Source organism: Lissotriton vulgaris, chromosome 1_1 (assembly GCF_964263255.1).
Source record: "Lissotriton vulgaris chromosome 1_1, aLisVul1.2, whole genome shotgun sequence".
NCBI classification, from domain to species: Eukaryota; Metazoa; Chordata; class Amphibia; order Caudata; family Salamandridae; genus Lissotriton; species Lissotriton vulgaris.
Genome location: NC_141685.1, coordinates 516,732,865 through 516,804,953, shown reverse-complemented (window position 1 = coordinate 516,804,953; position 72,089 = coordinate 516,732,865). Strand labels below are relative to the sequence as shown.

Below are 72,089 nucleotides of genomic sequence, written 5' to 3'. Positions count from 1 at the left end.
GCGATAAGTGTGAGAAGTTGGCCCGATATGCAACGTTCGCTATTCTAGCGACCGCTATGTATCGTTCCAACGACCCTCATGGTGTTTGGTTGTAAGTCAACCTATAGACCAGCTATCCTAGTAGCGTGGATACGAGCAGTCTAAGGCTAAAGACTCGAGAGGGCGTGTTAAGCCAGCTGTTTACCACACATGTACCCCTTGAACACCCAGTGAAAGGACACCACACAAGTGTTATGAAAATAAACAGTTATTTATTAAGATTCACAACAGCCCTGTACTCTTTATGAGGACAGGGTACTAAGCACAAACCAAATCTCTTAGGAAAATACTTTCAAGTGCACAATTAAACAAGTGTCCGAGGACACGGAAAGTTTAGTGGTCTCGGGCGGACCCGATAAGGCAAGTCGGGAGCGAGGGACTCAGGACCCTAGAATAAGGAGGCTATGCAGGCACCGAAATGCCGAAGTTACCTAGCCACGAGGGCTGCGGCTGCACAAGTCTTACAGGCGTCGGGGGTCTTCGCTGACGAGCCAGGAGCCGGAAGAAAAGGAGTTGCTGGCCGGCGACCAGTGATGAATAGTTCGTAGAGATCCAAGCCTGGATCAGAGATCGATGACACCTGAAAGCAGAGGGGACCAAGTTCGTACTACTAGCCAGTAGTCAGAGGGTACCAGGAGGGCACCGGTTGGCCGTCACCTCGACCAGGTGAGTGGGCGACGCTAGGCTCTGCAGTCTCACGGACCAGGAGGCGTTGTCGGCGACCAGGATGGAGGTGCGAGCTGTCCCACGAAGGATGATGCTGTCGGCGTCGCTGGGCCCAGGATTGGGGCAACAAGCCTTGGCAGATCTCAGGGCCACGTGGTAGGCCTAAGATGGTGTCTTGAGTGGACCAGGAGGGTCCGGGGTGCTCCTCTCGGAAAAGGGAGCAAGGGCCGGTCTGGAGCAACCAGACCAGCAGCGTTGGTTGTCGGATGTCGTCAAGGAAGGGCACAAGCCAGCGGCTAGTGACCAGACAACGTGCTGAGCAGCGAGCAGAAGGGCCCCACGCAGATCGTGGAGATGCTGGGAGACTGCACTTCGGTACTGGAGCGGCTCAGAGTCGGGGCTTCTCGGACCCCAGAGCACTCACCAGAGAATGGCTTCGATGGTCGTGCTGTTTAAGAAAGCGTGCAGGTTTTGATGATGGCCGGTCCCTCGAGGTCTCGTCGCACCCACAGATCACAGCTGAGCTGATGACGTGGGTAGAGGTCAGAGGTGCCAGGGAAGCCGGTTCTCGTCGAGCTGGGCCGTCGGATCCTTGAGGAAGAACTTACAGCAACCCGCAGAGTTCTTAGATGGTGCCCGCTGATGCAGGGTGACTACTCCTTAGTCACAAGGGAGAAATCTTGAGAAGAGTCTCGAATGTCCTTTCGTAGAAAGTAGTTCTTGATTCAAAGATGATCTAATTTGGAAGGGTCCCCGCTCCGGCCTTTATTCTAAAGAAAGGGGTGGGTACATGACTAGGTCCTGCCCTAAGGGTGGGACCAGGAAGGGGGGTAGTTACACCCCTCTCCCCTGCCGGACTTTCCCCAGGCCCGGGCTGGCGCCCCTGGAACTGGTTCTGACCGGCAGATGCGTAGTGAGCACCGGGGTGCCACTCCGCAGTCACCTTCGCAGAAGCCCTACCTACCCAGAATACACAAACCCTGTCTGGGACGGTGCGAACACCGCCCTCGACAGGAAACCCTTTGTCCAAGCGCCCCTCGCTGGAAGGACTCCCAGCAGCAGGAGGTCAGACTCGTGTCTGTGGTGGCAGCATCCATTTTGTGGAGCTGAGGCTTTAGTTAACTTTAACCGGGGTTCACAGTTACGTACATGTCGTGTCCCTCTAGAAGGGCGGAATGCTAACCTCGTCGCCAGAATTGGTGAGGGGGCAGCATCCCGATTCGTATGACACCTTACTCGACATGCCTTGATAACGCGACACCGAAGTTACCGATGTGGTACGCGTTATCATGGAACAGCCATTGGGTCTTGATTCCGCAAGCTGCAACCGGGCTCGGCTCGGGCCAGAACCTAGTTCACACGAGCCCACGCACTCTGCCTTTAGGATTGTCAAGGCCTGCCGTAGGAGTGACTGATAGGAACTCGGGTGTCCATTGTATGGTTAGATATAGAGCTACTATACCTACAGCAAAGGGTGATTACACGACTTTGCCCCAGCTGTCATGCAGCCAGTTGTGTCAAATTTAGGAGGCCAGCCAGGGGTGGCATAATACATGCTGCAGCCCCTGGCGGCCCTGGGTACACCTATGCCCTGTGTTACGGGGTCTGATAAGGTGGCCCAGTACCAATTGGTAAATGCACCTAGGGTACATATCGTAATTTAGAAAGAGAACAGCCAGGCTGTGGGTCTGATTAGCAGGCCCACAGCCAGAGAAAGTCGTAAACCAGTGAAACAAAAGCAAAAAATCTGGGTGATCATAGGATTGCAGACCCTACTCTCCTACATGACCCCCCCCCAAACGTCGGAACAATAAGCTAACCTTGACCAGGTGAGTCTTCTTGTTCTAAGTGGAAATATCTGGAGAGCCCATCGGCATTGCCATGATCAGTACCAGGTCTATGTTCCACTGTAAAGTCCATCCCCTGTAGGGAAATGGACCACCTAAGCAGTTTGGGGTTTTCACCCTTCATCTGATTTAGCCACAAGAGGGGCTTATGGTCGGTCTGAATCTTGAAGTGAGTGCCAAACAAGTATGGCCTCAGCTTCTTCAGGGCCCAAACCACAGCAAAGGTCTCAATAGCTGACCAATTCTTCTCTCTAGGGGTCAGCCTTCTGCTTATAAAAGCAATGGGCTGGTCTTGACCATCAAAATTCAGTTGAGAAAGAACAGCTCCCACACCCAACTCAGAAGCGTCTGTTTGGACAATGAATGGTTTGGAGTAGTCTGGACTCTTAAGGATAGGCGCCGTGCACATGGCCTGCTTTAGGTCATCGAATGCTTTTTGACAGCTCGCTGTCCACTGAACCTTTTTTGGCATTTTCTTACTTGTCAGTTCATTTAATGGTGTCACGATGGAACCATAGTTCCTGACAAACTTGCGGTAGTATCCAGTCAGGCCCAAGAAAGCTCGAACCTGAGTCTGGGTGGTTGGAGGAGCCCAGTCCCTGATTGACTGTATTTTGCTCTCCAGTGGCTGAACCTGGCCTCCACCTACAAGGTGGCCCAGGTATACAACCTGTGTCTGCCCTATCTGGCACTTGGTGGCCTTGATAGTGAGGCCTGCGGCTTGCAGGGCCTCTAACACTTTCCGCAGGTGGACCAGGTGATCCTCCCAGGTGGAGCTAAAGACAGCAATATCGTCTAGATATGCCGCGCAGAAGTCATCCAGCCCAGTAAGGACTTGATTCACCAACCTTTGGAAGGTGGCAGGTGCATTTTTCAGACCAAAGGGCATCACCACGAACTGATAATGCCCACCAGGGGTAGAAAATGCAGTCTTAGGCTTGGCGTCCTCAGCTAACCTGATTTGCCAATACCCAGCTGTCAGGTCAAACGTACTTAAGTAGTTGGCCGAAGCCAATCTATCGATAAGCTCGTCTGCCCTTGGTATTGGGTGGGCGTCAGTCTTAGTGACTGCATTGAGACCCCTGTAGTCTATGCAGAACCTCATCTCTTTCTTACCGCCCGGGGTGTGAGGTTTCGGCACTAGAACTACGGGACTAGCCCAAGGGCTATCCGAGGGTTCAATGACTCCCAGCTCCAACATTTTCTGCACTTCACTCTTGATGCAGTCTCTAACGTGATCGGGCTGCCGGTAGATTTTACTCTTGACGGGCAAGCTGTCACCAGTGTCAACCTCATGGGTGCACCAATTGGTCTGACTGGGTGTTAGAGAGAACATATGTCTGAAAGACTGAAGAACCTGTTTACAGTCTTTCTGTTGATGTTCGGAGAGGCTGCCACAAAAGACAACACCATCTACCGATCCATCGTCAGGATTCTGAGTGAGCAGGTCGGGGAGAGGGTCACTCTCCTCCTCCTGTCCCTCATCTAGGGCCATGAGTAAACTCATGTCCTTCCTGTCGACATATGCCTTGAGCCTGTTGACATGAAGCACCCTGTGGGGGCTCCGGGGAGTTCCCAGGTCGACCAGGTAGGTGACCTCTCCCTTTTTCTCCAGGATGGTGTAGGGCCCGGACCATTTGTCCTTGAGTGCTGCTGGGGCCACTGGCTCCAACACCCACACCTTCTGTCCGGGCTGGTAAACAGTCAAGACAGCCTTTTGGTCATGCCAAGCTTTTTGGAGTTCTTGGCTGGCCTTAAGGTTTTCAGATGCCTTCTCCATGTATTCAGCCATCCGCGAGCGGAGGCCAAGCACATAGTCCACTATGTTGGCTGCAGGCTTTTTGAGAGGTCTCTCCCATCCTTCCTTCACCAAACACAGGGGTCCTCTTACAGGATGTCCGTACAAAAGTTCAAAAGGGCTGTAGCCAACCCCCTTCTGTGGGACTTCTCTGTAGGCGAACAAAAGGCAGGGAATCAGGACGTCCCATCTACGCCGAAGCTTTTCAGGTAGTCCATGAATCATCCCTTTCAGGGTCCTGTTGAATCTCTCAACAAGCCCATTGCATTGTGGATGATAGGGTGTAGTGAACTTGTAGTTGACACCACATTCCTTCCACATAGCAGTTAAGTAGCTCGACATAAAGTTTGCACCTCTGTCGGAGACGACCTCCTTAGGGAAGCCCACTCTGGAGAATACTCCAACTAGGGCTCTTGCCACAACAGGTGCTGTAGTGGTCCTAAGGGGAATAGCTTCAAAATACCTGGTGGCATGATCCACTACCACCAGTATAAACTTGTGCCCTGATGCTGTTGGTGGTTCCATGGGACCGACGATGTCAATCCCCACCCGTTCAAAGGGCACCCCCACCACAGGCATTGGTATAAGGGGGGCCTTTGTCGTGCCACCTGACTTACCACTGGCTTGGCAAGTGACACAGGAGCGGCAAAACTCCTTGGTATCTTCGTTCATATGAGGCCAGTGAAAGTGCGAGACAAGCCTGTCCCACGTCTTCGTCTGGCCTAAGTGACCTGCTAAGGGAATCTCGTGGGCCAAGGTAAGTAGGAAACCTCGCTGAGACAAGGGTACAACCAGCCTCCTGATCATGCCAGGCTTGGGGTCTCTTGACTCAGTGTACAGGAGTCCATCTTCCCAGTATACCTTGTGGGTACCTGTGGCGTTCCCAGCAGCCTCAGCAGCAGCCTGCTGTCTGCGGGGTTCAAGAGAAGGGCAGTCTAACTGGTCCTTCCCCAGGTCTTCCCTTGAGGGTCCCCCTGAACCCAAGAATTCAACTTGATCAAGTTCGAACTCCCTAGGCTCAGTTTCCCTCAATTCCTGTAGGTCAGCCTCCTCTGAGACTTGATCCACGACCTGGGGCAAGGGGGAAGGCGCAGCCTTAACCCTACTGCTCTTTTTCTTGGGAGGTGTCTGGTCCGTTGTTCCAGGATCCAGCACCTGTTCAGTGGGGCATTTCCTGACCTGTGACCTGGTCACAGCGAACACATGTGCTGGCAAGCCTAACATTTCCATGTGAGTCCGGTGCTCCACTTCTGACCATTGTGATGACTCCAAATCATTGCCCAACAAACAATCCACTGGGAGGTCTGAACTAACTACAACCTTCTTTTGGCCAGTTACCCCTCCCCAGGAGAAAGCTACAATTGCCATACTGTGATTGGTAGTGACATTGCTTGCATTGGTCACCAGGAATTCTGTACCTGGCATGATCTGTCCAGGGTCCACAAAGTTAGGTGTCACCATGGTGACACTGGCACAAGTGTCCCTATAGGCCTGAGCCATCTTTCCATTTATGAAAGGCGTCTGTCTGTATTTGCCCAAAGTATTGGGACTTACGTCAGGGGACATATCCACATCCCCTGTACTGACAAGGACAGCCTGAGTGAGCGTACCAACTAAGTTGTCACGCCCCTCAGAACCCAGGGTTAACCCTACTAAACCCTTGGGAGGTGCACTACCACTGCTGGCGGTACTAGGGGGCACAGGTGCCTTAGGGGCTGCAGTGGCAGGAGTCTGCCCTCCTCCTTTCTTGGTGCACTCACTAAACCAGTGAGATTTACTTTTGCAGTACTGGCACCATCTTTTGGATTGGCCTTCTTTCTTCTTTTGGGGAGCCTGACCCCCACCCTCTTTGGGTTGTTGGGGACCTGTCGAAGACTTCTGGTCATTTTGTTCCCCTTTAGAATCTTTACCCTTCTGGTCTGCTTTCTTCTGACCACCTTGATTCTGGCCCTGGTTCTGTTTAACTCTTGTACGAACCCATCTGTCTGCCTTCTTTCCCAATTCTTGGGGAGAGGTCCGATCCGAGTCGACAAGATGCTGATGCAACAACTGGTTCTGACAATTGTTTAAAATTTGTTCTCTCATCATCAAATTATACAATCCTTTGTAATCAGTAACCTTACTGCCCAGCAACCAGCCCTCAAAAGCCTTAGTGGCACAATCTACAAAGTCAGACCAATCTTGAGACTGAGTTTTCTGGGTATCCCTGAACAGCACCCTGTACTGCTCAGTGGTTAGGCCAAACCCTTCAACCAGTGCATTTTTCAAGACTTGGTAATCATTAGCATCCTCCACTCTTGTAGTGAGGAGCTTGTCTCTACCTTTTCCTTCAAAGGAGAGCCACAAGATAGCTGCCCACTGACTTGGGGGAACACCTTGCACAGTGCAGGCCCTCTCCAAAGCAGTAATCCATTTGTGGATGTCGTCCCCTTGTTTAAAGGGGGGCACTATCTTACCAAGGTGTTTCGTATCAAAACTCCTTTCCCTATTGCTAGGTACAATGCTGCCACCAGTGGGAACTGCCCCACTTAACTGTTGCTCTCTAGCAAAGGCAAGCCTTTCTTTGGCCAGGGCAAGTTCTTCCCTTTCAATCCTCAGATTAGCTGCCCTTTCTTTAGCTTCGTACACTCTCCTCTGAGGGGACGTCATCCCTCTTTGAGAAGAGTTGTGAGAGCCATTGGTTTGAAGGGATCTGCCAGAGTCTCTTGACAGAGATCTGGCTCGTCCATTCCCAATGTTAAGCTGACCTGATAGTGGCCCCGGGGGTCCCCCAGTACCACTGTCATGTTTGCTTAAGTTGGACCTGCTTAGTCTAACGACCTCTACCTGTCCCTTATCTGCCTCATCCCCAGAGGGATCCTCATCCTCATCATCCTCCACATCTTCGTTCTCAGTTGCGAGGTGGATGAGGTCAGGATCGTCTCTGGTTCCCTCGAGGGGAGGCATGTCTCCTTCTGGATTAGAAGAGCTAAGACGGGTCTCAGCTTTTCTGGCATCATAAATCTCCAAGAGACCAATCAGAAAGGACGTTGTGGGGTTAGACCCCTGCTTGATCTTCCTGGAGTGACACACCTGTCTTAACTCCTTGAAGCTCAGCACAGTATATCTTGAAGGGATGACCTGTGGAGGGTCAACTGACACAAGGGGAGACTCAGAGTTTCCTCCTTTGTCCGACATACTGTTTCTAGTGTGGTGTAAGTGATGCACCTACCTACACTATGTGTTTACCTACTGATCCCTTGCTAAGAGTTGCAGCCAAGGTGTGCTAAGCCTTGAGGAGCTACAACAGCTGGTTCAGTAGAACTCAGAGTATTCTAAGCTTCAGTTATATGTACTAACAGTACTTATGTGATCTTTCAACAAGATATTCTTAGGATACGTGTGGTAAAACAACAGCAAGCTCAAATCCCACCACTGCCACCAATGTGAGAAGTTGGCCCGATATGCAACGTTCGCTATTCTAGCGACCGCTATGTATCGTTCCAACGACCCTTATGGTGTTTGGTTGTAAGTCAACCCATAGACCAGCTATCCTAGTAGCGTGGATACGAGCAGTCTAAGGCTAAAGACTCGAGAGGGCGTGTTAAGCCAGCTGTTTACCACACATGTACCCCTTGAACACCCAGTGAAAGGACACCACACAAGTGTTATGAAAATAAACAGTTATTTATTAAGATTCACAACAGCCCTGTACTCTTTATGAGGACAGGGTACTAAGCACAAACCAAATCTCTTAGGAAAATACTTTCAAGTGCACAATTAAACAAGTGTCCGAGGACACGGAAAGTTTAGTGGTCTCGGGCGGACCCGATAAGGCAAGTCGGGAGCGAGGGACTCAGGACCCTAGAGTAAGGAGGCTATGCAGGCACCGAAATGCCGAAGTTACCTAGCCACGAGGGCTGCGGCTGCACAAGTCTTACAGGCGTCGGGGGTCTTCGCTGACGAGCCAGGAGCCGGAAGAAAAGGAGTTGCTGGCCGGCGACCAGTGATGAATAGTTCGTAGAGATCCAAGCCTGGATCAGAGATCGATGACACCTGAAAGCAGAGGGGACCAAGTTCGTACTACTAGCCAGTAGTCAGAGGGTACCAGGAGGGCACCGGTTGGCCGTCACCTCGACCAGGTGAGTGGGCGACACTATGCTCTGCAGTCTCACGGACCAGGAGGCGTTGTCGGCGACCAGGATGGAGGTGCGAGCTGTCCCACGAAGGATGATGCTGTCGGCGTCGCTGGGCCCAGGATTGGGGCAACAAGCCTTGGCAGATCTCAGGGCCACGTGGTAGGCCTAAGATGGCGTCTTGAGTGGACCAGGAGGGTCCGGGGTGCTCCTCTCGGAAAAGGGAGCAAGGGCCGGTCTGGAGCAACCAGACCAGCAGCGTTGGTTGTCGGATGTCGTCAAGGAAGGGCACAAGCCAGCGGCTAGTGACCAGACAACGTGCTGAGCAGCGAGCAGAAGGGCCCCACGCAGATCGTGGAGATGCTGGGAGACTGCACTTTGGTACTGGAGCGGCTCAGAGTCGGGGCTTCTCGGACCCCAGAGCACTCACCAGAGAATGGCTTCGATGGTCGTGCTGTTTAAGAAAGCGTGCAGGTTTTGATGATGGCCGGTCCCTCGAGGTCTCGTCGCACCCACAGATCACAGCTGAGCTGATGATGTGGGTAGAGGTCAGAGGTGCCAGGGAAGCCGGTTCTCGTCGAGCTGGGCCGTCGGATCCTTGAGGAAGGACTTACAGCAACCCGCAGGGTTCTTAGATGGTGCCCTCTGATGCAGGGTGACTACTCCTTAGTCACAAGGGAGAAATCTTGAGAAGAGTCTCGAATGTCCTTTCGTAGAAAGTAGTTCTTGATTCAAAGATGATCTAATTTGGAAGGGTCCCCGCTCCGGCCTTTATTCTAAAGAAAGGGGTGGGTACATGACTAGGTCCTGCCCTAAGGGTGGGACCAGGAAGGGGGGTAGTTACACCCCTCTCCCCTGCCGGACTTTCCCCAGGCCCGGGCTGGCGCCCCTGGAACTGGTTCTGACCGGCAGATGCGTAGTGAGCACCGGGGTGCCACTCCGCAGTCACCTTCGCAGAAGCCCTACCTACCCAGAATACACAAACCCTGTCTGGGACGGTGCGAACACCGCCCTCGACAGGAAACCCTTTGTCCAAGCGCCCCTCGCTGGAAGGACTCCCAGCAGCAGGAGGTCAGACTCGTGTCTGTGGTGGCAGCATCCATTTTGTGGAGCTGAGGCTTTAGTTAACTTTAACCGGGGTTCACAGTTACGTACATGTCGTGTCCCTCTAGAAGGGCGGAATGCTAACCTCGTCGCCAGAATTGGTGAGGGGGCAGCATCCCGATTCGTATGACACCTTACTCGACATGCCTTGATAACGCGACACCGAAGTTACCGATGTGGTACGCGTTATCATGGAACAGCCATTGGGTCTTGATTCCGCAAGCTGCAACCGGGCTCGGCTCGGGCCAGAACCTAGTTCACATGAGCCCACGCACTCTGCCTTCAGGATTGTCAAGGCCTGCCGTAGGAGTGACTGATAGGAACTCGGGTGTCCATTGTATGGTTAGATATAGAGCTACTATACCTACAGCAAAGGGTGATTACACGACTTTGCCCCAGCTGTCATGCAGCCAGTTGTGTCAAATTTAGGAGGCCAGCCAGGGGTGGCATAATACATGCTGCAGCCCCTGGCGGCCCTGGGTACACCTATGCCCTGTGTTACGGGGTCTGATAAGGTGGCCCAGTACCAATTGGTAAATGCACCTAGGGTACATATCGTAATTTAGAAAGAGAACAGCCAGGCTGTGGGTCTGATTAGCAGGCCCACAGCCAGAGAAAGTCGTAAACCAGTGAAACAAAAGCAAAAAATCTGGGTGATCATAGGATTGCAGACCCTACTCTCCTACAATAAGCACCTTGATTTTATCACATGTTGAGTAGTACTGCATAGTCAATAAGGCACACTTACAGGCTGTGTATATTGTCCAATGTGCGTGCAGTGGGTTTTGCGTTATGCACCAGGAGGCAGTGCTGTTCACGCCATGTAAGCGCATACATGTTGGCTCAGTGAAATCTAAGATATGCTGCATTGCAGCTTCACAGAAGAAGCAGTGTGTAGCTCAAAGGGAAAATTTGAAATGGAATTTGACACACACAATAAATAGATGTGTAATTTATATCAATTGCAATTGCATATGTGTGCACTGCAGTGGTGTGGTCCGGCTGTGTCTGTGGTACCATACCATGCTTGACTCTGGATCATGTGTACAAGCTCCTCTGTCACAATTGGTGACATCACACCACATGCATTTAGTAAGCATGCTTTACGTCTGCATCATCTGATTTCACATTGATTTGGCAATGCGGGGCTCTCCAACTCTCTGTGGGTAGGCTTTTGCCAGTGGCAATACCATAACCTGATGGCCTCTGGGTGCCATTGCTATGTGTAATACATTTTAACTGTTTGCATTGTGAATGCATGTGTGTTCTCATCTACGCGAAACAATACAAGTTCCCTTTTCATCAAATCAGAAACGAGAGACTTTCGTCTCTAGGAGATTTATGGCGGGCGCTTAGGGTGAGCCAAAGTAAGTATCACAAAGTTGTGTTAGGATCACTGAATTTACACTCTATTTCATACCCCTTACTCAACATCATTATGACCGAGTTAGCATTGTGAAAAAATATAGATCTTTCAACTGTGACATGTATAAAGAGGAAAATTTATTATAAATTGTTTTTGTTCAGGCCGATTTTGGAAACATACATTCATTGATAAAAGATTTATTTTTGTTAAAAACACATGATGTAGCAGTAATCACAAAAAAATTTTTAAAAACAAGATACACTTCACTGAATAAAAGATTTATCACACAAACAGAAAATTGTCGACGCGGCGTTTCGGTGATATTAGATCGTCACCTTCTTCAGGACAGTATGTTATTTAAAATCACTGGAATTTAAAAGAAGAATACTATATTAGCATTTTGTATGGTATCTTTGCGGCTGAACAGTAATCATCATTTTCTGACTATACATCATATCCTAATGTCACAGTAACTCTATGTTTTTAAATCAAAACCATTACACTTGTTCCACAATCTTTTACATAGTGTACTCGTCCTAACTCTTCTACATTACTGTTCACATAGTTATTCCCTTCTGTGTCTGACTACACATCATATCCTAATGTCACAGTAACTCTATATTTTTAAATCAAAGACATTGCACTTGTTCCACATTCTTTTACATAGTATACTCATCCTTACTCTTGTGCATTACTGTTCACATCGCTATTCCCTTTTGTATTCGTGAATCCTACAACTTGTGTTTGTTCTCACCCTTATTTTTGGCGTCCTTTAGTGCCAAACAGTCTCTAGTACCTATGGGGGGCTCACTGCTTTGAAGACCATCCCACAGTCTTTTCCTAACATCTAATGTCTTTTTATTTCTTAACGACAGGTATATTAGCTTTTTACATACCTTTAGATGTTTGTAGGTCAATCGCTTTTTAATTTGGCGATGTCCAACCTTATCAAAATTTTTTCAATATCTGCATAAATCAATTGAGAGATAATGCGCTGAATCATTAGTTTGCCCTTTTGGTGAATCTTTTTTATATCTGAGTTCATCATGGGTATGTTGCCTTAAATGTTTACCTTTCTTTAGGAAAAACTGTTTCTTAGTTGGAGTGGGTCAGGGTTGATCCGCTACTCCGTGAGGATAAAATAGTTGTCTGCCTATTGGGTAAATCATTAGATTAGGTGACAATCACTTCTTTTTTAAAAAAATTTTTTAAAAGAGCATGCCATCGTATTACTTTACTATTATTATAAGAAAGTCTTAATAGTACCTGAGGTCTCTGGCAGAAGAATCTTATGCAGAGGACGGTATACCTTTCACAACCCAGTATTTCAATCAGCTTTCTTTTTAACCTGGGGCTGGATGACAAATACCCAAACAGAGTAATTTTAGGGTTTTCCCTTAATTTAGTAATGTTTTATGGGTGACCTGTACTTCAGGTTGTAATTCTTACCTTCCAATTTCTCTTTTGGTTGCCTGCTATTGGATTGTATAAATCAGGATTTCCAGGCGCATTCAAGGTGGAAGTGTCCTTTTACTATAAAGTAAATGAAAGGATTTCAGGGTATCACTGTTTTAAATCCATTCCGGTTAAGTAATTAATTTTAAGACTATCTTGCTATTTTATATCTAAATGTCTTGCAAGAAGTTGGTCTTACCTCCCAATATGCCTTTGTAGTGCCCACTCTTTTTCATTTAGAGCGCAAAGTGTCTGGTGCACTCAGGTTAAGAATGTCAACTTAATCTAAAACAAATAGGGTAAAAAAACGGAAGTGTCTAGTTTAGATGCTCTCCGTTAGGGAATCATTCATTAATCAAGGTTTTGGGTGTGGAGGGTTTCGGGCTTAGTACTTACATTTCAATAAATGCCGTCGCGTTTTCCGGGTGTTCTCCTCTGCCGTCATGCGAATGGTCTCTGGTTTCCACTGCGCTCTATCTACGCATTTATAGGTCGCGCAGGGAACTTAATTGGGCTCGAGTAATTTCACCTGTTTCTTGTTGCATTCAATTAGGACGCTGTTTTTTCGGTCGGCCATCTTTGAGTGGTTACTAAATCGGGATCTATCCTTCTTTTGCCCCAAACTTATTAGTTTACTCTCCATATGTCTCACAATGCGCTTCCATTGATTTGTTTTCTCTATTTTTTAGGTATTCGAACTATTATTGGTTAAACTACTGTTTATTTCGATCGCGCGTTAGATCCCACTTGTTGGTGAACGTGTGGGTAAGCGCGAAGAGGCTGAGATTGTGGCGGCCATCTTTAAATATGTTTTTGCTATACCGCTTCCTCTCTTTTCGATAGAATCAGTTTATTGATTCCTCTATGGTGGTCACATAAATATGTGCGAGGAGTGGTGACCTTATGGGAAAAGAAAAAAACGCACGATAATCTGTCATGGTGTTTGGTGATTCCATTTTTCCTCATAGGTGCATTAAAATTCTTTTCGGTCTATTTCTCATTAAATCTCCCCGATATTAATTCCTCCCTCTATTCGTGATTTATTGGGGTGCTTTAAAAGGGGCAGGGTTTACCTCTAGGATCATTTAACATCCACTAAGTTTGGTTTCACACAGCGGCCATCTTTGAGTGGTCTCTAGAATTGGCCAGACCTTAGTTTTATCATAAACGCTAGTTATTGGCTGTGTATTGGTATTCCAGATAGGATATATTATTTGGTCTCTAGGTCTGGAGTTATTTCTTATTATATCTTCATGTTATGATGTTATGTCTAAATAATTACTGGTTTTTATTTTATATTTCCCTTGATGTGTATTATGATTTATGCTGAAGGTACTACAGGATCCTATCCCACTCTTCTTTGCTGTTTAGTCCATTATTAAAGGTATTGAATTTGGACATGTAGTATTGCTCTCTCTTTCTTCTTTTCATGTCCAAATCACCTCCTCTGTTATTTAGTCTGACCACTTCAAGTATACACCATCTGAGATCCTCCACATTATGTTTTTGGGTATCCCAGTGTTCAGCCAATGGGGCGTTGGCCCGTTTGGATCTGATGGCTGATTTATGTTCGTTTAGCCTTAATCGAACTTCTCTGGAGGTCTCGCCAATGTATGCTTTTTGGCAGGGGCACTGGATCATATATATTACGCTTTGAGTCCTACAATTGACTAGCTCATTTTGTTGGTGAGTGACACCATTGTATGTCACTTTGGATCCCTTTAAGATCTGACTACAGTTCTTGCATGAGCCACAAGGGAAATTCCCTGCTGGGGTCTTTCCGTCTATTGTTCTTACTTTATTTCTTCTCTGGTCATCTGGATATGTATGAACCAGGCGGTTTCTGATTGTTTTATTCCTGCGAAATGCATAGATTGGTTTTGGCATAGCTGTACTGTTCTGGTTTTGGAGCAAGTTCCAATTTCTATTAATTAAATTTTTTACTTTGTTGCTTATGCTAGAGAAATTTGTGACACACACTAATTGGGATTCCTTTGGTGTGGCCTCTGTTTTGGGCTCAAAGATGCTCTCTCTGTTAAAATATTTTGCTCTTTTGTATGCTCTCTTTATCATTTTTTTGGGATAGCCTCTCTCACTAAACTTGGTAGTCAGAGTTAGGGCATGCTTCTCAAATTCCTTTTTATCAGTGCAGTTTCTTTTTATTCTTAAGAACTGACCAAAGGGTATGTTGTTTTTCTGGGTGGACGGGTGGTAGCTGTCGTAATGCAACATTGTATTGCGGTCTGTGGGTTTGCTGAAAAGTTCTACTTTTAAGAGTCCATCTACATGTTTGATTTTGATGTCTAAGAAATTACAGCTTTGATTGCTGTATGTCGAAGTGAATTTAAGATTTTTATCTCCAAGATTAATCCATTCTATGAAAGCTTTTAATTCTTCTTCATTGCCTGACCAAATGAAAAACACGTCATCAATGAAACGATACCAGAGTTTAATATTTTCATAAAATGGGGACATTTCATTGAATACATGTTTTTCCTCAAAAGTTGAAACATACAGACAGGCCAAGCTCGGTGCGCAGGTTGCGCCCATGCTTGTACCCTTTATTTGTTTGAAAAGGGCTTCTTTAAATAAAAAGATGTTCTTTGTTAAGATGATGTCTATGCAGTCAACTATGAACTGTGCCTGATCTGACAGGTCCTCTTCTTGACCTTTTAGGATATTTTCCATCATGGTTTTTGTATCTCGCTGCGGAATATTAGTGTATAGTGACTCTATATCTAGAGTCACTAACCATTCCCTATCCCTATTGTATGGTCTATTTTCAATTTTGCTAATTATGTCTGTCGTGTCTTTGATGTAGGCTTTTTGTTGAGTCACTAGTGGTTGGATGAATTTGTCCACATACTGACTCAGGGGCTCTGTGAGTGAATTTAGACTGGACACGATGGGTCTCATCGGGGGGTCATTAAGGTTTTTGTGGACCTTTGGGAGTCCATAGATTGCAGGTATTACTGGGGTCTCGTTTTTTAGGAAATTAAATTCTTCCTGGTTTATCACTCCATCCTCTAGAGCATAATTTAGTCTATTGGATATTGTCCTTTTTAAATTGGACCATTCTTGTTTGTTGGATGTTACATAGTGTAAAGGGTTGTTCAACATTTCTAACATCTTGGCATCATACTTATTGGTGTCCATGATGACAATGCTGCCACCTTTGTCACCTGGTTTTATTGTGATCTCCTTGCATTCCTGCAGTCCACTGAGGGCATTTTTTTCTTCTTTGGTCAGATTGTATTGTACCCAGGATTTTTGTCCCAAGAGATCTTCTAGGCCTTTCTCTACCACTTTTTCAAAAATATCTACCTCCTTGCTGACCATGGAGCCAGTTGGCATCCATTTTGACTTGGGCCTCAGTCCTGACTTGTTATCACTAGGTGGTCTGTCTTTTCCCTCAAAAAATTTTTGCAGCCTAATTTTTCTGAAAAAACTTTTTATATCACGTTGCAGGTTAAATTTATCTACTGGTTCTGCAATGGCATAGCCTAGGCCCTTTTCCAGTAGTCTCATCTCATCTCTGTTTAGAACTCTGCTGGATAGATTGATAACTGCCGTTTTGGGGTCTAGTCCCAATTCTTTTGGCTGCGTGTTCTCATGTATGGACGTACTTGCCCTTGGTTCTGGGGGTAGTAGTTCCTCCCTCTCGCCCTTCCTCTTGGATTCGTATTTTGATTGGTCTTGCGTCTGTCTAAAAAAGGCAAACTATCTCTGTTAGATTTATTGGCATTGCTGTTACTATTCTCTCTTTGAGCAGAGCTTTCGGGATTATTTTCTGTATCAGAATCAGTGCTGGTGTAAGAGCTTTCTGAGAAGGTCACTCCTCTTTTTGAACCATTTCTTCTGTTGGTTTGCCACTTTGGTTTGTATTGGGATTCTTCCCTTTGTTTTTCATAGTAGTCCTTCTGGAGATACGGGTATGTTGTCTCTGGTCTATATCTTTCTACATCTTTAACAAATTTATTACTTTTTTTATTAGTTAAGTAATCCCTATAGCCATCTAGGTCGCCTTGGATTTCTTCAAGTTTACTTTTGGCGTCTTCTAGTGGTCTCCCTTCTTTAAGTTTTTTCTCCATTTCGTCTATTTCCTGTTTTTCTATGATCAATGTGGCATTTGCGGTTTCTATTATTAGCAGGAGCCAATCCCGGCTGCATCTGTTGGCTATGAAAGTCCAAGTCTCTATAAACTTTTGGTTTTTTGTAAATAAGCTGGGTTCATTTCTGACTTGTAGGCCCTTGGGGATAATTCCCTTTTTACAGTATTCTACGAGAAAGTCTGAATGCAGTTCTGTCCTAATTACCTTTTTTTTGAGATTCCACAGTTCCTTCCATTTCTCTTCTTCACTATCGGATATTATCACGGTATTAGTAGATTTGTTTTTGCTATTTACTAGCTTCTCAAACTGATCTTCAGAGAAGCTAAAGACTTTGAATTGGTCCATTTTTAATTAGGGCCCAGACACCGTGTGGTGTCCCTCCTTTATGGTTTTATGGAGGTAGAGTTAAGTTCTCATCTACTACACAGTGAGATTACTGGTTGCAAGACATCCATGAGTGGCCTAATTGGTTAAATGATGTCTGCCCCTCACAGTACCAAATAGGCAGACTGTAGTGTTCTGTGGTTTGGTGCCTGGCTGCTCAGGCACCCGTAGATGGAACCATGTTTTATTGTTCTATATTCCCTTTTAGAATGTGGTGGGTTCAGGAGTTGACAGTTGATTCCTGACTGTGTAACCCTCCTGTCTGTTGCAGTGTATCTCTTGAGAGTCAATAAATCTGAACTTTAAATCAAGAAGTCTGAGGTACTTACTAAGTATGGGCGAATTTGGCGGATTCGCGGTCCGCAGATTTTCCGGCGAATGCGCAGATTTTTGGGCCATTTTGTGACACGTCTGTCTGTAACTTTGGTACCGCGCCGAAAGGGGCCGAGGTCCCTCGAGTGAGCTGTCCATCATAGTGAGGAAAGGGCGGGAAGACGTTGCATACGCTAGTGTGTGTGTGGCAGGGCCAAATGGGCGGGGCTTCTATGCAAGTTCACATGCCTCTTGTTTATAAAGGGTCAGAGACCGATTAGAGCAGCAGATGAGAAGGTAGCAGCCTCCTGGTCACAGCAGTACACGGGGATTGCACTAGAGAAACTCGTGGGAGCAAAGACCTCCATCAAGGATTACATCCAATTGTAGACGGTAGGTATGGGGAGGAAGCACACCATGCTTACTAGTTTTTTTATCGCCGAGGTCCCTCGAGTGAGCTGTCCATCATAGTGAGGAAAGGGCGGAAAAATGTTGCATACCCTAGTGTGTGTGTGGCGGGCCAAACAGGTGGGGCTTCCATGCAAGTTTGCAGCTGACTTCCGGCGGGAGATTTGAATAGCTCGCTTTCCCGAAATTGCAAAAATTGCAATTCTGCACAAGAAATCCACCGCAGGCAGCATAAACCTTCTGAAAATGATGATTTTGATCAGAATAACTCCTCGGATTGACATTTGGCTGCACTTTTTGGTGCAAGGAGTCCATTGTGGTGGGGGAGTGGGAGGAAGTAAATGCCCCATAGTCTCTAACTTCCTGTTCCTGTCCAGCAGACTCCTCCCAGTGCTTTGTCCATGTCCTGGTCACTTTTGATTTGGATCTGAAGCTGGAAGGATTACTTTTTGTGGCTGCTGCTGGATATTTGTATTTGAGGACTTTTTGGACTTTGGCGTTTTGATCACTTTTTGATTTGAGATTTTACAAGTAAGTTGGTGTTGTTTGTTTGGTGCATTGCAGTTGCTGCAACTACAGTTTTAAAACTTTTTCACAACTTAAAAAATATATATATTGTGGGTAGCCACAATATCCGGTAGGCCCTGGGTTGGTCATGGGTGCATGATACAACTGTTTCTGTGATTTTTTTTACTTAATTCTAATTTATGTCATGGAATTTTAGCTCACTGTCATATGTTGTTGTTTTAATTTTGGGGTGCCTGTAAAGCCTCACTAGCCAGTAGGCCCAGGGGTAGTGAGTGGTGCATGGACCAAGTCTTTCTGTGGGGTGTCTTTAATTTAGACATAATTGAGGGCTTGGATGGCATTGGATTGTGGTGATTTTTGTGTGTTTTTCGACTTTTTGGGGTGGTGTTTGGCCTGGCCATGTGGGTGGGGGCCATTTTGAGGCCTGGTCCAGGCAGGGCCTGGCCATGTGGCTGGGGGTCAAGGGGCCATTTTGAAGCCAGGCAGTGTGCTCAGGCCTGCACCCAGTTTGCCTTGCTTTCTTCCATTAGGCCCAGGGGTAGTGAGTGGTACATGGAGCAAGTCTTTCTGTGGGGTGTCTTGAATTTAAATATCATTGAGGGCATGGATGGCATTGGATTGTGGTGATTTATGTGTGTTTTTTTACTTTTTGGGGTGGCGTTGGGGCCTGGCCATGTGGGTGGGTGGGGGGGCATTTTGAGGCCTGGTCCAGGCAGGGCCTGGCCATGTGGCTGGGGGTCAAGGGGCCATTTTGAAGCCAGGCACTGTGCTCAGGCCTGCACCCAGTTTGCCTTGCTTTCTTTCATTAGGCCCAAGGGTAGTGAGTGGTGCATGGACCCAGTCTTTCTGTGGGGTGTCTTAAATTTAAACATCATTAAGGGCATGGCTGGCATTGGATTGTGTTGATTTCATGTGTGTTTTTCGACTTTTTGGGGTGGTGTTGGGCCCACACCCATATGGGTGGGGGCCATTTTGAGGCCTGGTCCAGGCAGGGCCTGGCCATGTGGCTGGGGTCAAGGGGCCATTTTTGAAGCCAGGCAGTTTGCTCAGGCCTGCATCCAGTTTGCCTTGCTTTCTTCCATTAGGCCCAGGGGTAGTGAGTTGTGCATGGACCAGGTCTTTCTGGGGAGTGCCTTGAATTTAAACATCATTGAGGGCATGGATGGCATTGTATTGTGGTGATTTTTGTGGTTTTTTTTTACTTTTTGGGGTGTTTAACTGATGTTCCTCTGGCTTCCATTGCTTTTAGGTGCACAAGAGAACCACCAGTGCCAGGAAGAAGTCCTGCAGCGGTGTGTGCAGCACAATTTCACGTGAGGTCACGTGTGGCCACAGACAAGACAACTCTGCAACTCGTGCAACTGCGGCCTGCTGTTCTGACATCTGAAGAAGATGGGCCCAAAGAAAGGTGGCCGTAGCGCCTCAGCGAAAAAAGTTGCCAGTGACACTGCCATTAAGAAGGAGCAGAAGAAGCAAGTGGTAACACCTACCAAGGAGACTGGTGGGCCCACCGAAACTTTTTTTGGTAAAAAAAAACGACGCCTGCAGCAGCAGCGGTGTCCGCTGGGGAACAAGCTGGAAGCAGCACCTCCGCTTCATTGGGCTCAGTGCCACCATGCCAAGCTAGGTCCAAGACCATGAGTGCTGCTGAGGCAGCCACTTTAGTTTCTCAATCACCATCAACCAGTGATGTTGGCTCATCACAAGAAAGTACCATCCAATCAACGCCGGGTGTAACTCAGCTGACGAGTGTTCAACAACCACAGCTGCAATGACAACCACAGGTGCAACTAGTAATGAATGAATGAATTATTTATTGTTTGGTTACTCAAAACCATTACATTAAAAACATAATACGAGGTTATAAAATTACAAAAGTTAAAACCAAAGGAGTTTGTGCTGCCCAGGGGGCGGGATTGCGGAGGGTGAGGATCATGTTGAGGCATAGGTCAACAAAGTCTCTATGAACAGAAGCCCTCCGGGGCCATCAGTAGAGTTTCTGTCTGGTAAATGAACTTTCCGAAGGAGGCCATATGCTTTACCGTTGTCAAGGTATAGAGGTAGATGGTCGCCTCCTTTGCAGTGCGGATTCCAGATTGCCTTAGAATCGGCCTGAGGTAGAGACTGCGGGCCGTGCGCAGGGCCGGGCAGCAGAATAGTAGGTGGGCCAATGACTCACGTTTGTACCTGCAGAGCCTTCATTCCCGGGCACCTGGGCAGGCCGTGCCAAAGGCATATAGTTCTTTGAGAGGCAGCGGGTGTAGTCTATACGCTAAGATCTTGTGAAGGGCTGCGCGGCCCACGGCCTGCTTAAGATGATATTTGGGATTATGCAGGATATGTGGTAAGGACAAGGACTCGTGTAGATCTTTTTTTACCAACGACTCCAGATCCAGTTCTATTGACCGCGCCCGCACTTGTTTTTTGATGGAGTGTTTGATGGCAGTATAGCTGACATGTTCTGGATTCCAAGACTCAATGTCGAGATTGAGATGGTTCCTCGCCGCCTTGAGAGTGGCCGACCAGGGGTTCCCTGGTTCTCTGAAGATGCAATTCAGCGTTGCCTTAAGAGTGTTCTCCTTTGCCGTCGTTGTTAAGAAGTAGTATTTGCTTAGGGCGGCCATCTCTTCCAGGAATTGCTGATTGAGTGAGAACTCCAGGCGAACGAGAGTGTTTCTGGTGCACCTCGGAAGATGAAATAGTCTCTTGTAGGCCCTGCAATGGATTTTTTCTAATTCTTTATGCAGTTTGCCTGGAAATGCTTGGAGAGCATAATTTAGGGTCGGCATTAATTTTGCTTTGAGTACTCGTTGGATAGCCAATGTGGACGGGCTGTATAAAGAGGCGTGCAGCTTGCAGATAGCGTACGTTATAGTTTTGCCTTTGCCTCGGATGGTCTTTAGGTGCGCGCTTGAGAGCCCCGATTCCTGAAAGCAAATTCCCAAGTAAGTGTACCGCTGAGTACTTTCCAGCAGAAGGTGGCCAAGCCTCCATTTTACAGTTTTTTTCTTTGGGTACTTTCCAAAGATAATAATTTTGTACTTGGATGAATTTGCTACAAGCTTATTTTTGTCATTGTATGCGGCCAGTGCAGTCAGCGCCTTTTGTAGCCCAATTCTTATAAGGTCCAAGAGCACCAAGTCGTCGGCATATTGCATAAAGTGGATTTTTGTCCCACCGATCTTTGGAATAAGCAGTGCCGCCCCAGACAAGGCCCTCTCCATGTCCGCTGTGTATAAATTAAATAGCATTGGAGCTAGCACACACCCTTGTTTTAGGCCACGGTCCGTTGTGATCTTTGTGGATGCGTGGTCCCTCGAGAGTTTGATTCTTACCCACGTTTTATGATTGGATCGCCCTCAACAGAGCTGGATTGATGTTCCATTGGGCCAGCTTTCTCCACAGGACAGCACGATCTACCCCGTTGAACGCCCCCGAGTAGTCAATAAAGCAGGCGAATAAGGGGGGGCTTTTGGGTGCCCGAGCGTGGTGGACCAGATAAGAGAGTGCAGTGATGTTATGGACTGTGGAGGACCCTGGTCTGAATCCAGTTTGACAGATTGGGAGGAGGCCTTCAGCGTTTGTCCAGTCTGTGAGGTCCCTCAAGATTGCACTGGCGTAAGCTTTTCCCTCGATGTCCAGAAGGGCAATCAGGTGATAGTTTGATGGTTCAGATTTGGGGCACTTTTTTTGAATGGGCTGTAGGAGCGAGCATCTCCATGAATCAGGGACATCACCCAGGAGCCAGCATTCATTGTACAGGTGGGTCAAGGTCTTTGACCAGAAGTCGATGTTTGCCTTGAATAAGTGTCCGGGAAGGCCGTTAGGCCCCGGGGCACCATTTTGTCTGATGTTTTTTAGAATGTTGGACACCACCAATCTTCCCGGCGGGGCAGTCATCTCGGTGGCTGGGTCTGAGTTGGCTCCCACGTCAATTGTTGCATTTTGCTTGGTGACAGTCCCGGTTTCAATGTAAAGGGATTTTACATGGGCGACCCAAGTGGGAGCGTCAAGGGAGTTTTCTCTATGGTTTGTACACCGTCCGAGGGTGCTTAGGTAGTGCCAAAACTCAGGCGATTTTCCTGGGCTCAGCAAGTCAAAGATTTTCAGTCATTGTGCTTCGCAGTGATCTCGTTTTGCCTCCCAAACCTTCTTGGAGTGACTTTTGCTGGCCTCTTGGAGTTGTTTTTTCATTGTGCTTGAGCCATGTTTGTAGAAGAGTTTACGTTTCTTGCGCAGTTGTTTAGCGCTGATTTTAAGTTCCATCTTGTGTCCGTAGGTGAGTGGGGAGTCCCTGTTAGATGTATTGTTTGAGGTTCCACAAAGGATTGCAGCCAGGGTCCCAGTGTTGGCATTCCAGGTGGCTATTGCGCCCGTTTTTTGTTCATTCGGTGGCCAGCCTGGCCACTGGTTTGCCCAGTTGTTAAAAGATGTGATAGAAGTCTGTGCCCATTTAATTCTTCTGGGCAGTTTTATCAGATCTTTGCCGTTAGATGCACCAATGTATTCGAGCCTGTGGTGAGTGTCCGCTATGAGATTCAATGTGATGGTTAAAGCAGCGTGGTCGCTATCACTTCGCGGGTGTACTGTGAAATTTGACATGAGAGGTTGTAGTTTTCCGCTGAGGATTATGTAATCGATCGTTGTTTGGTTATTATATGTAGGACCGACAAAGGACCCTGGACTGAGATTTAGGAGGACCGAGTGCGCTGTCGCCAGCTTGTAAGTTTTTAATAGGTCATTCAGGGCAATGGTGGCCCCAGGCTGAAGATGTTGTGTGGTTGATATCCCTATATTATGGGTATTGAAGTCCTTTTCTGTTCAATCCACCCGGGGAGTGTGGGCCACTTTCTCTTCGCCTGCCCCGCTTACCATGTACCTAGACTGAAATGGATTAGGCCCATTTGTTGTAGGCTAGGAATTAAAGGGAGTGCTGAAGCCCTGAAGATATTCCGCACTAATACTTCTGAGCTGGTAGTGGTTGGCCTTGCTAAATTTATTGGGTGGGCATGGGTCATTCGCACCAGGAACCCAAATGTATTTTAATCTCGAAATGTTTTTAACAAAAAATGATTGTTATTGTATTTTTGTATTTCTAAAAGTCTTACCATACTGTTTAATATTCCTTTTAAAAAGTTGATTGTAATGATGGGCTTTTTGTCAAAAATGTTATGTCCTTGATATTCCTGTCTTTTATAATTTTATTATCGAAATAAAGACTTATGAACTGAACTGGGTATTGAAGTCGCCAAGAATGATGCAATCCAAGGCCGGATGTTGGAGCATTAAGGACTCAAGGAGGGTTGTCAGCGTGGCCAAATTGGGTATGGGCCCATGTGAATTATAGTAGAGATTAATTAATAAAAATGAAAAGTGACCATTTGTCAGGCGGCAGCCTTTCAGGATGCATGCCTGGAGATTGTCTGGAAGATTGGGAATTGCCACGAATTCCAGGCTGAGTGAGTGCTTTATGTAGACACATATCCCCCCCGACGGCCTTCCGAATATATTAAGCTTTTTTGCAGGTTTTCCATATTCTGCGTATCCTCTTAATGAAAGCGGGTGGAGCTGCCAGGATTCTTGTATGCAGATGATATCTGCCTCTTCCATGAATGTCACGGCATTTGTGTTAAGAAGCAGTCTTCTAAGCCCTGCGACGTTCCAAGTCATGATTTTCAGGCAATCCGGCGGTTGTACCTGTCTGGAGGATTTTGTTGGACGATGAACGTTTTGCTGAGGAGTGTCTCTGGGCATCGTGGCTGTGTTAGGATCTTGAGTTTAATGCTAGTGGCAGCCAGGACCAGTCTTTACTTGCGCGTCCCAAGGTTGCGCATATGCGAGTACCCTGATTTGTGTTGGTTGTTATTTTGATTGGGGTGCTGATGGTCAGACCAGTGTTTGTGGCGCCTTTGGACCCCTGGAGGATGGGCGCCATGTGAGGCGTGTCGTTGGGATGGGCATGCAGGCATGGGTTCCCTCCAGATCGCTGATCTATGTTTCCCATCTGGGAGTGTGCAGACTGAGTTTTTAAAAGGAGTGGGTATTTTTTAGTGCGCATAGGTTTTATTTTTATGCCCCAACTTTCCAATAGCTTGTGCTGACTTTTCAGGGCCTCGGCCATGTGCGGGCTCACAAAGGTTAGCTCCGTGGGTTCGTTTTTCTCCTACGCATCTGGTGGGAGGAAGGAGATATCTGTAGTATTAGTTCCCTCCAACCCTGGGATGTTTGCAAAAAGTTTTAATAAATTGCTACGGTTGAGGATGTACCACGACCCCTGGGAGACGTAGTCAGGATACAGCGTTATCTTGCGATCCTGGGGGTGGGTTATTCGGCAGGCCCATGGCCCATGGCCTCCTGTTTGTGATATTTGTACTGTGTCCACTTGACTGTCATTTGCATGCCTGTTTAACCCCACTGGCCCCAATTGCCGCCGGTGGGCCTCCATCTGTGACAGGCTGGGCACGCTTATGGTTAATGGCGGCTGTTCAATTTCCTTGAGGTCTGTAACAGTCAAAGGCGCATGCGATGCTCAGCCCTTCGTGGACATTGATAGAGCAGCGACCTGGGGGTCGTGTCTTTTTGAGTTTGCCTGAGGTGCTTCAGCTGAACTTTGGCCATAGGGGTCCATTGCTTGTTTTAAGCGTGGTGCTGTTAAAATTGGCTGGGGGGTTGCAAGTGAGGTTATTGCTAAGTTAGACGGCTGAGTGTCTTCGACGTTTGACTCGATTGTTTCCAGTATTTCAACGGTTGCTCCTAGTTTGGTCGTTTCCTGATTCACGTTGTGGGTGGGCATCTCATTCTCAGGCCGTAGCCATTCCCGGATGGTTCTGGGAGCGAGAGTTTTATTTCTGTTTGCCTTATTGAGTTTTTTAAAAAATGTTCTTGTTTTTCCTAGATAGGGTGTGGGCGTCTGGGCTGGTTAGTGTGGTAATGTGCTGGGGCTCGTGGTTTTGTGTTTTGATCGTGGTAGCGTCTGGCCTGCTCATTTTGAGCATGGGTAATGGCGCCTCCCAGGCGGTTTTATGTTCTTTATTGATCTGTATCGAGTGGTTTGTTAGGTTTCTTGAGCCTTCTGTTTTTGGAGGGTGCGGGGTTGGTTCCTGAGAGATCGGGTCCTTGATCTTGCCGACTTCGCTCTTGAGGTCCTCAACTAATGTGGTCATGATGGCCGGAAGTTTTCCTAAATTGTTCAAAATAGGGCTGCAACTACATGACTCGGGCTTGAAGTGTGTGCTGTCCTGTGCTCTACGAATCCGGGAATTCAGATGGACCAGTTTACAGTCGATTCCAGATATTAGGTTTGCGACAGTTTGTAATATGTTTATCTGGGCATCGAGCTTGTCAGCGTGCATTATTGCCGCACCTGTTATAGAGATAAGTGTCTCGTTGATCAGAGCTAGGTGATCTGTGATCACTGGGGAGCTCTCCTCCCTGTCCGATCTTCTGCTCATCGAAGATGGTAACGGGGTCGTTTTATCTTGTTCACGGGTTCTCTGGTACATCGAGTTCGACGGTATGGTCACTGGGGAACTCTCCCCCCTATCTGAGCTTCTACTCATTGAAGATGGTGACAGGGTCGTTTTATCTTGTTCACGGGGGCTCTGGTGCATCAAGTTCGAAGGTGGGGGGTGCCGGGCCTGTATTTCTATGATGCCTCCTCCTTCATGACTTTCATGTGTGTGACTGGTTGCGTCAAGCGTGTACTCCCCTGTTGCCGGGGTTGCGCTACATGTGCTGATCAATATGTCAGCCGCCAGGGCCCCATTTAGGATCGAGTTCGAGTGAGTATCTTCAGGTGAGTGATGTAAGGGAGTTGTTAGACTGCCCCGGGCCTCTGGCTTAAGGGGTATGCCACCCTGTAGCGTGGTTCTTATTGGTGATAGGGGCCTTCCTGGATCCCGTGAGGCAGTGGGACTGGGGGGTAGGCTGTCCTCTATGGCTTTGTTGGGCGGGGTGCAGCTTAAATGTCTGATTGGTGCAGCTGGACTTGTGGCCAGGGGATAAAAGAAACTTCTTATGTCTCTGTTTCCTAGAGAGATGTTTGCCCCGGGACTGGGAAAAAGGTGTGCCGGATTGTACCGCCTCCCGTCTTGCCCTGCTTGCGACGATGTCAGTGCTGGGTACGCAGTTGATAATCCTGGGGACGTTGGCCTTGCAAAGGTGGCACCAGGTGTTCCCGGGGTTCCCCCCTCCGAAAGCCCAGGTCCTGAGTAAAGGCCACCCACCCCTGGAGGGTAGAAAAGGTTTGCCTTCCGTCTCCTGGCTGTTCTGTGTGGTCGAGGTTTTTCCTGTGCCTGAAGTAAGGACGAATTTCTGGTCCTCATTTTTTTTCCCTGTTTTGGCTGTCACTTTTTTCCTATTGCAAGGTAGTCGCTGCGGAGATTCAATGACTATCAATTAGACGTTTTCCCCGGCGTCTGCTCCCTTCTGTTGGGGGCCACTGTTGGGCTAGCTGGAGCGAGCGGGGAACACAGGGGGGAACCGCCAGCGAAGTCGGACCTAGTCAGACCAGCCTAGGCCACCACCCCCGGGCTCTTACTTCGCAGCTGCCTCTAACGGCAGCCGCGCTCGCGGTCTCTTGATCAGCGGAACTTCCCAGAGTCCGTTTAAGGCGTCTCCTGTGCGCGTGGGTGTCTCCCCTTTCGCCCGCGCTTATTGTTTGCCTCTCTCCGCTTGGAGCTCAGTGCTGAACTCCGAGCTGAGGCTGCCAGATCGCGCCTTCCTCCTGGTCGGGGCTGCGCGCTGGATACGCCGTTTTCGCCCCCTCCTTGCCACCAGGTCTCCTTGTCTCCCCTTCTGCTCATGGGACAATGCTCACTGGTTGCCTGGTCTTGCTCGCTGCTACACTCGGCGGGGCACCAATACTGCAAGCCCCAAACACTCCTACACTGCAAGTCCCACAATGCACAGCGCAGCACAGCAATACCACGGGGAGATTGTCTTTTGGGCGGCTTCATCCGCGTTCGTTTTGCGACTTTCACAAGCTTTTCACAGCTTATCACAGGCTTCGTTTTATTCAAATGTTTTGTTCATGCAGAAACTGCCTTAAAGTTCAAACGGTGGCCCCTGCCGCGTTCACTTTACATCAGCCGCTTTGGTGTTTTGGCGTTGTCGGCTGTTGTTAGATTTCAGTGTTTCTGTAATGCGTTTGGGCGTTTTGGGCTCCTGCGGCTCCCACAGCTGGCTTTGGCCGCCTCCTGCCGCGTTGCCTGCTCAGCTCACACTGCCTCCTTCGATGAACATCAGTATGTTTCGGGCAATACAATGCAATGTGGGCAATGTGGGCAATGTGATGCACGGCAAGGCGAGGCGAGGCGGGGGCCGTGGCGCCGCGCTCTCTCCTCTCTCCCACCTCTGCCTTCGCCTCTTGCTCACCTCACCTCTCCTCTTCCGCCGCTGGTGACCGCCGGTGCGCCGGTGCTGCACTAGATGCAGGATGTTGAATTGCCGGGTGCCGGGTGCCAGGGGGCTGCTGCCGCTGTTCCGCCCTACTGTTCCACCCCTGTTTGGGCGTACTCTGCAGCCCCTCATGGCTCCTCACGGCTCCTCGCGGCTCCTCACGATTTCGTCCACACTTCCGGCTGCGGCTGCAGCTTCGCTGGCTTCACTGGCTTCACTGGATGCAGCTAGTACAAGCGCAAGTACATGGGCAAGGAAAGGCGCAAGGAGAGGGGCAAGTAGAGGCGCAAGTAGAGGGGCATGGAGAGGTGCAACTAGAGGTTCATGGAGCGGCACGGCTGCCTACAACGCTTGTTCATCCAGAAGTAGGGGCATATCAGGAAATTGAAATTCAAGCCGGGGTATCATCCGAGGAAGCCACTCCTCCTGATGATGATCCATTGTCTTCCAGATCCCCAGCAAGAAAAAGGTCAAGGAGGGCTACTACTACTACTACTACAAGTTCTTCTTCAAGCCTCCTTCATTCTGATGGCCTTGATCTTGATTGGAACCCACCAATGCACTCTGAGAGTGAGGCACGCCATGAGCCGACAGAGGTAGCTAAGCCTAAAAGGAAGGTTCCCGCAAGGCTTCCACTTATGGGTGATGACGACGAACAAGAAGTGGTGTCTTCTGCTGCTGATGAACAGTCTGACGACGACCCAGTCATCACAGTCATCACTCCAGCCCCAACGGGCATGCAGTAGACAGACATTTTCACCCAATCCCGAAGGGCTGCTGAGCGGGATGTGGGCGGCGTGGCACTGGTACCACCACCAACGCAGTTAACTACAACACCAACACGACCTACAGCTTCCATATTTTTTAGGCAGAAGGGCCGGCAGGGACCTCCATCCAGCTCGACCTCCATTACCTAAAGTAGTGGTGCTGTAAGTGAACAACAGAAGCAAATTCAGCCATGCCCATCCTCCACTTAATCTGGCATTAAAACTCAAAGTAGCACCTCCACCACCAGCAGACATCTCCAGTCCCCAGTTTGGGACTTCTTTACTGTTATCCAAAAGGTGGAAAACATGGTTGTTTGTTCGATTTATAAAACATTAGTTAGTCGGGGTAAGCTTGGTACCAAATATGGTACAGGAGGCCAGAGAGGTCATCTAAAAAAAACACCAAAGTATCGAGTCGGAGGTGCACCTAAGTAAGATCCAGGAAGCCAAAAGAAAAACAAATCCAAATGTATTCATTGATATTGCATCTGATGATGATGAGGTGCTGATCGTGAAGGGGGGAAGTGAAGAAGCGACAGACATTTTTTCTGGTACACCCAGTACCCCTGGCAGCAGCACTGCAGTGGTAACGCTCTCACCCTCTACCCCTGCAACATGTATGAGGCACACTAAGAGTCTGGGAGAGACACCAATGTGAAAAAGTACATCACTGGGCCTAACTGGTTTGAAGAAGTCATCATGATCATCACGTAAAACGTTCCATCCCACCATTAGCAAAATGTTTTGGTGGGAGGCGCCATTTGAACGCAACCACCCAACAGCACGTTTGTATTAGGCAAAGCTGGCTAAAATGTTAGCGCTGGGCCATCTCCCTTTTTCTTTCCTGGAAGGGGTGGGTTTTCTAGGATTTGTGGCAACAGTCTACCTAAATGGAAGGTTCCTAGCCGGTCCTATTTTGCCAGAGTTGCGGTTCCAGCACTACATCAATATCTGCTGGGGGTGATTGGGGCAGCTTTGCAGAAGAGTGCTGTTCACACTATCCACCTGAGAACAGACATGTGGACCAGTTGCCAAGCTCTTGATTACATGTGCATCACTGCACACTGGGTCTCTTTTGCCGGGGTTAAAAAAAAGTTTAAAGTAGGTGTTGACATGGACACTGTTATTCAAGCTACTCAAAAACATGCAACAGTAGCCATGTTTGCCATGGAGAAAACTCATACTGCACCTAACCTTTTGGAGGAGTTTAATAGGAAGGTCTATGAATGGCTGCATCCAAGAAATCGCATAGTTGGTTATGTTTCCATGGATAATGGCAGTAATATAGTTAAGGCCATGCAGCAAGGTGACTATTTCAGAGTGCCATGTTTGGCGCACAGTATTAACATTGTGGTGTAAAATTTCTTGAAAAAAGAAAACACAGTCAGCAAGTTACTGACCACCTGCCGAAGAATCTGCACACATTTCAGCCATTCTTTTAAGGAGCTGAGGAGCATTCAACATGAACGTAGACTGCCAGTCAAAGGACCCAGACAGGAGGTGGCAACACGTTGGAACTCAACCTTTGACCTGCTTGAGCGTCTGTCTGAGCAGTGAGGGTAATAAATGATTATGTCTATAAACTGGGTTCTACTATGAAAGACATGAGGCTAGAGTTAGAGGAATGGAAGCTAGTTGCAAGCCTGACAGACATGCTTCGTCTTTTTGAGGTCTTCACTCGTGAAATCAGCAGGGAGGACTGTTCTTTGGGCAAAGCTATCCCATTGTTGCGCATGCTAGAGCACCAACTGAAGGCGGTGTCCTCAATGTTCCGAGATGATGCTGAAAAGCAAGACTAATATCAGTTGGCAGAGAGGTTATTAAGCTGCCTAGTTGCCAATGAAAGGCTTAAAAGCATACATACCGAACAACATTACATTTGTGCCACTATTCTGGATCCACGGTACAAAAAGGCAGTGGCCAACAAAGCATTTGTTCCTTTTGATGAAGCAGATTTTTCAAAGTAAAAAACATAGGCTAGCTGTGTCAGCCATTCGGTTTGAAAAAGAGCGGCAGAAAATTCAAGGAGCCGGCAGCAGTAGAACTGAATCAGCAGGCCATCTGGTGTCAAGTTCCACTTCTGAATCCGTGGCCGAAGGGAGTCACTTTCCCTCACAGCTGTTAACGACACCAGCAACCGTATCATCATCCTCACCTGCACCAGACCCAGCCATAATATTGTCGGAAGCGGATTGGCTAACTCATATAGGGTTTGCTCGTTCCTGTGCTGCAAAGGCCACAGATGGTACGCAAAGTGGGGCAACCGTGGAGAACCTTGAGTCGATGGTGCAGGCCTATCTGCTGGAAAACTCTTTGAAACTCTCAAGGGGTTGGGCCAACTCCTCCTCATGGGTGACCTTGTATTACTCTCCTACTCAGGGGTGAACTTGTATTAATACTGTGTATTGTTCTCCTGATAGATATCTGCTTAGTCTCGGTACTAAGGTTGTCAGTATCTAGGATTAGAGCAAAGACTCTTCCAAGCAGAGGCTTCTGTTCTAAATCCTTTTATTTTGTACTTTTATTTTGTACACTCTGTGAGTGCAAGGTTAGCGCCTTCCTTACGTTGTGCGGTGCCAGGTACTTTTATGCCTGCTCTTTGGTCTGTGTTCTTGTTTGCAGAGCTTGCATGTATCCTGACCTCTGGAATCGGGGGTGTATCAGACTCCAGTCATTGTCTTGGAATGGCTCATTCACTGAGCAGGAGGAGATTGGCCGATGTGGGCCCTGTACTTGACAGGCTCGCGCACTGACAAGAACAGCTTCAAAGGTTAAAATTCATTCAGTGCTCTGGATTTGGATTTGGATTGGGATTTATAGAGCTCATAGCTACCCTTGGGCATCCCAGCGCTAACAAGACCTAATTTTCCTGAGGGGAGGGGGTGGCAGTAAGGAGGAAAGGGTGTTTAGGGGAAGAGCCAGGTTTTTAATTGCTTCCGGAATGAGAGGAGGTTGTGTTCTCTCCTCATGGCTACTGGGAGGGTGTTCCAAAGTTTAGGCGCGTTGTAGGCAAACAAGCGGCCGCCGAATCTTGCCTTTTTTATTCTTGGAATGCTGGCAAGGGCGAGAGAGTTGGATCTTAGATTTTTGGTAGACTGGTGGGGTTTCATCAGGGATCTGAGGATTGTGGGGCCTCTGTCATGCATAATCTTGTGCGAGATGCACAGCGTCTTGAAGGTAATTCGCTCCTTCACTGGTAGCCAATGCAGGCTTTTGAGTGCTGGTTTTGCCGAGCATCTTGCTTTGGTACCGGTCAGGATTCTGGCTGCCGCGTTTTGAGCCACCTGAAGTTTCTGGACGACTGATGCCGAGGCTCCCAGGTACAGAATGTTACCATAGTCTAACCTGGAGTTAACCAGCCCCTGCATCAGTAGCTTCCTGGACTGGAAGGGGATCAGGTGGAGGATCTTTCGGGCCATGCGGATAAGGCCAAAGCAGGTCCCTGAGGTTTTCCTGGCCTGGGTTTTGAAATTTAGGTCCTGGTCGAGCCAGATGCCTAGACTTTTGACCTCTGTTTTTGGGGTAGGGTAGGTTCCCATGCAGGTAGGCCAGGCGAGGTTAGTTGGAAGTTTGTTAGGGTTGCCAAGGAGGAGGATCTCCGATTTGTCTCCATTAAGTTTTAGTCGAGAGTCACACATCCATTGGGAGACTCCTTCTAGACACCCGGACAGATTTTCTAGGCTGGTATTTGATTGATTGATGGAGACCACCAGCTGTGTGTCGTCAGCGTACATCACTGTTTTGACGCCGAAGGGGGTGATAACTTCCTCAAGGGGGGACATATAAACGTTAAAAAGTGTGGGGCTCAGGGAGGAGCCCTGAGGGACCCCACACTGCATGGGTAGAGCTTTCGACGTGGAAGTACCATCCGACACCTGGAAGGATCTTCCCTCCAAGAAGGATTTAATCCAGGCAAGGGCGGATCAGTGACTCCCACTAGGCTTAACCGGTGGACCAAGATGGCGTGGTCCACCGTATCGAAGGCGGCGCTTAGGTCGAGGAGGATCACTGCCACTGATCCTCCTGCATCCATGATGCTTCGCGCCTCTTCAACCACTGCCAGTAGGGTGGTGTCGGTACCTTGCCCCGGTCTGAAACCGGTCTGAGAGTCGCGCAGCAGGTGATTTGTCTCCAGGAAATTGGAGAGTTGCTGGTTAGCTATCCGTTCGGCTACTTTGCTGATCCCTGGGAGGAGCGAGATGGGTCTGAAGTTGGAGGGGTCTGTGGGGTCGAGGTGGGTTTTTTTTAGGAGGGCTTTGACAGTAGCATTTTTCCAATTGGCTGGAACGGTGCCCTCTTTAAAGGAGGCATTGATGAGGTTGGTGATGGGTGGAGCTACAGTGGTAGCTACCAGTTTTAGCTTACTGATGGGAGCTGGTTCGGATGGTGAGCCACTTTTCACAGTTTGCAGGGTAGCTAGGAACGTCTCCGTGGTGATGTGGGTGAAGGCTCGTAGGTGTGGAGCCTCAGGTTGGAGGGGTAGTGAGGTGGCGGAGTGGGGGGAGGTGGGGGTCGGGAGTGAGGTTAATATTTTCTCGATTTTTGCAGAGAAGAATTCGGCCATTTGATTACATCTTATGCCCTCTGGATCTGGAGGGGGTAGGGAACTTGGATTTTTGTGAGGAGACGTACAATGCGGTAAGTTTCCTTCGCTGAATTTGCAGCTGCTGCAATCTTTCCTTCAAAGAAGGTGGCCTGTGTCTTTTTTATGGAATTCTTGTAGAGCCTGATGGCAGCTCTGTACTCGTTTTTGGAATCCGTTGACCAGGTTTTTCTCCAAGAGCGCTCAAGTTTTTTGCATGTCTTTTTTTGGTTCCGAAGTTCCTGAGTGAACCATGGTGATTTAGCTTTTTTCTTACTGCTGGGCAGGTGTTTGAGTGGGAGGGAGGTTTCTAGGGATTGATGAATCCACTCCTGTAGTTGGGCATCTGCTTTGGAGGGGTCTTGGTCGAGTTCAGGTATAGAGGAGGAGAGGGCCTGGACCCAGGAGTTTATGTCCAGTTTATTCCATGGGCGAGAGGGGGGTTGGGTGGGATGTCGGTCAGGGGCCTTGGTGGTAAGTTGTAATTTGAAAGGGACCAAGAAGTGGTCTGACCATGGGAGGGGGATGAGAGGTTGAGTTGTTAGTCTCGGGAGGTTGGAAAATACGGGATCCAACAGATGTCCTTTGTTGTGAGTAGGTAGTTTGTTTAATAATTCGAGATTGAGAGAGCCTAGGTCTGCTTTGAGGTCCGCAGCTGGCTTGCTGGAGAATCATCGAAATGGAGATTTAAGTCTCCCAGAAGCGTGAAATTTGGTGATAGGCAAGCTAGGGAGGAGATAGAGTCAATGAGCGACTCATTAAAGCGTAGTACCGGTCCCGGTGGGCAGTACACAAGCAGCCCTGAGAGGGTGGTCGAAGGCGGCCGGTGGACGGAGAAGAGAACGTTTTCGCAGTCTAAAATGGGGCTGTCTTTGAATTGGCATGAGAGGTAATCTCGATATAAGATTGCTATTCCTCCACCGATACCTACGGGTCTTTGTGGAACTTGATGAGGTATTCCGGTGGGAGCGATTTGATGATATCTGGTTCAGAGCCGGCTGTGAGCCAGGTTTCCGTCAGGAAGAGTACTTCTATTTCCGAGTCCTTTAGCAGTAGATTGATTTCGATTTGATGCTTTGGGAGGGATCTGCAGTTCAGCAGGGCCATATTGAGGCAAATTGGATGTAACGGGAGCTGAGGGCAAAACCTGTAAGGGCAGTTTAGGCAGCGGGAGTGTCCTTCCTCTGGGGAGATCGAGCCGTAGCATGTGGGAGCTGAAAGGCTTCTTAATCTTTGCAGGGTGTCGCTAGAATATTTGATGATGGTTTGGTTGGGGGGAGCAGGGGTCCTGGGCTCTGGGCGCGGTCTGGCACGGTCTGCACCTCAGGGTTATGTGAACGACCCCTGCGGGTACAGATGCCTCCTTCCGAGGTCTCTAGCAACATGTCCGGACTAGTGTTGTTGAAGACGTTCTGTACTGAAGAACTCCGGCACATGAATAGTCATTCCCTCAAAACCATGTCGGAAAGCGCGCGCATGGAAACGATTTCTATTCAGTGCAATGCAAGATTACCACTTCCTTAAAATTATTTCTTTCTCCACTATCTTATTAAAATATAATGGCTTTTCAAGCAATATTTCCTTGTTACCATTACAAACAGTGCAACATAGCTTACAGCCTTTTACACATGTTTACATAAACAGGTAGGTACGTTTTATGAAAATAAAATTGGTGTCTTACATGCTGCTTTCCGCATGAACATATTCTCCCATCTGGAAGCCCCCCCCCCTCCCCCACTGCATACATGTAGGGCGCACAGTGTACAATACCATAAATAAAAGTGCTCCCAAAAGAACTATCTCGCATATTAGTCTTGGGCACACACAAGCCCTTGGTAATTTGTGTTTGTAGCAGACTTTCTCCACAAAGAGGGACAAAATAGGCGCTGGCACGCGTCAGAGCATATCTCCACCACTCTTTCTCCCGTTGTGAGTGCTATCCCGAGCCGAGACAGCTCCCAGGGCTGGCGACTGTCTGATTCTAGCCACACCCAAGTGCTTCAAAGGTCGGTGAAAGACCATTCAGTTGTTAACGAGGCTTCGCAGTGTTGTCACCCTTTTTAGAGCCCCTGCATCTCCGTTCGGAGGGGAGCAGGGAGCCACGTTTGAGTCTCGGCCCCTGGGGCCAACATTCTCGGGGCTCTTGCCAGGAGCAGTTCACCTACTTAATGCATATGGGAATTCCATTTACAAATTTTATATAGCGCAAACATCTATTTAATTAAGGCATCACGTGCACTCTGGTGCTTAATATAAACCGGTGACTAACGGAACGCGGGGATGTTTAAAAGCATTTCAAATGCTGCAGCAGCACGTTTCCTTTGAGATTTGCAGCCAAAAGATTTATGTGCACACAGAGTCACTTCAAAGTATGATTTTGATGGAAATGTAAACATGTATTTCAAATAAAAGCATGCGCCTCGCACAGCAAGAAAAAAATGCATTTAGAGCTTCCTGCAGCCAAATACTGAAACATGATAATCGGGTGTCGGTTATTAATACAGTAGCCATTTCCACCAAAATCGACTACAAATGTCACTCGAGAACCCTTAATGAGCAACTGGACGCTGCCAGCGCCTTCAATCAACCTACGCTTTCCTTAAAGTTCTTTCCCCTTTATCCTTTAGTAAATCCACTTATTTTTAAATACAAACTATGCAATGCTTAATTTGTGTAAATTCACTGGAAGGCTGCCTGCCTGCGCAGAGGCAATTGTAAAAGTCACATGCTTCACTATTCTTCGCTTCGTTCTGCCCCCTGCGTCACCCCGCCCTCCCAAGATGAAAGGAAGCAGACATTTGTTTAGAGCTTGTAAATTCAGAACCAATTGGTCTGCGTCCCTGAATATGAAAGGGGCTTGATAAGATCTGCTTGTAGGCAGTCGTCTGGAGTTTGCTGTGTGTTAACACCTCAATACAGTTCAGGGAGCCTCTTCTACTGCAAGCTGCCCCAGTGGCTCAGGTCGAACCCGGGATAGCTAGATCACAGGGATTTTAAAACAAAACAACAAAAAAAACTTCCCAATCCACTTAGAAGGGCTCTCAAAGGCTCAATGGCCAGATCTGGTGAGATGCCACACTAATTACAGCAGATAAAGTGCACGGGTAGCAGATGCCATCTTTAGTAGTCAGATGACTGCATAGCTCGTTTTATTTTTTTACATGTAATAAATGTGCACGTGAATGCAAACAGCAGCCTTCTCTGAATATTCTAATTAACAGCACTAAAGGTGCCTCTGCGAGGTGGATGTGCATATACATGATACACAGTGGGGCCTATCTACAAAGGCATTTTGGAGCACATACAATAGGACTTCAGTAAATCTCTTTTACATACTATCTCATGCTCACTCCATCTATCGTCCTCACTCCATCTATCGCCCTCACTCCATCTATCAATCGCCCTCACTCCATCTATCTATCGCCCTCACTTCATCTATCTATTGCCCGCCCTCACTCCATCTATCTATCGCCCTCACTCCATTTATCTATCGCCCTCTCTCCATCTATCTATCGCCCTCTCTCCATCTGCAGTCACTGTTACCCACACATCAATTGGGCCATCTCCTTGACCCTATTTTTGCAAATTGGGAAGGAATAAAAGTTACCCCCCGACTAGAATCTCCTGGTCTGATCATTATATGATTCCGTTTGAGGTGGAAGTAAACATTCGGAAAGTCGAGAAAATTAAACCATTGCCTCAAAAGCGAAGGGATTGGAAAAATTTCAGTCAGGAACAAACCGCCTCCATGGAGTGACACACTGCAGGAGGCATGGAAAGGATATGAAGAATGGATGTCGAATGCTTTAGATATAGATTTAGATATAGTGGCTCCTGCCATATGGAGAATAAAGCTAAATGCAAACATTTGGAACGTCACTGGCGAAAAAATTATGACTCAGAGTGTAAATTGCATTATAAAACAGAATTGAAAAAATACCACAAGCTAGTTAGAACGGCAAAGGGAGCATTCTTTAAAGAAAGAATAGAAAGGCAGACAATCCCACCAAAGAATTGTTTGCCATATATAAAGAACTTACGGTCCCTACTAGAGTAATGGCGCAAGATACCCATTCAAATGAACTATGCGAGTCAATAGCTGACCACTTCGTTGATAAAGTGGATAAAATCTACTCCTCTTTTACTGAAGGGTTGGAAGAGCGCCAAATCTGGCCATAAGGAGCAAGAGCATGACCACTAACACAGACTTGACGTGTTTTAAATTACCGGACAGACGGACTATGTTGAACATAGTTAACAGTATTCAATCAGGATCCCCTAGTGATGCAGCCCCACCCAACTGTTTTAAGGGAATTGTTGAGGACGTAATAGATCACATCAGTCACATGGCAACCCTATCTTTTCAGGAGTGCCATGTGTTAGAAGTATGGAAAAGGGCTCAGGTAATCCCTTTGAAAAAAAAGCCCAACGTGCACATCTCCCAGGTACAGAACTTACGTCCCATCTCACTACTTCCATTCTGTATGAAGGTGGTGGAGAAAATAGTTAATGTACAGCTCATGGAATATCTTGAGGAGGGGCAACTCCTACACCCCACTCAGTCGGGGCTTAGAGCTGGCCATTCCACAGAATCAGCTGTACTTTTCTCCACAGAACTTTTGTGACAGAAAGTAGATGAGGGGCAGACAGCAGCATTGATACTATTAGATCTAAGTGCGGCGTTTGACACAGTATCGCACACCTTGCTGCTGTCTCGCCTCACAGAAATTGGAGTGGAAGGCTCGGCCCTCGAATGGATAAGATCTTTCCTCTAGAATAGAAGTTTCCAAGTGTACTGTCCCCCATTTAAATCCTCCCCCCGGGGGCTGAGTCAAGGGGTTCCACAGGGCTCAAATCTGAGTCCGACATTATTTAATCTGTACATGGAACCTTGCTATGGAAAAATGCTATGGCATCCTAAAAACTCTAAGTAAAGTTTTAGACCTGCTGCCTATTAGTGCTAGGAAAACTTTAATCCATGCCCTAGTCACGCCCCATCTTGACTATGGCAATTCCCTGCTCATAGGCCTAAGCAAGAAATTGCTTTATCAGCTGCAGCGGGTACAGAATGCTGCGGCACGCCTGGTGCTGAATCTGCCTCGCAGAGCTTCAGGGAAACAAGCCCTATCAACACTACACTGATAGATTTAGATATAGTGGCTCCTGCCATATGGAGAATAAAGCTAAATGCAAACATTTGGAACGTCACTGGCGAAAAAATTATGACTCAGAGTGTAAATTGCATTATAAAACAGAATTGAAAAAATACCACAAGCTAGTTAGAACGGCAAAGGGAGCATTCTTTAAAGAAAGAATAGAAAGGCAGACAATCCCACCAAAGAATTGTTTGCCATATATAAAGAACTTACGGTCCCTACTAGAGTAATGGCGCAAGATACCCATTCAAATGAACTATGCGAGTCAATAGCTGACCACTTCCTATTAAGGAACGCATAAGGTTTAAAGTGCTGTGCATTGCGCACCGCATAGCCCATGGGAAAGGTCCAGTGTATCTACGAAGCTTCTAACCATTCATTGTCCTAGACGCAATCTAAGGTCACTGGGTACTATGCTGTTCACGGTACCTCGCATCCGAAAGGCCAGAATGGGTGGTGGCTCATTCAGGTCGTTGGCGGGCAAATACTGGAATGAGCTTCCCATTGAACTTCGCATGGAGCCATCTGAAACAAGATTTCGGCTTAAACTTAAAACCCATCTTTTCTCACTCACTTAATCTTTTGCTAGAAATTGACATGTCTCTTGGCCTGGTGATAACAACTAATTAGGGGGGGGGGACAGCAAGCATAGCGCAGGGACACACTGTTGTTGAGTGTAACCAGGCGCTTTAGAAATGGTTTTATTATTATTATTATTATTATTATTATTATTATTATTATTATTATTATTATCTATCGCTCTCTCTCCATCTATTTATCGCCCTCTCTCCATCTATCGCCCTCTCTCTATCTATCTATCGCCCTCGCTCTATCTATCTATCGCCTCTCTCTATCTATTTCCCTCTCTCTATCTATCTATTGCCTACTCTCTATCTATCGCCCTCACTCTATCGCCCTCTCTCTATCTATCTATCACACTCACTCTATCGCATTCACTCTATCGCACCACCACAGCATTACTCAGCACCAACACAGCATCCCTCTGGGGCACCACAACATCACTATGTGCTACCACAGCATCACTGAACGCGCCAGCATCACTCGTCGCCACCACAACATCACTCAGTGCCACCACAGCATCAATCTGTGCAACCATTCAACATCAACTGGTTCAAATATGTTCTCTCAATGTTTCAAGCTTTATTACAAATGTCACAAACAGATGTTAATATTTCACTTCTGTTCTTGGATTTTCGTTACAATAAAATAGACTGAACATAAAATTCACAAAACTTTAAGCTATTGCCATTTTAAATTACAATAACTTTTTTCAATTATTAAACATTAAAAAAAATTAAAGCCATTGTTATTTGTAATATCAATACATCTAAGTCACGTAAATAAAACACATGTTGCCTTACAAATGCTATAGGTGTCACATTTGCAAAAGTTAAAACTATTGGCACTATTAATTTCGCTATTTTCAAAACCAACACATAAATAAAAAATGGTATGCAACTCTTACCATGCATTTTTTACCACGCATACCATTACCACGCATAACCCTTCACCACGCATACCTTTACCACGCATTACACTACAACGCACATACTATTACAACGCATACCATTACAACGTAAGTATAGGTATGTATATCATTTAATTTTATATATAGGTTTTAGGGCTGGGTTTGGATTTTGGGGTACAGGGGTATTTTTAGGTTTTAGTGCTGGGTTTGGGTTTTGGGGTACAGGGGTATTTTTAGGTTTTAGGGCTGGGTTTAGGTTTTGGGGTACAGGGGTATTTTTAGGTTTTAGGGCTGGGTTTGGGTTTTGGGGTACAGGGGTATTTTTAGGTTTTAGGGCTGGGTTTGGGTTTTGGGGTAGAGGGGTATTTTTAGGTTTTAGGGCTGGGTTTGGGTTTTTTTTATACAGGGGTATTTTTAGGTTTTAGGGCTGGGTTTGGGTTTTGGGGTACAGGGGTATTTTTAGGTTTTAGGGCTGGGTTTGGGTTTTGGGGTACAGGGGTATTTTTAGGTTTTAGGGCTGGGTTTGGGTTTTGGGGTACAGGTGTATTTTTAGGTTTTAGGGCTAGGTTTGGGTTTTGGGGTACAGGGGTATTTTTAGGTTTTAGGGCTGGGTTTGGGTTGTGGGGTACAGGGGTATTTTTAGGTTTTAGGGCTGGGTTTGGGTTTTGGGGTACAGGGGTATTTTTAGGTTTTAGGGCTGGGTTTGGGCTATGTGGCACAGGGGTATTTTTAGGTTTTAGGGCTGGGTTTGGGTTTTGGGGTACAGGGGTATTTTTAGGTTTTAGGGCTGGGTTTGGGTTTTGGGGTACAGGGGTATTTTTAGGTTTTAGGGCTGGGTTTGGGTTATGGGGCACAGGGGTATTTTTAGGTTTTAGGGCTGGGTTTGGGTTTTGCGGTAGAGGGGTATTTTTAATATATATTTACAAATAATAAAATTAAAATTAATTTAATTTCATTAATATAATTATTTAATAATTTAATAATTAATAATTAAATTAAATATTACAAAAATAATTATTTAAAATATATAATAATATTATATACTTACCTATACTTACGTTGTAATGGTATGCGTTGTAATAGTATGTGCGTTGTAGTGTATTGCGTTGTAAAGGTATCCGTTGTAACATGACCTGCATTGTAAAAAATCCGTGGTAATGGTATGCGTGCTAAAAGTACACGTTGTAACATCATATATCCATAAAAAATATCTCATTTACAGTACCAATACCTCAAACTTTCCTAATGCGAGACCTATTGCATTGCAAATGCTTGTTGCTTTGGGCCTTTTTGGGGGTGTACTATTTTTTTGCGGGGGTTGACGGGTCTGGGGGCATTGCTTGGAAGGTCTAATATCGGATGCAAGTGGTTTGGAGAAAATCCATGTTGAAAACGTTTTTCTTTTTTAGCTCGCTTGCGTGTTATAGGGGCGCTGTTTGGGGGAGTTCTAGGTTTTTGGGGGTGGGATTGGGGGTCTGGGAGCACTGCTGGGATAGTCTAATTTTGATTGCAAGTGGTTTCAAGAAAATTCATGGTGGAAAAGGGGGGTTGCGCCTAGTTGCAGACAGTATTTTGGCACGATTTAAACTGAGGCCTAGCAGTATTGCTTGTTTTTAGGGGGTTGTTTGGGGAGTTTCAAGGTTTTTGGGGATGGGTTTGGGGGCCTGGGTGCCAGGTCAATATAACTCAAGACTGTTTAGATGAAGAACTAATCAACGGCCATTTCATGGACAAGGATTTTTACCCCGGGGCCAATACCGAGGGAGGAATGTCCGGTGGCAGGACCAAGGAGCACAACAGCAAATGAGCCCTCAACCACCTCAACAGTATGTCAGGACCCGCAACCAGCAAAATGTTGATGGTAGGCGACACATCTAAGGCAATTGGTTCTACTAGTGAAAATGTACCTATCGATAATCTTTCTACAGGTAATCTTTTACCCGAAGATATACAGATGCTAAGTAAAGGCCTGTCATTTGTCTATAGTGTGTTTTTGAATAAATTCAAATTACACGAGGACTTATTCGCCTTCCTTAGGAAGGTCAGATTGAATAAATTCTTCATGGTTTGACCTATGACTGATGAGGATAATAACCTATCTATATGTAAGCCTCCATCCACATTTACTCCAACGTTGGATAAGGTGGATGCTGAGGTACGTATATTCGAACAGAATGTCCTTCGGGACATCAAACGTGTGATTAAGAACCCTCAGAAACCTAAATGTACCCTGTCCAAATTGGAAATTACATCACTTAATAGTCTTAAGATAGATCCTACAATCGTAATCAAACCCTGCGATAAAGGTGGCGGGGTGACTGTATTTGACAAAAACACTTATGATGAGAAAATTACTGAGATGCTGTCAGTGACAGATCACTACAGACCAGCACAAAGAAGAGAATTAGAAAGACTAAATGTTCATATTCAGGAAATGACCCAAGCGGCATTTAGAGATGGATTTATCTGTGAGGACGAACTGGTCTTCCTCAACAAATCATGTCCTACCATTTCTGCACTTTACGGTCTACCCAAGACACATAAGTCCGAAACTAATCCCCCTATGCGACCTATATTATCTACCATAGGGTCATGTACTGAGCCCTTATCCAAATACGTGGACACCTTTTTGTGTCCCCTCACGCACAAGTATGCTTCGTATATCCGTGACACTGGCGATATTATCAAAAAAATTGAGGGACTTCCATTCAATTCTGAGACTGACATCCTTGTGGCGCTCGACATTGAGGCGTTAATCACCAATATCCCTCAGTGCCGGGCATTGCAGGCGGTGTCAGCTCTCCTCCATAGGTTCCCTCATAATCGCCCAGATGTTTTTATCTTACAATGCCTCGAAGTTGTTCTTTTGAATAACTTCTTTGAGTATAATGGCTCTCTTTATAAACATATTAAGGGCACTTCAATGGGAGCTACTTGTGCCCCTAGTGTTGCCCATGCGTTTATGGGTGAGTGGGAACTACGTAACTTCTATAATGAATTGGCCCCATTTTTTTGAAAATATATCATTTTGGAAACGCTTTATAGATGATATTTTCTTCATTTGGAGTGGATCAATTGACATGTTGGAAGCGTTTGTTCTCTGGCTCAATGCCAGTGACCCAAATCTCGGATTCACTGTAAATTATAACAACAATAAGGTTGACTTTTTGGACATCAGCATTGAGGGCACCAACGGACAATTGAAAGTCAGCCTTTTCAGGAAACCTACAGCCAAAAATACCATTTAAAAATTTGACAGTTACCACCCCAACTGTCAGAGAGAATCCATCCCATTTGGGGAATTTCTACGGATTCGCCGTAATTGTACGGATATGGCTGCTTTCCACAAACATGGAGATGAGCTTAAAGATAGACTACTCAAGAGAGGTTATCCCCATCGTCTGGTACGACACACCTTTAAAAGAGCTAAGTACTATGATAGAGTAGCCTTACTGCAAGAGTCCAATCGCTTGAAAAACAATCGGATTACCTGTGTTATAAATCATTCCACCCTGAATTTCAAGATCAGGAACATTATAAACAAAAACTGGAGAATTCTGAATGCCGATGAGCATGTTCCCGCTATGCCTTTACCCTTACTAGCATACAGAAGAAATAAGAACTTGCGGGATATGTTGGTGCATACTCGCCAGACCAAAAGGTCTCCTTCAGATGGCCAACGTTCCATTACGGGACTTCCTGTCGTTCTGGGAAACCACAGATGTGGTTTGTGTCATGCTTGCGACTCAGCAATTACATCTGAGACCATTGAATATAATGACAAGGAAATTTAACTTCGTCACCTGACAAACTGTCGTAGCAGCAAAATAATTTATATTCTATTCTGTGGTTGTGGGTTGGCATATGTAGGAGAAACTGGCCGTGAATTTCGCACACGCTTCAGCGTACACAAATCTGCCATCAGAACAAAGAGACTGATGGCACCGCTAGTTGAGCATTTTTTGAAAATGAACCACAATGAGCAAGACATTAAATGGTCAATCCTAGAGAAAGGGCAGTCAATATCAGGTCAACTAATAGAAACAACACGCAAGAAACGTGAAACCTTTTGGATATACCACTTGGACTGGGTCAAACGTGGTCTAAATGAGGAAATTTAATGGTATATCACGAAATAGTGTCCAATTTACACCGCACAGTGACTCTATGTGATTTCAGCTTTGATACTGTGTATTTATTTAAGCCTATTATGCCCTGTTCCGGCATGCATCAGTGTTGTCCACAGGTGACTGTCTGTAGTACCAGAACTCATCTGTCTCTAGTGAGACACTCACCAACTAGGTATTTCCTGCATATTAGATGCAGTGTCATCATTTCCTTATTTTATCCTTATTTTCCCCTTTTTCCCTCTAATTGGCCATACCTCGTTTTTCGTCATCTTCTGACCAAGTGACATCTTTTGATAAGATAGCCTATCCCCCTGCCTACTTTCAGTTTATCATCAATATGAATGAAAACTTATTGGGTTCGTTAGACTAGGTAATGTGGTGGTCTTTCTATCACATACAACTATGCTTCTGCAGGATGTACTACCCGCTGTCCCGACACTGACCAGATCTCTTCAGCAGGGCGCCTGTTTTGCCCTCTTGGCACCTTTAAATCAGGAGACTCGTGTTTGTTTGTATACATTGTATTCGGGAGTCCTCTCTTTATTTTCATCATTTAACATTTGACTATTTGTCAAAATATCGCAAGACTTCCGCCGTCTTCTCTTGCTTTAAAACATGTCCAGGAGACTTGTGACGGCTAGTGTACATTGTATTAGAGAGTCCTGCCTTTATTTTCATTATTTAACATCTGACAATTTGTCAAAATATCGCGAGACTTTCGCCGTCTCCTTTTGCTTAAATACATGTCCGGTGGCGCTTATTTGTGTTTGAAACCACACGTTCCTGTGGGAGTCTACATTGATCTGCACTTCGTGCGAGGCTGCAGTAAGTAGTTTGATGCATTTGAGATGAACGCCTTGTTCTATTTCCCTTACGCGACCAGTATTACGCTACACATCCTGTATTGCGTTGTGTTTGTCTATATGTTTGCATGGTTAAAAAAAAAAATTCTACTTAATAGTCATTGGCGTTAGCTGATAATATTGACGTATTAGGGCAGTGATTATTTTTTCCATCTCATAGGCGTCTATATGTATATAACACTAGACACAAAAACTCATGTAGGCAGCCGCTTGTTTGATTGCATCTGCACGCCCTAGAGTTGTTAACTATGCCGCGTTTGACTAAGTGTTTTCTTGCCTCATGCTTCCCCTCCTTCTTAAATGCCATCTACATTATCCGATAACATCTAGGGTTATGAGCGCACGAGCACTGTCTATTTTCCCATATGCGAATATACATAGAGAATGCTCGATTAGGACAAACTAACGGAGGTAGCCGCTTTCTGTTTGAATCTGCACGTTCTGAAGGCATAGATACTGTCTGTTTATCTAATGTCTTGCTTCCAAAATCTTCCCTGTAAGTGCACTAGTTCTGTGTGTACTTTGTTCCGTTTAACATTTTACGGTACATAGATAGACTGACACTTCATCTCTCTTTATTCTTTAGGCTTTCTGAAGATATGAGACACAGTCCACTTGTACCCCACTCGATAATAGAACACAACTGAAAGTAATTACACGGGGACAGAGAACAGAATAACATACTTGATCTCAAGGTGGGTCCCTCGTATAGGTAAGACACTATTAGTACTAGATGCCACTTAGAGGATACATATGGTCTTTATTATATCTTCTCTTTTTTGTCGCAATTTAATATTTTCGTTGAATGAACGATCACGAGTTGCCCTTTTGGGTTTGCAATACCGCCTTCCTATCTCTGTTGGACACCTATAGAGAGTCCCACATTCTAATTATAGGTAAGGCATGCACATCCTTTGGAAACATAACTTGCTCGTTTACTTACTCCATATATCAGTTCATTGAATACGCTTTCCCTTTTAAGATATTGAGAAACTTCTGATTTACCCCTCTACGTGGTTCATGCCGCTGATACTGTTCCATGGGAATTAAACAGTATTAATAGTTTTCAAGTGTAAGTAACTGGACATCTATTATGTATCTTTATATATGCCAACTATCACAGCACTTGTTTGGTCTCCTGACCCCTGTCTTCTCTACTTTTCGGAAATGTATGTCATACTATTAGACCATAGAGTAACATGCATCAGTACATATATTGAGTACTACTCTAATGCTTTCTCTAAAGTTCTGCACGAATTAGAGATTTGTGTACTACCACTGAGGATTCGGGTTGTGTTGTGTCACATGTTGAGCTCAAGTGTCAAAAAATAGTTTTTTAATTATGTAAATACTCTTGTAAATTAGCTTTGTTTTTTTTCCCTGTTTTTTAAAATATCAATGGTGACAGTGTATATAAAATATTCTTTTTCACTAAATTTTTTAGGTCCCCTGTTCATGAGAGTTTTGACTGCCTGGAAGAGGTCCTGAGGAAGGTGGCCGCGGGCCGCCGAAACGCGCGTCGACCATAGTGCGGGGTCTCACACTCAGCTTTGAGACTCATAGTTGGCAGGGGTTCCCCTACTGATTAATACCCAGATTCCTTTTTCAGACGTTGTGGATGTGTATGTAATGAGAGTATGAATGTGTCAGTCTGTTGTGATTGGTTGTGTGCTATCAGGGGCATACGTATAACTTAGGTATTGTCACTCTATTTCACTTTTTTTGTATGAACCATGAAATGAATTCTTGAAATGTTTATATTGTGATTACATGTTTTCCATGAATTCTAAGTCAAATGAGCATATATAAACTTGAAAGCAATGCTAAAAACAAAAAATTAAAAATGTTATATATTTTTTGAATAAAATAAAGTCTGTTGTGTATCTGTCACCTCCAACATAAACCATGTGATGCATACGTGTAATATAAAATTGTGGCCATTAAGGGAACTTCTTCTCCTGTTGAGCACTGCTGGGAAAGTCTCATTTTGATTGCAAGTGGTGTGAAGAAAATCCATGGTGGAAAAGGGGAGTTAGGGCCTAGCTGCAGAGCGCTTTTGGAGTGATTTTTGAGGTAGACCTCAAATTTTCGGTCACATTTTCCATTTTTGCTTTTGGCCTGTTTGGGGGTGTTCTACTTTTTTTGCGGGTGGGTTGAGTGGTCTTGTGGCATTGCTGGGAAGGTCTAATATCGGATGCAAGTGGTTTGGAGAAAACCCATGGTGAAAAAGTTTTTCCTTTTTAGCTCACTTGTCGGTTTTTGGGGGGCTGTTTGGGGGGGTTCTAGGTTTTGGGGCGTGGGTTTGGGGGTCTGGGAGCACTGCTGGGATAGTCTAATTTTGATTGCAAGTGGTTTCAAGAAAATCCATGGTGGAAAAAAGGGGTTTGGGCCTAGTTGCAGACAGCGTTTTGGCACGATTTAAACTGAGGCCTAGCAGTATTGCGTGTTTTTTGGGGGGCGGTTGGGGGGGGTTCTAGGTTTTTAGGGGTGGGTTTGGGGGTCTGGGAGCACTGCTGGGAAAGTCTAATTTTGATTGCAAGTGGTTTGAAGAAAATCCATGGTGGATAAGGGGAGTTAGGGCCTAGCTGCACAGCACTTTTGGAGTGATTTTTGAGGTAGGTGTCAAATTTTCTAAGTGTCACATTTTCCATTTTTGCTTTTGGCCTGTTTGGGGGTGTTCTACTTTTTTGCGGGTGGGTTGAGGGATCTGGGGCAATGGTGGGAAGGTATAATATTGGATGCAAGAGGTTTGGAGAAAATCCATGGTGGAAAAGGGGAGTTTGGGCCTAGCCCTAGTTGCAGTGAGCATTTTGGCAAGGTTGAAAGTTAGGCCTAGTAGTAGTATTGCATGTTTTTGGGGGGCTGCTTGGGGTGTTCTAGATGTTTGGGGGTGGGTTGAGGGGTCTGGGGGCACTGCTGGGAAGGTCTAATATTGGATGCAAGTGGTTTGAAGAAAATCCATGGTGGAAAAGGGGAGTTTGGGCCTAGCCCTAGTCGCAGAGAGCGTTTTGGCATGGTTGAAAGTTAGGCCTAGTAGTATTGCATGTTTTTGGGGGGGGGTTCTAGATGTTTGGGGGTGGGTTGAGGGGTCTAATTTTGTTCTAAAGTCGCAGTTTACACTTTACACCTAGCTTGAGGGGAAAGATCCGCAAATTTCGCCCACACTTATTTATCCTTGAAAAGGAGACTCAGAGTACGCACTTTCGAAATGATACTTGTATGTATTGTAATACTGTCGACTCTGAAACTGAAAGTATTATTTTTGCACTGCACAGCGTACCTTATATTTTTTTCTCCATTGTGTTTTAATATCACTCCCTGTTTTTCCATCAACAATTACAGGCCGGCTTTTACCCTGTGCAATGGCAAAACGGATGAACTCACGCTTACAATTAGTGACCCGCAATTCTGCATCCGCCAGGCAGGCAGTGGACAAGGTGTCTTCTGGTCCCCAACATTGATCGACGGAGCATCAGATGGAATGGAGGAGTACCGCGAAAAAGAGGAATGGCTGGATGCATACAACTTCCCAAATTCAACAGGACAACTACAACAACATACAGTTACAGTATCCATCTTCATTTCTACGTATATTTTAAGTAATGTTATTGCTCTGAAATTCTATGAGTGTGACTCTGTGCATTTGTTTGCTCTCTGCTTCAATTCATCCCTCCAGCCACTGTATACTTTTGTATTTGCTATTTTTTAAACTAATTTAATGTACTAAGTGGATCTTCTCTCTGAGGGCAGATAGGCAAGTGAAATTGCATAATTACTGCAGCCCTGTACTGTCACATTGTTTCTTCATAGTTAGTACATTGTAGAAAGTACTACTTACTTTTCAGTAACCTATCCATTTAGCAAACAACTTCATGCATGTAGTAGTGCATGCACTTCCTTTATATCCCTTAAAAGATTTATGGATAGCTTTGTATCCAAAGATTTGTTTATCTTCATTTGTTGTTTGTCCATGCTGTGTTATTTTTCCTGTCTCCACAAAACTTTCCCCACAAACCCCATTCCCATCCAAGTTTCAAACCCTAAACCTCTTCCCATGGGCTGTGTGGTTTTCATTGAGGTGTGAGTACATTACAACAATAATTCTACACACTTGCTGGGGACGATAAGGTGCAAGCAACTTCCTCAAATCAATTTTAAGGCAGCTAGATGAATACTAGGATATTGTAATTCAGGTGAAAAAAACAACAATAAGTATTTTTAAATACATTCTGAATTTCATGCCCAGCATCGATTGGATCCATCATCAACATCATCCTCCTACATGTCAAGAAGACTTGTTGTTACACTGCTGTGTCACTGTTCTTGTTGTAGTTATAATCATCCATGCAATTCTTTTTCCCCATACTTATCTTCAGCATTGCTTAGGCTACTGTTCCTTCTAATACTACTCTCAGGCCACTCAATGTATCCTTTTTTTACTTTGTTTTTCATATGCTGCTACTGCTAGTGTGGTACCACTCCTACTAACACCACAACAGCAGAATGTCAGTCCAGGATGGCGTAATCACCATTTGCCATGCAGCCAGAGCTCTGCCTAGCTCTATTCTCAAACACGAATCACAGGTAAGATATGCATTTTGGGTAGGTAGAATAATGGGCTAGGACTCAGAAGAGAGACTGACAGAAGTACTAGTAAAGTACTAGTAGGCCAATTGAATTCACTAACTCTGTTAGTGGCACTTTTGAACATTTTTGGACATTTTAGATAATTCATGATGGTAAGTTTGAGGAAACCAAACGTGCCGTAACCCCCGCCCACTACCCCACAAAACAAGATCAACGCATACACTATGTTGAAGTATGTAAAATGAATATTGATATATTTCCCCTAACAAAAATAAACTAGTTCCAGCCCTCCCTACCCCAACCAATTGTCCATTTCAATTAGTCCAGTAGTCCCAAATAATCCTCAACTCACGGTTCCCCACCCCCCCCAACAGTCTTTAAAAAATGGGCAAGGGCCACAGTCACTTCCGGCGGTGTCTGGACAGGCGGTCCTGCCGCTCCTTGTGGAGGTCCTGGAACTGTTTTTCAAGGTCGTGCACCTTGCGCTCCAGGTAGTCCACTCTTAGGCTTAGGCGGGACATGCGTGCCTTCCAGGCTCTGGGGGGGGGGGAGTTGCTGGTGTTCTTCCAGCTGAGTGGCGGCGGGGGGCTGTCCGAGCATGGCGCTGTGATGGAGGCTGCTGGCTGGTGGGCACAGGGGCAGTGATGGAGGAGGTTGTTGACGCCCGCTCCTTCTCTTCCCAAGCCCACAGATGGGAATATTCCACCCAAATGGCCTCCATCTTCCGGGCCCTGACCCGGACAGCCATCTCCCTTCTGATGAGATCTTTTGGAGCATCTATATCAAGAAAGAAAGAAAAATAATGTAACCAATACTCTTTAACAATAAGACAATATTATTCAACAGACAGTTGTCTCACAGTAAAACTAGCAATTTGCAAGCACAGTATAACATTTTGGCATGTATCTTTCCACCGTCTTTGTAGGCCTGTAACAGTGGAAGTTTCAGGAATTCTACTACAAGGCAGCACTGTGGACTCAATGCATAGTCAGAGAGTCATAGAGTACACCATTATTCTTCTGTTTTACTCTAGTTTTGCGAAAGAAATTACTTGTACTTGAACTTGTGGTAGCCGGCATAATGCCAGCTCAGTCAGCTTGCACCCAAGAAAAAGAGACACAAGCCATGATGACGCAGACTTGCATGCATTACTTTAAGCAGTACATGCAGGTGGGGATAGGGAAGCTCTTACTTTTGTATAGGAGTGGCACTGGCCATACTCGGTTACATCAAGGGCTACTGCTCAATGTAATTTATATTTCGCACTGCCCCCCCGGGCTTTCAGTACTGCAAAGGAAAATGAAGATTATTCATTTCTGATCATGTATCCAGCCGATCACATGATCTCTTTGCTTATATGATGGATGACTTTAGGTGCTTTGTTGTGATATATTGAGTGAACAACAGCGATAGTCCGCCCATGATTAGCACAGCAGAAAGAAAATTATGAACATAGGGACTGAGTGTGGTAACAATAATTGCCGGAGGAAGGGACTTACTTGACTTGATATAATTGTCAACTATACAATACATACACAATATGTGCTGTGCCTGCAAAGTAAACTACTGTACTGTTACTTTGGGCAAGGGAGAGTTTCTGAACAATCACAACTTGTAGTATTTGGATTTCCTCTGCTTTGTTACTCTGGCACGGACATGCTGTTCGAACAAAGTGACACTCTTCATGTACTGAGCGTCTGCTCTACATACACCTCTGCTATGTATGAGGAAGAAGATACCATCCAGGCTTCCAAAGTATCATTCTTCTTAATGTCTCAACTGTAACAACTTTACTTTTTCTCAACAACCAAATAACACCCTTTTCATTTTATTTGGTAAACCACCGTCTTGACTTGCATTTGAGTTTCACCAAAATGATATATTGCAATGCACACCACGCATGAATTTTCTGATTGAGCTACACAGGCAGTCATTTTTTCTTTCTCCTCCAATCATCCTTGCTTCAAGCAGCCATGCATCTGATTCCTTCCTATCAGCCAACTCTGCCTGCATTAAAAAACACGTATTATTCTTTAGTCATAATTGTTACGACTCGCTCGTCCTTCCATTGACCCTAAGTTCTTTCCCTTTTCGTTCATCACATCCCTCAAGTTCATCTGATATGACTTGGCTTCACGATAAAAGTTTCCCAGCTGATTTGAAGTCAAATAGAGGGGGCCATTGCTTATTTGAGAACTACCGCTGCTAATGCTATTGCTAAGTCAAGGGTGACTGTCTTCTCCGTGATTAGCTAAAAAAATGTAGTTATAAATCAGTAACTGTTCTTAACAGTACAGTGTACTTGTAGTAGTGTACTGGCTACTGTACGGTACATCATACACTCCTTTACAAGCCTACTCTAAAATGTCAATAAGTAAGGAGTATAATAATAACTTACTACGGTCCGCCACTGCTGAGCCATCCCCCTCAGCTCCTCCTGGTGGCGCCGCCGCATCCCCCGCTTGAGTGGACCCGTCCGCGCTTCTGGCCCCGGCACTGGTGGTGGCAAGTGATGCATCCGATGTTGTGATGCCTAGAAAAAACATGTCATATTTTTTGATGCCATACAGCACTCCCTACTTTGTCTCGTAATGGAAGAGAAAATGTTAAACAATTTTTTATTATTGGGACTGAAAAGAAGTCACGGTTTTGGGGAGGGTGTTAACTTATATGTTTAGCCATAACATGCAACTCTTTTTGGCACAACTGGTGAATGCTTGCTCTTTAACGTGCAACATTTTTATAATTACAGACAGAACCAACTACTCCTCATCACCACCAAGAGGACTTGAAGTTCCAACAAGGTGAGGCTCCCGAGTCCTGCACAGTTACTTCTGAATGAGGTATGTGGAAAGTCGAACTGCACCTATCATCAACTATGTCCTATTTCTCTTGTCCATACTTATGTATGTGCAGAATAGTCCCTGAAACACTAGCAGTATGGTAGGTGCTACTATCAAATCAAAAAGCCAACAACTAGCTTATTCTTGGTGGACATTGACATTTTGTTGTTGTAAATTGTCAAAGCACTAACATTAGGAAGACTGGAATAGACAGCAAGGGCAACCCAGAGGGCTGCACTGAGTGCCTCTAGAGCTATTGCTGGATCAGAGTTTTGTTTAACACTGTTTGCCAACTGGGCAAGCTTAGCTACCTACACAGATCAACTCATAAATATTAGTAAATAGTAGTAGCACAATGAGTGATGGTAGAGAGGCAGGATAAGAAAGTAGAAACAGTCTACAAGAAGATCAAAGACTATTTTGTAAAAAACAGAATTAGGAAACAGTTTGGAATGAATAGGAGCTGTTAAAGTTAGGGAAGTATAATTATATTAAAAACAGAACAACAGAAGAGCCTGCAGAGGACCGTTCATGCCCACTCTGTTCCGCCAGAGTCTGGGATGTTGCTGCCTTGCCCCTGGGAGGTGCTGATGATCATGAAATTAACACAAACATGGATGATTGTTTTTTGGAAATATTACATTTCTTTGACCACAAGCTAAAATTATCTCGGAGAAACAAATTAGCAACAATTGCACTACATGTATTGACCTATCTGATCTGGTCAACTAGGAGGATACTAGTACAGTATTGCTGGATTCGCAGACCGTCTACTTGGAAAGTTATGTAAATCACTAACTAAACCAACAACAAAAAGGTCCTACTACGACTACCAGCACTCAGCAGCACGCGACGTGACGGACACAGTCCATCATCATGTTTGCAGAGCACTAAAAAATGTCCTACTACTAATAACAAGCCCTAATATACTCAACCTATCAATCCATCACTATCTCTTCTTCTTAGTGGCAGCAGGAGTATAACGGAAGGACTAGACTTGAGTCTCTAGTCTCTCTAGCATTACGCAGTTCTGTATAATTTAACACTCATAAATATTCAGGCCAAATGAGCACAAAGTTGCAAACAAGTAAGCATAGTAGCAACGCCACTGAGGAGGCGAGCACCTGCAATCACAGAACATAATTAAACACTATTTAACCTGCAATGTAATCGAATAGGCAGCATTCTTGCTCTTCGGGAAAAACATATATTAGCAATATAACACAGAGCAGAAGAATACAAAGTAGTTATTAAATAGCTACTCACCAAGGCCAGGGATCTCCACACGTAGCAGGTGGAGCAGGTCCTGCTCCAGGTCAAGGACGTCAGGCCACCAGTGCGTCGCTTGGTCGTAGGTGTGCCGGACCTCCGACTTCCTCCGCATGGCCCGCCACACCTTATCCCACCACTGGCGGCGCTCCCGGAGGCCATACCCTTGACCGGGCCTGCCCCCTGCTACCATGGTCTTAGGGAGGTGGCACAGAACAAAACATATAAGGGTGGCCACCTCCACCGCTGTGAAAATCTCCCTGGCCACCCCTTGCACTCCCCTCAAATGCCCACAGGGGAGCCAGGTGCGGGGTGCGGGACCCTTCCCCTTACTCTTCCCGGCTACCTTTGGCATGGTCCTGGACAGCTGAAGAAAAAAAATATGAAAGAATAGGGAAAAAGTAAAGAAAAGAAAAGAGTTTAAAAAAGTAGCTTTAAAAGTAACGGAAAGTTGAAAAAAAACACAAAATATAGATGTAGAAAAATAGAGGGATAGATAATGAGTAAAAAAGATTAAAAAAAAGTTCAAAGAAACAAAGGATTGCAGAGATTACGGGAGGATAGGAAAAGCATGCCCAGAACCATACCAATGAATGAAAAACAAGATGGCCACACCCATTGAGGACCGCGTGGGTAAGTTTGCGCGATATTTTCCCCGCGAGCACGCAAAAACACACACAAACTCGAAATAGCATGCTGCACACAACGCAAGGTTGCCAATTGCACCCGAAATCAAAAATACGCAACGCACACAAGATGGCCACGCCCATGTACGACCTCGGTCAGTGTGCTGCAAGCGGCCCGCAAATACGTTAAAAAACCCGCGAACAAGCAAAAAAAATCCGCAAAGTCGCACGAATTGCGGATTCTGTGGATCGCGAATTCAATTTCGAGCGAATTCGCAGACCGCGAATTCGCAAATTTCGCCCATACTTACTGAGTATAATGCGTGACTGAATTTGACTGAATTTGAGCTTCAGCTCGGGCACCTGCTTTATTTATATCTTTAAGTTCTCCCTGTTGAGGTTAAATTTGTGTGACAGGAGCATCGTGCCAGAATGAATCCTGTCTGCATATATTTATCCACGAAGATGCCACCCTCTACTGCAAAAAAAAAAATCCGCCCGAGAGCAGATTTGTGGATTTTCAGCAATTTTGCGCGATTGGCAAAATTGCTAAAAATCCACGAAAATACAACAGCAGAGCGGATTTTGCGCCCACCCTTAGTACTTACTACATTTATGTTGGCGATGATGCTTAATAGAAAATAAAGGACCCACAGAGAACCTCGCGGAGAAGTAAAAAGAGATTATTTGAAAATCAGCAAAGCGGCAGCAGTCAAAATTAAAGGGGGAAGGATCGCAAGAATTATCTCATCAAGATAGATAAGTCATGACTAAGAGCAGACTGGTCAGCATTGTTGTCTGTATGCGGAGATAATTGTGCTGGAGCAGCGTCAGATACACGATTGGCAAAGCGTGGTTGGCAAGGCGGGCTAGAGCGCAGTCTGACGCTACGTGCAAAGTGTGTCAGCCATTTTATGCTGGTTGGCAGAATACGAAGAAATGTGAGAGCTGGAGCGCAACCAGACGCAACGTCAAAAAGGGTGTCATCCATTTTAAGGTGGTTGGCAGAATCTAGAACGTATTCAGGCACAACGTGCAAAGCGTGCAAGCCAAATCAAGGTGGTTGGCAGAATCGTAAGTAACGTGAGTACGCAGCGGCCATTTTGAGCTATTTGGCACATCATTGATTAAATTAAGAAGCGCTAGAGCAACACATCACTTCTATATTTAAAACGGAAGTCAGGAACGAGGCTGCAATTTGTGATACGAAAAGAGACTAAGCAATTGTCAAGGCTGGAGAGGACTTGGTTGGCTAGCTGAAATAAAGGCAGCACCATTCATATTGGTAGAAAGCTATGCAAGTGTAGCCATTTTAAGGTGGTTGGCAAAACGGCAAACGTGGTTGGCAAAACGGCAAACGTGGTTGGCAAAACGGCAAACATGGTTGGCAAATAAGCAATTGTTGTTGGCAAACCAGTTTTCGAAGTTAATAAATCGACCACAAATATCGTAAATAAAGTAATACTGTTGTGTTTTAGCTCAAATATGTCATTATAAATATATTGATTTTTTTTTAAATTACTAACAAGTTTAGAGCTGTGCACAAGGTAATACTTTTAGAATACTGTTTTTTTTAAGTTATATAGACAGTTAAGTATGCAGTCTGTTTCTGCAACCCCACCATTTTTAGAAACACCTGGAAATCCACTGATAATATGGAAAAAATGGTTTGATGCTTTTGAGACTTATCTGGGGGTGATAGGTGCATCCAGAAAGAAAGAAATACTTGCTTCTACATTCTTTAGGGTTCAAGGGTAGGTCCATCTGTAAACATTTACCTCCCTTAGTCCGAGACAATGCAAAAGAAGACATTGATGAGTCTGTGGAGACTGTAAGGAAACTGGAGTACCGTTTCGATGTAAAACCGAGTCTGGTTGTAGTTGACATACATTTTTCAAAAGAGAACAATTGCCTGGAGAAGATGTCGAAACTTATGTGTCTGCATTAAGTGCAGAGTGTCAATTTGAAGCGTTCATGGAACAGCTGATTAGAGATCAGTACATTTGCAAATGTACAGATAAATCTATCCAACAAAAGTTACTCTCAATGGGTAATCCTAATTTGGAAGAAACAAATTGCACAGCTAAAAGCATTGAACTGTCTAAAACTTCAGTTAAGGAACTTGAAAAGAAAAGTGAGGAAGCGGTTGCAGCAGTCAGAGCTAAAGAGAATAAAACCACACCAGGGTCGCAACGTACAGAAAGGAACAATTTGTTCAAACCAAATGACATTTGATATAGATTTGGGAATTTGTCTCACAATAAAGTTAACAAGTTCTGCCCTGCAAGGAATTCTACTTGTCGAGTTTGCGGAAGGCATGGACATTTCGCAAAAATTTGCCAATGCAATAAACAGGCAAATGCTGGATTCCAAAATTAAAGTCAAGGGAATTCCATTGAGGGTGTAAATGTTTCTGAATCCATTAGTATCTATATTGTCCGGAGAAAAAATCAAAGAGCATACACCTAAAATTTACAGATTGTCATCAGAATTGCCGCAAAATAATTTTGAAGTTGTTTACTTGCTAGTCAAAAGAATGTACGGGCTGATTACCTTTCCTGATTTCCAGTTACAGTGAATGATTCTGATTTTGAGAAAGAAGATGATCAAGATGACTGTTTTGTGGGTGCACTTGATGTTGAAGAGATGTGTGCCTTGAGTGAATATGAGTGGAAAAGAGAGTTGATGAAGGATGAGGTTCTCGTACAAGTTATGAACTTTGTCAAAAAAGGATGGCCAAACGAAAAAAAAGTATCTTATAAATTTCAAACTTATATAAAAATTTCTGATGAGCTTACAGTAGAAGATGGTATTCTTCTACGTGGTGAAAGGCTCATTCCTCCTGAAAGCTTATAGCCACGTTTGGTAAATGGTACGCATGAGGGACATTTAGGGAAGACATTCACAAAACGTAGGCTGAGAGATGTTTTCTGGTGACCACATATGGATGTGGGTGTAGATGAACTTGTCGATAAATGTGTAGTGTGTAGATCATCTGAAGAGAGTCATAAAGTGAGGACACCACCCATGAAACCAGTTGATTTCCCAGGTAGACCATGGAAAAATAATTGGTATTGACCTAGTGGGACCGTTCAATCTCCTTCCCTCCTCTTCTCTTTTTGCTGTAGTGGCTATTGACTACTATTCAAAGTGGCCAGAAGTTCGATTTATCAGTGAACCTAATACAGCAAACATTATCCATTTTTTGAAGGATATTTTCTTGAGAGAAGGTTTCCCTTCTTCCATTATGTCTGACAATGGTGTACAGTTTGTCACAAAAAATAACAATTACTTTTGGGGGAGGGTCTAAGGCTAATTTTAAAGACCAACGTGGATACACAGCCCTATAAATATCAATGTACAACAACAAAAGTATCCACAGGTCTAAACCAACATTGTCTAGTCTCTCACAAAGCATTAAACAACCCACTCTGAATACAGAGAGAGATCTTATCTCTTCCTTGGATACCCATCAGTCACCAAACTTGGTGATCTTTTTCTTCATCTGGGTTTCCTTGTCCACATTACTCAAAGCTTAACAGGGGCTACAAACTTGTTTACAGCCCACAATATGCCCGAGTATGTGATCTCTACTGAAAGATGGAATCTTACCAGATGTGAACAAATGGTGATAAAATGGGATTTTATAGTGCAGTGCTAAAGTGAACAAAGTGAAAAAGTATTAAAATTGATCTATGAGAGACTTAACTTTATTGATGTAACTCATAGTTCCAACTAAAAAACAGTGCAGAGATAGCGTTAACAAATAACCATCTAGAATCTTAACATGGTCAACATGTTTTAGCATCTATGGTTAACTAAATCTAACCGTGCTTTCTTCAGGACCTACTACTGAAATACTACTGCAATGGAAAATATATATACAAAAAACATACAGTGTAATGGATCAAAATGATACCACCATAGTCACCCGATTCGCGGTGTTAACAAAAATCCGTCCTCATACAACATTTTTTGACAGACGGTGTCTATGAGAAAAAAGAACATCATATCTCAGTGTGGGGTGTACAATAATCATAGTAAATTTAGACAATGTTAACATTAGTGGCATTTCTAGTCAGTATATGCCTGCTAATAATCCCAACTAATGGGGACCTAGCTTCAATTTCTCACCTTATTGCTCAAAGAAATCTGCCTCACCTTACCTGGCAACGGCTCAGGATAAACAGGAGGCACCGCTCTAAAAAAGGAGACAGGAACCAAACAATATTTTGAGGTTCGTCCTCCTAATATCACATCTTTAAAAGTACGAGCTTACCACACAGACAAGTCTGCGTAGCACCATCACTGCCATTATGTTTCATATTGTTTTATTATTTTTGGTTTTCATTTTTTAAGCTACTATGCCTAATTGTATTTGCCCAGAGAAGCTGTGGGGTAAGAACTGCTATCATATATCTTAAATTCCCCAATATGTTCTCTGTGGATTGTATGTTTTTAGTCATCCTACTAATAGTCAGACCATCCAACCCGGGTTACTCTTCCTGTTAGTGTGAATAAGAGTAAGGAGCCCTGGCTCACCCAAATGTCAAGTCTATAGCAGTCATTACTTATAAATGAACTTACAGAATTAGTTACTTGTTAGTCACTGTATGTTGTCCAAGAGCTGCGAAATGGTCGGAATGGTAATCTGGACCGCGACGCTCACCTCACAACAAGTGTATCCCACAGCACTTCTGATACCGCTATACACCCACATCAATGCTAACGGGCTATCCCCGCGTATGTTCGTAGCAGTGGGACCAAACAAAAAGATCACCTAAGGCTCGTTGGTTCTCTGAAGCTATGCACCAAACTGCTGATACCCACATCAATGCTAACAGGCTGTCCCCGTGTATGCTCGTAGCAATTGGACCAAACAAAAAGAGCACCTAAGGCTCGTTGGTTCCCTCAAGCTATGCACCAAACTGCTGATACCCCCGCTTACCTGACCATCGGTACCTCGTAACCGGCAACCGAGCCGTCGGGAAGGTGCTGAGCGTCAGAGTGACCATGTTCAAATAGCCGACTATATGTGATTGTGTAACGTCATCATTACGCGTCGGTATGCATGCTGGGAAACGTAGTCCCATTCAGGATACAATCGTATTACCCATCTAATCGGTTTTAAAGGGCATAGCAGTCTTCACTTTTAATGGTGTTTACTTTCGTCTTTTGATGTTATTAAAGATAGAATCTAATCGTGACCATGTTTATCAAAATGATAAACATAGTTGCCAAAATGACACTCAACCTGGAGAGCATATATGTGCGCGATGGTATGACTACTGAAATGGAAAGCGCAACGTAAAGTTGCCATTGTAACGAAAAAAAGCACAGGTGCACCATACATTAGAATTGTTCAAAAGTAACAATATTCATATCAAGGCACAAATAGTGAGGTCCAGAAGTCTTGTTTGTTTGATTCTTTATTTTTCAACAGTAGAAAACGAACAGCTGACGCGTTCCGTCCCAAGACGGGACTTCTTCAGGGCAGGGAAATAAGAAGACAAATCCCTGGCATTGAAAATGATCGTGTAGCGGAGAACCGAAGGCGGAGGTCTATTTCGTACTTCCAAACAAGAAGTTCTAAAGCAACAACGTCTGGAGGTATATATATATTTCTATCCTCCAGGATTATTATGCAGCCGGGCTTGTAGTATTAGCTAGATATATTTATCAAAAGGGGAAAATCACTTGTAATCAGGATGTGGGCCAACGTATCCGCAGTGCACCATCCATGAGTTGTGCACCTGAGCTTATTTAAACGACCCCTCAAAAAAAAAATATGTATAGTTTGGAAAGTCACTTCTTGCTACTCCGCCAGATTTCTCAAGAGAAGCATAGATCGTCATCCGGAGCCCGAGCTGCTCACCGTCAGTACGTATAGCATCTGATGTTGTAAAGTAAAGTTGTAAAGTTGCCATTGTTGTAGTCATTAACTCCCCTCCTCAGGGTTATAAGATTTGGTCAATGTGCACTATATGTGTACAGCGCATACCCTGATCTTATTGACATTGCAGTCTACCATGTGTCAGATTGTTTCCTATGTGTGTATACCCTTACATAACAGATTAATACCCTTGAAGGAATTAACGGCAAACCTGAAACATATAGGATAGTTGGTCGAACCCTCTTTATAATTGGTACTTAAATTTAATTTTGACTGCAGTTGTGTTGATATTGAGACCACTATAATCCAAAGGGTAAATTACTCAGGTTGAATTATCAGTGTCCCCCTCTCAGGATGTTCAAAAGGGACTCCCTTTGGGTAGGGGAACCTCATCTAGTGTGTGAAGCACTCACATGATGACATATAATTAGAACCTTGCCTAAGATATAGGTGGGATCCCTGTATGATATGCAGATCATAAAGATCATAATTGATCTCACTACCTTACAGGAATGTCCAGGGTATTGCATCATGCAAGCCAATCTTGTCACTTTTGAGTTTAAAAACCCATTTCTGTTCCTTCAAAAGCAGGAATTTTGAAATATCTGCTATATGTTCTGGAATGTATGGTTTTTCGAGTACCGTCCAAGTAATATCTGTTGGGCGATGATTCATTGCCAAAAAATAACTTGTAAGTTTGGTGGCTTGTCTTTTGCACCGTATGGTACTTCTGTGTTCCATTATTCTTTGCTTGACTTTTCGTGTGGTCATGCCCACATAGTTCAGTTTAAACGGACATGTTATCAGGTAGACTACTTTCTCACTGTTACAATTAGTGAACTTCTTTTGTACCCAAGGTTTATTGGTCCCTATGTCGACCGTCTTAGATTTGGAAGTCTGTGGGCAGACTGAACATGCTCCGCAAGGAAAATGGCCTTCAACTGGCGGTCGTTGCCATAAGGTATCCTGACATGTTTCCAGGTTCTCTCTCGGTCTGGTACGTACCAGCTGATCACGTAAGTTAGTACTCCGTTTGAAGGCAAACAGAGGTTCCGGAATTTTTGCCGCACCAATATTCAGAATCTTCCAATGTTTCCGTACACTTTTCTTGATAGCGTTGGAGGCAGTTCTAAACGTGTTTACAAAGGTTAGCCTGGATATCTCATCCTTCTGTTTTGGCAGTTCTAACAGTGCTTCTCTGTGATTGTTTCTGGCCCGTTTCAGTGAGCCCTTAATCAAACTGGTTGGATAATGCCTTGCATGTAAATTCGATGCCAAAATTTCAGAATGACATAGTGTGATTGGCTTGAAATTGACATTTATCATATTTTACAGACAACATGACTCCTGCGCAAGTCCATGCCTACCAGGTGGCAAAGGAAAGGTCCCACAATGTCCGGCGTGTTAAGAAGGGCTACCAGGATACGACGAGGAAGCACCTGTCGGAGAAGAAAGCTGGAAGATGGAGGTCTCTGCCAGAGGTTACGGAGATCACCACGCGGCCCAACCCCTCCAACCCTTGTGCCAGTGTGGGACAGCAATCTGTTGGTCAAACAGCAATCACACCCACCCAGATGGCAGTTCCTCCGCACTCGTCCAGATGCCAGTTCCTCCCCACGCCCAGGTGCCATTTCCTCCCCCACCCACCCAGGTGCCAGTTCCCCCCACACGCAGCCAGGTGCCAGTCCCCCCCACAACTCTGGCTCAGATGACGGAGGCAATATTGGGGATGTGGCAGGAGATGAAGTGGAACAACAAGTTGGTGGATGATGTTCAGAGAGAATTTCTATACCTAAACAGGCAGAAACATGAGATTCGCCAACACCTGGAACTTCCATGATCCTCCCCATGTTTTCCCCCACTCCCCTAATCTCCCTTCCCACAATGTTGCAATGTCTTTAGATGTGTAGTTATTGTTGTTTGTATTTAGATATTTAGAGTACTTTTAGCATAGGAATAGGTAGTTTTTAGAGTGATATTTTATAGTATAGGTTAATATAGTGTTGGGGCTAAGTTTCTTTTATCTTTGGGTGGGGGTTAATGTCCTTTTTTAGCAGGTGTATTAGTGGATAGTTAGTGTTACATGTGTAGTAGAGTTTAATGTATGTTTAGGTATTTTAGATTTAGTGATAGTGGTAGGGATTAGTGCTAGTATAGTGTCCAGATACCTTTGATGTGAGCACAGTTAACTTGCATGTCTGACAGATTAGCAAGGATTGCTCACGGCCTAGTCTCTTGACATCTAATTAGAGACACACAACATCTAAAGTGTGATGCACAGAGTTAAACTGCACATAATTGCACATTTGAAAATCAACGTTGGCACATAGCATTGTGAGTCTGTCAGAGTTGCTACAGATCCCCATCATGGAGATGTATGTATTCCCCAGATATCACATATGGCCTGGAAGAACTGCACATCTGATGCTCCAGGCTCGGAGTCCATCTCCATTGCACATACCTTGTCGCACTTGATGCGTGGTGCCAGTGCATCAGCTTGGTCAGCCTTCCATGTTCCTGTGCATGGATGACCAATCTCATCTACATGCTTGATGTAGGTCAAATGTGTGTCTATTGTTAACGTCACAGGTCACAACAGTGTTTGTGAATCACATGAGTAATGTGGTAAAGACTCATGACTTTGGCATTGGGGTCATTCACAGATGCCATTTTTGATTAGCGCTGTTAGGTAGACTGACAAAACTTGTACAATCTTCCTTTTGTGACACCCTTTATCAGTTAAGTGATGGCTTAGTCACTGATGATGTTTTATTGCAGGCACACTGTTCTTCATCACCAAGGTGGTGACATGTTGCATTGCTCCCTGTGCCAACAGTGTCATAGCCACTCATCTAGGCAGTTTAATTTGCCATTGGCTCATAGTGATTACACACTTTAATTGTTGCAACAGATACACACTTGATGTTAAATGCAGTTCTACAGACATCCTTGGTCACATTGACCAAAATACAGACATTGTGCACAGCATGAGAGTGCTCTGTATTTATTTTGCATTGTTTGTGCACAGTAAGCATGGGCGAATTTTGCGAATCTGGCGTTCGCAAATTTTGCGAATTTGCGAACTCGCATTCCGCAAAATCCGCGAATTCTCGCGAATTTGCTGATTTTTTTTTGTGTTTGCAAGGATTTCTGCCAGTTCGCAAGGATTTCTGACAGTTCCCGAGGGTTTTGTAACAGTTTGCAATCGCGAAGTTACATGTCGGCTCGCAACGGTCACGATTATTTTGTTTCTACGTCTGGTTCATCATCATAGGCTCCCAGCACCCTCTGTTTCACCCCTGCTACCCTCTGTTTTACCCATGCCACCCTCTGGTACATCAATGCCTTATGCCACCCTCTGGTTCATCATCACTGTAGATTATGGGGGGAAAAAGCAATCACGCCTGCCAGCTTCAACTGACATGAATTAATTTGGGGTTGATTTATTAATGTGTCACTGTTTTAAAATTCCAGTCTGGCACCTGCATTCTTATCTGTAATTTGCTTTCTGTTGCAGTGCAATTTTTTTTCCAGGACCTTTGTGGCCTACTTGTAGCTATTCTATGAGCCTGCTGTGAGGGTCAGAGCAGGGTCATACAATTGTGGGTGCCGCTCACTGACCTGCTTATCTGTGCCAAAAACGAGGAACTGTTTTTCTGCCCAAATCTTGAACCGCACTCCCTGGGGCAGAGGTCGGCTGGTGGGAGCGTTACTGCAATCTGCAGTTTACCATCTCGCTCTCAGCGCGACCCGCCCAGGTAGCAGTGCATTGGTTGTCCCCAGCAACAGCCTACCGGGGGACTGCGAGGCCCAGAAACCACCGCTCCTTGAAGCCGGCGCCTCTTCCCCCGGCGGCCACGCCCACTGATTGGAACGCTGCTTCATAACCTTTCGCGACACCCGCTGCGCGGGTGCCGCTCACTGACCTGCTTATCTGTGCCAAAAACGAGGAACTGTTTTTCTGCCCAAATCTTGAACCGCACTCCCTGGGGCAGAGGTCGGCTGGTGGGAGCGTTACTGCAATCCGCAGTTTACCATCTCGCTCTCAGCGCGACCCGCCCAGGTAGCAGTGCATTGGTTGTCCCCAGCAACAGCCTACCGGGGGACTGCGAGGCCCAGAAACCACCGCTCCTTGAAGCCGGCGCCTCTTCCCCCGGCGGCCACGCCCACTGATTGGAACGCTGCTTCATAACCTTTCGCGACACCCGCTGCGCGGGTGCCGCTCACTGACCTGCTTATCTGTGCCAAAAACGAGGAACTGTTTTTCTGCCCAAATCTTGAACCGCACTCCCTGGGGCAGAGGTCGGCTGGTGGGAGCGTTACTGCAATCCGCAGTTTACCATCTCGCTCTCAGCGCGACCCGCCCAGGTAGCAGTGCATTGGTTGTCCCCAGCAACAGCCTACCGGGGGACTGCGAGGCCCAGAAACCACCGCTCCTTGAAGCCGGCGCCTCTTCCCCCGGCGGCCACGCCCTCCTTCCTACCTCCATATCTAGGCAGCCTCTAACGCGCCGCGGGTCGCGCCGCGGGTCGCAGCCCGGGGCGAAGACCCGGGCAAAGACCGGGCCGTTTTAGGCCGTTAGAGGCTGGCAGAGACTGGACTGGGCCACCCCCCCTGACATTAATATTTTTATCCGATTATTTGCTTTTTATAGCAATACTTTCACGACTCACCTCAGCCCCACAACCTAACAAGAATAGCAATGGTCCTTACGAGAGGGAATAAAACTAAAACTAAAGCCCCTAGTGCTGCAGGCAAATTGCTTGGTCCCATGGACGACTTCCTAGCGAAGGCAAACACACTTATAGACGAAAGCATAACACTTATTGAAGAAAGGGTCTCCCTAGATCTAGCATTTGCTAAAAGATCCTCATTAGGCATCCTGGCGGAAGCCAGATCTCCAGCTCCAGGACTCCCAAACGCAGAGTTGGTCCCAACTAGAGAGAGACGCAGCCTACCAAACACAGTAGACCTGTCAGTATCTCAGCTAGCGGACTCTCAACTCAGCTTTGACCTAGAAAAAACCCCCGAACTGCTTTCAACAACTCCTGCACAAATCTCTTCGTCAGAAAAAAGATTAGAAAGGGGTAGGAGGGAGGGAGCAATCAGCAAGAAAAGGACACCAAGAAACCCAGCCACCCCAGAAAACCTGGTAACAACATCAAGTATCCCACAATTTCAAGATGATAGGACGACACATGTCGAGATTCTAGCGTCAGTCCATCAGGTACAGAAGGAGCCATCCTCCCTGATAGTCTTGGACCCTTATCCCACAAAACAAACCCCGGTGGACTTGAACGTTGTTGAGGCCCAGGAATTAACACTCTCTAGCATAGCTAACGTAGTCAAACATGCGCTACAACCTTTAGAACATCGGTTAGCAACCCTAGAATTGCAAATTTCTAAGCTTCTAAATAATCAGCAGTCATCTTTACCACCATGTCCTCAAAAACCACCACAAAACAATAGCAAAAAATCAACAAGCACCAATGCATCAACTGCTAATCCACCTTTATCCAATCCACAACAAAAGACCCTCCGGATAATCACCCCAAATTTGTCGACCAATAGAAATACTTCAAATCCAACCAAAACAACAAAAACCGCAGTAGCCCAAAGCTCTACTAGCAATCTACAACAGACCACTGTTTTGACTTCCCCAGCAGTGCCTGCTACAGCTGCGCCTGCTATTACTGCCGCAATTCCGACGGCACCTAGCAGCACAGCCAATAAAACCTCAGGGAAAATCACGCACAACGCAACAACAAAAACTCTACCCCCCCCACCTGTTCCACCAAAAACACCTGCGGGCAGGCCCAAGAGAAACACTGCGGGGAATCCTGGTCCTCCAAGATTCCCAGCAGATTTCCCTCCAGAGGCCTCACCCTACGTGGCAGTTATGGCTGGAGTGCCAGAACTAACAGATCTTACCCCAGAACCGGTCTGGTCCCTAAAAAATAAAGTCCAGCACTGGCTCCAGACCAACCGCCCAATCCCATCATCTTGGCGCGGAAGAATCAGATCTGTAGCTAGGGTACCATGGGTGGGCAATACCCGAAAAACCATTTCCGGGGACTGTATCACAATCACTTTCGAGGATCCTCGAATAGCGGATTATGTCTGTGCCTGGGAAGACATTACCCCAAACGGAGGAATCAAGATCAAGTCCCTCCCCTTTTTCTACCCCTTCAGGCAAGTAGATAGCTACATACAGGAGCAGGAGCCCCCTTGGTCCGTCCCATTTCCCAGGCAGGATGACTTCCCAAACAACAGTTATAATGGCCCCCATAACCAATACGACCCAGATTATTCCTGGCACCCAGTGAGACAACGCCGCCAGGGAGGAAGGTGGGATGATAGAAGACCTCATACACATTGGCCCCCACATAGAGAGCATGCACGATGGGACCCTTGGCAAAACATCCCACTAAGCAATAGGTTTAGCGGCCTAGAAATGGTCGACTGACCATCAATAGAAACCCCTCCCATTGACACCCAATTAGCTCCCCCTTTGCAGCCCAATACCACTGCCTCACTTACCAGTAATAAGGACACGATAACCCCAAAAGTAGATTTTGCCGATGACCCTTCACTTTTTATAGCCTCTTATTGGAACATCGCGGGCCTCCGAAATAAAATCGAGGATGGCTCTGCGCAGAAGTTTTTAGCCCCATACCAAATAATTTGTCTCCAGGAGACATGGTCTGTAGAAGAACACCATCTACAAGGATATAAAACTTACAACGTTCCAGCCCTAACCAGTACAATGGGCAGACCAAAAGGTGGGTTAGCAATCTACATCTCAAATTCCCTGCCTCTCAATAAAGTGGCCACACTTTCTCAGGACGCCAACCATCAAATCTTATCGCTTACCCTTTCCAACAAAGATATCATTATTCTGACTAATATATACAATAATTTATCGGAAGAAAACTTTATAATTCTCCTCACTACTATAACCGATAAATTGAAACAAGCACTCCATCAGAGCCCTGCAAACAAAGCAACCCATTTAATTTGGGGAGGCGACTTTAATCTTCACCCCTGTACAGCTCCCAATTTACTGTGTTGTGGGATTGTGGACGACTTTAATGTTCCACTAGCACACCTCACACACTCTAAACTGGGAAATATAATTAACATCGCCCTATCAGATCTGGATCTCCAGATTGCCAATCATGTAAAAGCAGACCCAAATGAATTTATACCGACCTATGTGGGTAGAGGACATAAGACAACAGTAGATTTCATATTTCTTTCCCAAACCCTAATGTCGAAACTTAAAGACTTTGAAGTCACTGTCACTCCCTTTAGCGATCACGCAGCCCTAATAATAACAATATCCATGCCTGCCAACCCTTCCCATAAATCAGAGATGGCGACCACTCTCAGGCAGAACAAGATTGAGGTTAGTAAACGTAATGGAATAACAATCAGATGGGCTAAAATTAACCCATCTGACATAATGAAAAAATTAATAACGCGGTCCTATCCAAATATAATGAAATGTCTGGATCTCGCAACTAGCCATAAAGAAGTCTTGAGAAATTTTAACCTAATATTAGACGCTATAAAAGACCTGCTCACCTCAAAACCTAAAATAAACCGCCCCACAAAACCAAAGTGGTTTAATCACAACTGCACAGCGGCCCTATCAAAGTTGAAATCCGCACTCAAAAATAACCCACGTGATGCGGCTCAGATCCAGCTGCTCAGGCGCCAATACACAGGGGAAAGAAAGCTGAGAACTGCCCAACTAAAGCAAAAGCTATGGGATGATCTCCATCATGGTGCAGTCTCAAAAAACAGCGAGCTTTTCTGGCGCACGGTCAGAACCCCATATCTCACAGAAGGAGATACCCCAAAAATAGAAGTCGCCATCGACGAAAATACCTGGGTTTCTCACTTTGAGGAAATCTTTAAGAACACCCTTCCAACAGATTCCCCTCTCCCTAAGGTAAATTACCCTATTCTGGTCCCTTTTGACATTTCAGACCTTATAGAGGCTCTGCAGAATAGCAAAACAGGCAAGGCACCAGGACCCGACGGGGTCCCGGTGGACCTTTTTAAAAGTAATCAAGACCTCTGGGCCCCCATCTTAACTAGAGTATGTACAGCAGCAGCAAGTGAGGGAATCTTAACATCTTGGACAAAATCAATAATGGTCCCCATTTTCAAAAAGGGGGACCGACAAGATGTAAAATGCTACCGGCCTATCTCACTGCTGGATTCGCTCGGGAAAGTAGTGGGGAGAGTGATTTTAGAGCGCCTGCAGCAGTGGACCGAGGACCGGGGCATAATTTCGGATATCCAATTCGGATTCCGAGAAGGTTTTGGTACCCTAGAGCAGGTCCTCAATCTTACCCTAATAATGGGGAAATATACACAGGCCACCCCTACTAAGATATATATGGTCTTTGTCGACCTCTCCGCAGCTTTCGACTGCGTTTCGCACAGGAAGCTGTGGAGGGTCTTAGCGCAGTTGGGAGTAGATCCACCCCTTTTAGATTTTCTCAAAGAGCTCTACACTGGGGCTACAGCCAGAGTACGCTTCGGCGTCAATGGTGAGTTGACGTCTCCGTTTAGCGTAGGGCGTGGGGTAAGGCAGGGATGTGTCCTGGCCCCCTTCCTCTTCTCACTCTACACCAACGGTTTGGAGGAGGAGATGTTGAGGGGGGCCCAGGACCTCCCACGCATAAACCGCCGCCTGATCCCAGCCCTGCTCTACGCGGACGACGCCGTCATCCTAGCACGAACACCCAAAGAACTCCAGAAAGCAGTGAACAGATACACGTCCTTCATGGGCAACTTAGACTTAAAGATGAACGTAAAAAAAACGTTCATAATGACAGTTGGCAGACACCAAAAAAGAACCTATCCTATAGTCCTCAATAACCAAAAGCTTGAACCTACCCCCCACTATCCCTACTTGGGGGTTATGATAGATGACCAGCTCTGTTGGAAGCAAGCAGTGAGCACAAGGGCACTTTTATTTAGGAGATCAATTGCAGCACTAATAACTTTCTCTCAGAAATTAGGCAAGAGACCACCAGTAGAGCTCCTTAAGATTTATAACGCCAAATGCCAGGCAATAGCAACATATGGTGCAGGTGTCTGGGGGTATACTGATGTCAGCTCTATTCAAAGGGTGGAAAACACCTTCTTAAGATTCTTGCTAGCTACCCCCAAAGGCACCTCGATCTACGCAATGCACCTAGAATTAGCCATACCCTACCTAGAGGATTTAATTAAAATTGAACCTCTGATGTTGTGGCGCCGCATCTGGAAATCAAATAAAAACGCTCTGACTCAAGCCATAATCACAGACTCAATGAATATGGACAACTCTGCAAAAATAAAGTGGCTTTCATATGTTAGGAACTTTTTTACTGATTTAGGCCTTGAGAACTACTATTCAGACCCGTCATCTATAACGGACATTCCAAAAAAAGATCTTAAACGCCAAGCACTATCCCATCTGGAGTCGCTAAGACTCGCATCCAACTCCACAAAAACGGCAGTGATCCATTCAAACATGATCCAGGTAGCCTTTGTCATTCACCCGTACTTAGAACTTCAAATACCAACTTACGAGAGAATGCTCATTACAAGATTTAGGCTAAATATATTCTTTAGAATGGTCACCTTTCCGTCACAAAACTGTTGGGATGCTATACTCCCGCCTTGTCCTTGTGACGGTATATCAATGCAGTCGAACTTACACGTGATCCTGCTCTGTAAATACCACCAAGCCCACAGAAAGATCTGGCTTTTACCGATACTAAAATCCTGGGGATTGAGACAGTGCAGACCTGCCCTTTTAAGACTGCAAATGTTGGAAACATCAAATGTCTGTTATTTTATTAGTAGTTTTTTAAAGTGTATTATGAAACACAGAAAGAATCTCTAAAAACCTTGCCAGTTTGAGCATAAGCGGTACTTTGCACATTTTTGATTAACTTCTCTCTTTTTAACTATGAAATGAATTTTATCAGAAACATATGTAACATGTGTATTTTACTGTGTCTGACATTTTGTGTACTTTTATGGTTTTTCCACTGTGAACAAGCCGAATAAAGATTTTATATATATACAATTGTTGCAACTAGCAACTGAACTCTGGAGGGGCCCTTGTCAGGAAGCACTACAGGGAACGGTTACTAATGATGAGTTTGAACTTTTGAACCTGCTTTCACTTTTGCAAAACTCGTTTTTCTGCAGAGCAGTATTACAGCAACTTTAATGCCCCACCAAGCTTATATGAGAAAGTTGATTTCTAATCCAAAAATTATCCAAAGAAAATCAAAAGGCCTCAAATCTAAAAAAGTGCAGGCAAATGTCAACCTGAGGAGTTATTCTGATAAAAATAATCATTTTCAGAAGGTCTATGCTGCTTGCTAGTAGATTTCTTGTGCGGAATTGCAATTTTTGTAATTTTGAGAGTGCGAGATTGTTGCTGCCCGCCACACCTACATGTTCGCAATTGCGAACTTACAGCGCAAAGAAAAAAAATCCGCTGCGTGCGAATTTGCGGATTTTGCGGGAAATTCGCGAATCTCGCGAATTGCGAATTTACCGAAAATCCGCGAGCGTAACGGATTTTCCGCCCATGCTTAGTGCACAGGTATGGACAGTATGACAGTTAGCAAACGTGCTACAGTCACTATTGTGGAGTCAAATGTAGTGTTGCAGACTTTGTAGTACCATATATGTCTGTTACACATGTGATCTTAGCTCACCTCAACAATGTGATTCTGCTGTGCAACATCTAACGCCACAGATAGCTTCGTCCACCACGTCCAGCAAAAGGAGATATGGCAGTTGAATATGGTTTCCAATCCTTTTGGGGGACACTACTTATGTACTGCGACTGACTTGTACATGTTGTCACACATGCATTTATAAACAATGGGCGTGGGTCAGAGTTGTAACATAGCTAGATTGCTATATCTGATAAATGTGGGCACAGCATCTTAGCCTGTGTACTGTTGTTTTAACCTCTGTGCACCTTCTCCACTGTCTGGCTTCTGAAGTTTCTTTGGCACCTTTTTTACAGATGTATATTCCTTTTGAGCACTGTGCCCTCGTCACCTTGAAATGGTACTATACCTCAGGTTCTATATTTAGCCATGTATTGTTTATTTATTTCTTCCGCTCATCTCCACCCTCACTTCCCCCTGCTGCATCCCCTGTGTCTACGCCTCCACGCAAGGCAATTTGACCCGCTACCCCTTCACAGATGGCCCTCCCTCAAATGTCACCTTCCAATGGCAGACACTGTGTATCCACATTGCAGGGACACCAAAGGCGCTCATGAGGCAGGTCCATATGTGCCCATCTCCACCTGGACTGCGCAGAGCGCAATCACACCTGCCACATACAGATTCCACATAATACTATGCAACTCCAATGCCAGCAGCCTCCACACACTCAACAGGGAAAATCACACACCTGCTTCCAGGCGTCCCCGGAACACTCACAAGGAGTCTCCTCACATTTGATCAGCAGCTCATTCTGCTTCCGATCCACTGTTCCACCAACCGTGATGTCAACCCACTTTTCTCAGATCCATTCTTCTCAACACACACTCTGCCCACCAACATGCCCTTGTACTCTGGGACCAACTTTTCACCACATCCCCGGATGTTGCCTTCCTACCGGAACCTGCCTGAACCCCTCCACAGCACACAACATCGTCATTGACATCCTGGACATCTACAAGTGCCTCCACAGGGACCACACCAACAGAGTCGGAGTACAAATTGCCATCCTCCAGAGCAGCACTCACAGAGTCTCAAAGAACAGCAATACATCCTCAGCTACGCAGAAGACCTGCACTTCATGATCCACACCAATCACAACACCCCCTCAGAGTGACAATTGTGGACAGACCCTCCGACCCCGATTACAGTTCAGCTTCTACTTTGCCTACTTCATCAGTACACACGCCTTTGCCTCCACAGACTACATCCTTCTCTGGGACCTGGAGTTCCACCTCGGGAAGGACACCACCACCACCTCCGCCGCCCAGACTGACAGCCTCACTAGACTCCGACTCAGGTTACTACTCAGAACACCAACCCACTCTGTCTGCAAAAGGCTTGAGCACATCTTAGCTACTTTGTCACTCGTCTCCTTCAAACACACCACCCAACTCTACTGGACTGCCAATGTATGCATCCACTTCAACACCCGGCACCTCACCACACACCACCACACACAGCAGATCCCCCACCACTGCTGGGGCACAGTCACCGTAGACCAGCTAACCACCACCCTCGCCCATAGCCCAAAGAGCTACCACGCCGAACCTCACACCACCGCCCACGACCTCAGACAATCGCTCTTGGT

The 72,089-nt window shown here is 45.6% G+C and overlaps 1 pseudogene; it reads left to right on the top strand.

Moving 5' to 3' along the window:
- Positions 1 to 42,607: 42,607 nt before the first annotated feature.
- LOC147747419 (uncharacterized) lies at positions 42,608 to 43,666 on the top strand (annotated as a pseudogene).
- Positions 43,667 to 72,089: the final 28,423 nt, after the last annotated feature.